This window comes from Schistocerca serialis, chromosome 4, assembly GCF_023864345.2.
Source record: "Schistocerca serialis cubense isolate TAMUIC-IGC-003099 chromosome 4, iqSchSeri2.2, whole genome shotgun sequence".
Taxonomy (NCBI): domain Eukaryota; kingdom Metazoa; phylum Arthropoda; class Insecta; order Orthoptera; family Acrididae; genus Schistocerca; species Schistocerca serialis.
In genome coordinates this window covers 909,533,193-909,605,281 of record NC_064641.1, presented here as the reverse complement: position 1 = coordinate 909,605,281, position 72,089 = coordinate 909,533,193, and positions in this window count along the sequence as shown.

Genomic DNA, 72,089 nt, shown 5'->3' with positions numbered 1-72,089 from the left:
TAAAGCTCTGTGGCCGAGAAAACCCATTAATGTGCAAATAACCCTGCACCTCTCCCTTCAAAGGCAACTCACGGCCGTCAGCGACCCGACATCTTTGCGCAGGAGGCAGCGGTAATGAAAATCGACACAAGCGCCGGAATTCTAGATACCACGTCTGTTCAGTTAGAGATATCGAACTACCGGACTCAACTAAAGCACGAACCGGCTCATTTCCAATCCGACCACAAACATAGGGCAACGGAAAACGACTGGCACCCTTAATTCAAAGGCCAGTTACGATCTTTGTTGCCTCTACCCCGCCTCTGGCGTCAGCTATTCGGCCTAGGGCCCCTGGACACGTGACACTGCCGCACTAAGTGATCGATAGCTTGACAACGACAACACTGCAACGCACGAGGACTGTAGGCTCCCCTTTCTCTATCCCTCAAGCCACAAGACGCAAAAGTTATAGTTACCTAAAATTCAGCCGGCTGGAGTGGCCGAGCGGTTAAAGGCGCTACAGTCTGGAACCGCATGGCCGCTACGGTCGCAGGTTCGAATCCTGCCTCGGGCATGGATGTGTGTGCTGTCCTTAGGTTAGTTAGGTTTAAGTAGTTCTATGTTCTAGGGGACTTATGACCACAGCAGTTGAGTCCCATAGTGCTCAGAGCCATTTGAACCTAAAATTCGGTTAATATCACGAATACTGCAAGATTAATAAAAATAGTAAATAACACCTTACAGGGATGAGCGAACACTCATTCAAAATGTTTCGTCATAGCGGATCGAGTGCCGTAGTCATAAGTTAAGATTCATAAATAATTAAGCCCGTAAAGAGCAATAAATAAAGTTTGATGGAAATTGTTTATAAAATTGAATAGAAAAGTCATGACGTAAAGAACGCCACTATATAATATTTTGGGTGGCATCACACGTATTTTAAACTAGTTAAGTTATACTATACACTTAACTTGCAATAGTTTTCATTGTTTGCAAAGTACTGTTAACATTTATCGCCCATAATTAATTAGTTAAGATACATAAGGAGAATATTGCGCTTCACCCTATCGTCAGTAATATAGGTGCCCCAACATACCACCTAGCTAACATCTGGCTTCTCTTCTGAGTCCAATGGTGGGGAAATGTGAACGCCATATTCGGAACTAAGAAGATTTTATACGGCGACTGAAGAACCTGAACCTACTGATTTACTGGTGACTTTCGATGTGGTCTCTTTGTTCACACGAGTGCCTCTGATGGGCTCATTATAACTCATAGGAGCTAAGCTGGAAGAGGACGTCTTAGATTTTTTCAAACACGTGCTTACCCCGACTTACTTTTTATTCAATGACCAGTATTTTGAGCAGACTGACGTTGTTGCTATGGGTAGCCCTCTGTCTCCCCTAGTAGCTAATCTTTTTATGGACGATTTCGAGGACAAAACACTTCAGTCGGCGGTTTTGAAACCCAAATTTTTTTGGAGATATGTAGACGATACGTTTGTGGTATGGCCACATGGGACAGCAACGCTTCCTTCTTTTCAGGAACATCTGAACTCCCTCCATCCAAGCATCTGTTTCACCATGGAAGTAGAGAGAGATGGTGAGCTCCTGTTTCTGGATGTTTTGGTTCGTAGGAAAGGAGACGGCTCCTTGGGCCGCAGTGTGTTCCGAAGGCCTACGCTCGCAGACCTGTATCTACAAGCTACGAGCTGTTATCATCACTCACAGCACAGTGGTGTATTACGGACGCTAGTGCATAGGGCTAGAGCCATCTCAGATCAGGACGGCTTACCGGCAGAACTTAGACATCTCCGCTCTGTGTTTGCCCAGAACGGGTACTCCGAGAAGCAGATCCGGAATGCATTTCGACCAGCACGGTCCAAACCTCAAGATCAGCCTGAAGAAGCAGAGAACACCACGGGGTTGGTTTTTCTACCGTATGTCGGTGGCGTGTCTTTTATGATTGGCAGAATTTTCAAGAAATACCGGGTCAAATGTGTTTTCCAGCCTCCAGCACGAGTGCAATCAATGCTGGGTTCTGTTAAAGACAACCTCGGCCTGAGGACACCAGGAATATATAAAATTCCGTGCCACTGTAGGAAGTATTATATTGGCCAGACCTGTCGTATGGTTAAAGTCAGATGCGACGAACATAAACATCACACGAGGTTGGGTCAGCCAGAGAAATCTGCGGTTGCTGAACACTGCCTTGACACGGGATACGGCATGAACTATGAACAAACCAAGATCCTCTCGTATGCCTCCACATACTGGAACTCCATCATCAAAGAGGCGGTCGGAATACGTTCAAGCAGTGACCTAATAAACAGAGACACGGGGTTTCACCTGAGCAAAGCCTGGGAGCCAGCCTTGGCGGCACTAAGGAATCATCAGCGCAGATTAGCAACTGCACCGAGTCAACGCAGATGGGAAGCCTTAGCGCAGATGCTTAAATCGCCCGCCAATACGTCGCGCGCGAACGGGGTCCGTCGCTCCCGGCCGCATTTTCCCGAGCCGCGGCGCGCTTCCGCAGACCCGTTTCTCCAACAGAGGGCTCTGGTATTCGACGCTGTCTACCATTGGTCTTCGATGACGTTATGCCCCGCTGGCGCCTGCACTGTTCTAGAAAGCCAACATATAAATTGGCGAGCTTCTCAGCGACGCGACAGTAGCACCTGAAGATGGCGGTCAATTGTCTCGCTGAAATATTGTGCGGTTTTTACAATATTATCCGGCGTAATTCCCTGGAACCTATCAAGCAGATGCAGCGCCGGGAAAGCCTCAAACTGCACATGTGATATATACTTCACAATATTAACGTAAGAGGTCTTCACTTAAAACTCCGAGCTGATAGGCCGTGGTCGATGTATAGAACTGTCACCTGACATTTCGTCTCCGACTGCGGGATACATACTTCGAGGTACAGCGGCGAACTGCAAAGGGAAGAAACGCTGATTATATAGGCAGTACAGAGGGCGCCACTGTCCCTCACGTGGCGTCGGCTTTGAGAGTGTCTCTGGTAATGCCAACATTCTCGATTGAAAGTAATGGATTGTCACGCTTCCGGTGCAACGCTGTTATCCAAATGTTACCCAGTTCAAAACCATCGTCTTTCTTGTTAGAATTATTGCCGTGTTTATCAATCTCGATAGCCTCTCTATACATGCGCGCATAATAATGCTAAGTTATAGACATGACGCTCGTCTCGCTATTTCATAATTACCTACCTGGTAAACGCATTCTGCTAGGGCCAATTTATCCGTGTGACCCAGGCGGCAATTCCTCTTATGTTCAACAACAAGGGTCTCCGCTGTAGAGTGAATATTTCATTCTAGAAACAACCCTCAGGCTGTGGCTAATCCATGTTTCCGCAGTATCCTTTCTTCCAGGAGTGCTAGTTCCGCATGGTTCGCAGGAAAGCTTCTGTGAAGTTTGGAAGGTAGGAGACGAGGTACTGGCGGAATTGAAGCCGTGAGGACGGGTCGTGAGTCGTGCTTGGGTAGCTCAGTTGATAGAGCACTTTCCCGCGAAAGGCAAAGGTCTCTAGTTAGAGTCTCGGTCCGGCACACAATTTTAATCTGCCAATAGGTGTCCACGCTTCTCTGTGATATACACCAGTCCACAACTACAAGGAATTTTATATACCCCCAGTGTAGCCAAAGGGTGTCGTGCATCTTTTGCAGATCTTAAATCTTGTTTTTTTTCCGGTTAGTTTGAAAATAGTTTCCAACCCATACTTGCTTAACCTTTTTTCCAGTGGGATCTGTGACCTTACTGATAAACAGAAGAACAAACGGAAGAAGAACCTTGCCGTTAGGCGACTGTTGTTCGTCGTTGCTCCTGATTCTCTGTCTAGGGCGAAGTGCTCGATCTATATCCTTGCTAGAATAGCGATTCGTCACGAAAGCTGACCGTAGATGTTCAATATCATCTTTTAAATAAATAGATTCACAAATTTTGTGCGTCCTGTCTACCAAAGTTACTATTACACCCCTTTTTTCGACTAGGGTGATGGTCTGAATGTTTATACTGATAACGATCAGTATGTGTAGACTTTCTATACACCTTATGACCCAAAGTTCCGTCCTGTCATTTAATCGCAGACACATCCAGGAAATTCATTTGCCCGTTACTCTCCGTCTCCACAGAAAATAGTATTTTCGGATTAATGTTGTTTAGATGAGCCAGGAAGGCATCCAACTCCTCTGCTCAATGTGTCCATACTACGAAGGTGTCATCGACATAGCGATACCATCTGGCTGGTCTCTTACTGGCAATCTGCAACGCCTATTGTTCAAAAGTCTTCAAAACAAGTTATCCACAGCAGGACTAAGAGAACTGCCCGTAACCACCCTGTCAATCTGTTCATAAAAGTCACCATTGTATTGAAAGGAAGTTGTAGAGAGACAGTGTCGGAATAACGCCACAATATCGGTAGGGAATCATGGTAAATAACGCCACAAAGTCAAAATTGACGAGGAAATCATCAGCTTTAACTTGTCAATTAAATGAGCAGAATTTTTAATATGACTGTCCGTCGTACCAAAATAAGGTTGCAGCAAGGAGGTACGGTGTCTTGCTAACTCGTGGGTGGGTCCGCCTATAGCACTGACAATTGGCCTCAACGGAACCACAGGTTTATGCACTTTGGGTTATCCATAAAGACTAGGTGGGTACGCCTCTGTTTTACAAAGCACCTTCTTATAGTGGTGGGAGAATGAAGACGCTTTCACCCATCGATTGGTCATTTTTAAAATCTGCACAGTCGGATCCTTCTGAAGTTTTTTGTAATTGGTGGGAACCAAAATATCAATGATCTTTCCATGATAGTCCTCACTGTTCAATATGATGGTTGCATTACCCTTGAAACTTCTTAATTAAATAAATTTTTAATTAAATTGCAACAACTTAGAAGGATAAAATTCTACATTATTTAATTCTGAAACTGCTGAGTGAAACTGAACGTACTGAGCCTACTTTCTCTGTACGTATTCTTATCATATCAACACTGACCCACAATACTCTAGCGCAATGCAATCTGACTGCTCAGAAATTACAACCTGACTTCAAATAATTAATACAAAAGAATGACCATGAATAAGAAGCGATCCTAACAATAACCCATACATATCATAAGTCACTTACCGCACAGAAAATCTTCATTACACGAACTACAGCGATGCAGCAAACACCAATAAAGCCAGATTCTAACTACTGTAGGCTCTAACTACTAATAGGCGTGTGGTTAGCAAAGGAAAGATTTTGTTTCAGAGCAAACAATGTCTTTAAAAAAACTCTTCCCTTTCGATCTGAAAAAGAAATTATTACAAACGCTTATACTCCCAATCATTGACTACAGCGATATTATCCTACAAGGCCTCTCTCAGGAAAATTCCCGACGTCTAGAACTGGTCACGAATGCGTGCGTCCGATATATCTGTGACGTTCGATTTTTGATCACATTTCACCAGCATATGCAAAACGCAGAGATTTCCATACACTCTGTCTCGTCCCTCATATCTCTCCTCGTCCCTAACACTCATGTCGGAACAACATGACAGAAACACACGTTCCCATCATAATAAAATCCTCTCCGTTCCATTGCATCGCTCAGTCACCTTCTCCAAGTCCTTTACAGTAGCGGGAACCCGACTCTGGAATAACCTCCCTCGTTATGTTAGAGAACTTAAAAACATGACCGGCTTCAAAAAACAGTTAATGACGTATCTACTTAAGCAACAGTAATGCCTTCCTCTGTACATGAGTGCACTTCACCTCATTACTTCCCTCTCTCCCCCTCCTTAAACCTCCCTTACCCAAAACTCGCTATACTAGCAAACAACTACTTTACACACCAAAATATTAATGTACATCTGCACAAACCTTCATTACTATTGCCAATCTTTCTCATGTTTGTCATTATTATTTGATTTTTTTTACTGTTATTATTATTGCTTTCACCATAATCTGTATGTATAGCACCTGATGTAAAAATACTGCCAGCATTTACTTTATTAAGTCGTAGTCATGTTTATCATTATTATTTGATTTTTTGTTTTACTGTTATTATTATTGCTTTTATCATAATCTGTATGTATAGCAACTGTTGTAAAAATACTTCCGCATTTATTTTATTAGGTCTTAGTCACTACTCTTTATTCATATTGTCACTAGAGTAAGCTAATTTTCTCATTTAAACTATGTTCATGATGTAACTCTGATGTGTGAAATGCTGCATGTGTGGAACACTGGTCCGATGTAAGAGAGGGCCTGATGGCCCTAATTTGATCATGTTAAATAAATAAATAAATAAAATAATATTTAGTAGATTTTACCTTAATCAAGTGACAATCAGTTTAAAAAAATTATATAATCATCAGTAATAAATCTCCAAGGCGGATACACATTCACACCGTCCGCTCACGCTAATACTGCAAACCTCCATAGTGCTAATTGTTAGGCTCTAGCCCCCATCACTGCTGACTGCTCACAACCAACTTCCATCGCTGCTGGCTGTTCACCTCCAAATGCTAGCCAGAACAGCCACAGAGTCTCTTACAGAGTACACACAGCGCTCTCAGAGTTATTAATGTGAGAGCGCTAAGTAGCGCTGCCAACATACAAACACATAAACAGCCTACTTACATCCTACTTACACCCTTATCTGCACTAAGATTCATAATGGTTCTATCTGCATTTATATCTCTCAGCGCCTTCCCTTGTGCCTGCGACCAATTGCTGTTAGGTAGCTTACATCCTAGCTGTTTCCATCCTAATGACATCAGCGGACTGCTGAGGAAGCTGACGGATACCTGTCTCAATATTGGTACAATATCCTCTGTGGGTAGGTTTTGGGCATCACAACAAAATTGCCACCTTTGGCTAGTACAGAAATTTCAACTTTTTACAAATCATTATCAGGCAGATTAATAAAAGTTCGAAAATTGTCCTCAACTGAACCTCCCGAAATATTCTTCTGTAAGTTAGCGAACTTCTTCCTCGGTCTATTAGTTTTGAATGTTAGACCGTCAATCTTATTCCAATCACCACACTGCATAGCATTACTAATAAACAAGTGGAAGTGAAAAAGCTTACTGCTGGTTTCCACCAGTGCTCGCTGCGTCTGATGAATCCTCTCCCGTTACATTGCAGGTTCTATACGGTTGTAAATACGATGAGCCTGAGCCGACCGAAACATCTCTTCACATTCAGAAATTTCGGAATCGTCGAGGTGTCCCTGCAGCGTAAATGCCCCTACAGGGAGAATATGTCAACATCGCTTTGACGATTCGAAGGAATGCGCAAGAAGAAAGCACAACTCTGTTTCTTCACCTTCCTGTTACGCTACAGGAACACTTCGGAAGTTTCAAGTGAAGACATTACCGGCCGTGAAAGCCTATATTGTATGATTAACGTAAGATGGTTTCCGGACTCAAGTACGTAGATTTGGGAGTGAACGAAGAGGGAAATAAGTGATATCCTCAAGGTAAGTACCCTTTGACACACATCTTATATGTAGTTTGAGGCAATAATTTACTACAGAAGATCGCTGATCTTCCTGATATCGCTCCAGATGTGTTACCCAAGAGTGCTGACGACAGAATAAATTTCCTTGGGTCTCTAAAGAGGTAACTGCAATTGCTTTTGTGTGGAACGACTTCTTAGCGAGCAGTAAATCCTCGTAAACCCATTACGTGTCGACAATAGTGTAAGAAAAACAGTCTCGCAGTCCATATGGCTCAACATTTTTCCCTGCGTTGTATGAAATTTGTTGGGACGTGCGAGAGTATCCCAAATTGTATAACATGCAGTTGACAGTTTCACTCACTTTCATTTGTCAATACTTATAGATAGAATATATGGTAACAACCTGCTAAATAGCAGGCTGGAAATTAACGTAATTTTTTTTTCAAAAACGTCCCATCGCATGTTTCGCTAATATTAGCTAAGTAATAATACGAAATGTAGATAATGCTACCCACGTCCCATTAAAACTTCTCCGCAAACCAACTACCGGTGTGCGGCGGAGGATACTGCTGGTACGAAAACCAAACCCCCCCCTCCACCGGCCCGCCCCATTCACGAATGGCATATAGGAGAAACGACTGTCGAAAAACACCTTGGTAAGTAGCTCTAATTTCTCGAATTTTCTCGTTGTGTGTATTGCGCGAGACGTATGTAAGAGAAAGTAATATTTTGTCCGGTTCTTCCCAGAAAGTAGTAGATTTCAGTGTAAACCTCTCGAAACGCCTCTTTTGTAGCGTCTGTCACTGGAATTTGTTCAGCATCCCCGCAGCGCTCTAGTGCCGTCCAAACGATCTCACGACGAAACGTGGCCCTCGTCTCTGGACCTTGTCTATCTCTTTCATTAATCTATTCTGTTAAGGATCCGATACTGGCTAGAAACACTCAGTTTATTGGTCTGTATTCTTCGCACCTACACAAGTTTTACCTTAGCAGTAAAGAATCTTTAGCAGGTAAACAAAAACTGAACTCCACCCGAACAGCACATGAAGGCCCAACGCTACCGCCCGGCCGCCGTGTCATCCAACAGGCGTCAATGGATGCGGATGTAGAGGGGCATCTTGTCAGTTTACGAGAACGGAGTCGCTACTTCTCAGTCATGTAGCTTATCAGTGTGCCTCTCAAGGGTTGAGGCCAACCCACTTACCAACAGCGCTTAGCAGATCAGATGGTCACCCATCCAAATGCTCGCCCAGGCCGAGTGCTCATAACTTCTTGGATCTGACGGAAACCGGTGTTACCACCGCGGCAAGGCCGTTGTCGTAGAAGGTAAAGAACTGTATGTAAAAGCGTGAACTGACATTTTTGAGCCGGCCGCTGTGACCAAGCGGTTATAGGCGCATCAATCCGGAATCGCGCTGCTGCTACGGTTGCAGGTTCGTATCCTGCCGCGGGCATGGATGTGTGTGATGTCCTCAAGTTTGTTAGGTTTAAGTAGTTCTAAGGGGCTGATGACCTCAAATGTTAAGTCCCATAGTGCTTAGAACCATTTGAACCATTTTTTTGACAATGTTGAGATTTTGTTCCTCTGCTGCATGTGCCAGAGAAGGATATATTCGGCAAATATGAAAGCAAAGATGTAAGTGTGATTATTTGAACACACAACACACATAACAGTGCACACAAGAAATGAATCAACACGTCGTGACAATAAATATTGGTCAATAAAAGTGAGTGAAACTGCAAGATTATTTCTTAAATAAAGATAGAGGCAGTAATCCCCAGTGTTAGTCAATGAGCGTTTCGGAGAAAATCTCTCTACATCGCAATACAGCTCGGACGGTAGAATTTAGCACCGCACTTCCTCCTCGCGCTTTTAAGCCTCTGAGCTGGCCGCCCGCTGTTTATGTGGCAGCAGCGCAACGCGTTCGCCGGCGGATGCAGTTCGGCATCGGATTCCGATTCGGAAAGTCTGAAGAGGCCCTTCTAGCGCCAAAACTGTTTTCCGAAGGCGAGTATTGATTGCGCCAACTCTCATGCTTTTGTCGGACGTCTGAAACTAAGCAAAAGCTTTGAACATGGTGAGTCAGTAGGACGCTGTGATCACATACGAAAAATTTGTAACATTCTTCTCCCACAAATTAATAAATGTGCTGCGTGGAGCTCCACTCTAAGGGAAAGACGCCTGCCACCCGATCCCCTAGCAATATTTCCTGATCTCCAGAGAGGAGCTGTTGCTCGTGCAAAGTTTCAGACGCCACACAAATCATCCCCAGGGTGTAACTTTGTGACTTGGCGAATAACGAGAATTTACAGTTCTGCTTCTGCCCTTTAACTTCCGGTTACCAAGTAAGAAATTGCACTACATTAGACTTCTTTGAAATAAATATCCTGACCATTAAAATTGCTGCACCACGAAGATGACGTGCTACAAACGCGAAATTTATCTAACAGGAAGAAGATGCAGTGATACGCAAATTATTAGCTTTTCAGAGCATTCCCACAAGGTTGGCACCGGTGGAGACACCTACAACGTGCTGACATGACGAAAGTTTCCAACCCATTTCTCATACACAAACAGCAGTTAACCGGCGTTGCCTGATGAAACGCTGTTGTGATGCCTCGTGTAAGGAGGAGAAATGCGTACCATCACGTTTCCGAGTTTGATAAAGGTCGGATTGTAGCCAATCGAGATTGCAGTTTATCGTATCGCGACATTGCTGCTCGCGTTAGTCGAGATCCAATGACTGTTAGCAGAATATGTAATCGGTGGGTTCAGGAGGGTAATACAAAGCCGTGCTGGATCCCAACGGCCTCGTGTGACTAGCAGTCGAGATGACAGGCATCTTATCAGCATGGCTGTACCGGATCGTACAGTCACGTCTCGATCCCTTAGTCAACAGATGGGGACGTTTGCAAGACAACAACCATCTGCACGAACAGCTCGACGACGTTTGCAGCAGCATGGACTATCAGCTCGGAGACCATGGCTGCGGTTACCCTTGACGCTGCATCACAGACTTGAGTGCCTGCGATGGTGTATTCAAGGACGAAGCTGGGTGCACGAATAGCAAAACGTCATTTTTTCGGATGAATCCAGGTTCTGTTAACAGCATCATGATGGTCGCATCCGTGTATGGCGACATCGCGGTGAACGCACATTGGAAGCGTGTATTCGTCATCGCCATACTACCGTATCACGCGGTGTGATGGTATGGGGTGCCATTAAAAAAACGTCTCGGTCATCTCTTGTTCGCATTGACGAAACTTTAAACAGTGGACGTTACATTTCAGACGTGTTACGACCCGTGGTCTAGGGGTAGTATCTTTGATTCATAACCAATAACATCTTCGGTCCTGGGTTCGATCCCCGCCACTGCCTAAATTTTGATAAATAATCAGCATTGGCGGCCGAAGACTTCCGGCATAAGAACTCAGCCTCATTCTGCCAACGGCCTTGTCAAAGAGGGCGGAGGGGTGGATAGATATTCAGGGCACTCTCTTGTCCTAGGGGTGGGAAATTGCCCCTAAAGGCGGAAGAATCAGCAATGATCAACGACATGAGGATGCAGAAAGCAATGGAAACCACTGCGTTAAAGACACGTAATGTGTATCCACAGGACATGTGGCCTGTAAGTGAAGAAGTGTCATGATGATCTCTCCATTGGCAAAAGATTCCGGAATAGTCCCCCATTCGGATCTCCGGGAAAGGACTGCCAAGGGGGAGGTTGCCATGAGAAATAGATTTAATAATCAACGAAAGGAAAACGTTCTACGAGTCGGGGCGTGGAATGTCAGAAGATTAAACGTGGTAGGGAAACCAGAAAATCCGAAAAAGGAAATGCAAAGGCTCAATCTAGATATAGTAGCGATCAGTGAAGTGAAGTGGAAGGAAGACAAGGATTTCTGGTCAGATGAGTATCGGGTAATATCAACGGCAGCAGAAAATGGTATAACAGGTGTAGGATTCGTTATGAATAGGAAGGTAGGGCAGAGGGTGTGTTACTGTGAACAGTTCAGTGACCGGGTTGTACCCAGGATCAGATATAGACTCAGATCACAATATACACTCCTGGAAATGGAAAAAAGAACACATTGACACCGGTGTGTCAGACCCACCATACTTGCTCCGGACACTGCGAGAGGGCTGTACAAGCAATGATCACACGCACGGCACAGCGGACACACCAGGAACCGCGGTGTTGGCCGTCGAATGGCGCTAGCTGCGCAGCATTTGTGCACCGCCGCCGTCAGTGTCAGCCAGTTTGCCGTGGCATACGGAGCTCCATCGCAGTCTTTAACACTGGTAGCATGCCGCGACAGCGTGGACGTGAACCGTATGTGCAGTTGACGGACTTTGAGCGAGAGCGTATAGTGGGCATGCGGGAGGCCGGGTGGACGTACCGCCGAATTGCTCAACACGTGGGGCGTGAGGTCTCCACAGTACATCGATGTTGTCGCCAGTGGTCGGCGGAAGGTGCACGTGCCCGTCGACCTGGGACCGGACCGCAGCGACGCACGGATGCACGCCAAGACCGTAGGATCCTACGCAGTGCCATAGGGGAACGCACCGCCACTTCCCAGCAAATTAGGGACACTGTTGCTCCTGGGGTATCGGCGAGGACCATTCGCAACCGTCTCCATGAAGCTGGGCTACGGTCCCGCACACCGTTAGGCCGTCTTCCGCTCACGCCCCAACATCGTGCAGCCCGCCTCCAGTGGTGTCGCGACAGGCGTGAATGGAGGGACGAATGGAGACGTGTCGTCTTCAGCGATGAGAGTCGCTTCTGCCTTGGTGCCAATGATGGTCGTATGCGTGTTTGGCGCCGTGCAGGTGAGCGCCACAATCAGGACTGCATACGACCGAGGCACACAGAGCCAACACCCGGCATCATGGTGTGGGGAGCGATCTCCTACACTGGCCGTACACCACTGGTGATCGTCGAGGGGACACTGAATAGTGCACGGTACATCCAAACCGTCATCGAACCCATCGTTCTACCATTCCTAGACCGGCAAGGGAACTTGCTGTTCCAACAGGACAATGCACGTCCGCATGTATCCCGTGCCACCCAACGTGCTCTAGAAGGTGTAAGTCAACTACCCTGGCCAGCAAGATCTCCGGATCTGTCCCCCATTGAGCAAGTTTGGGACTGGATGAAGCGTCGTCCCACGCAGTCTGCACGTGCAGCACGAACGCTGGTCCAACTGAGGCGCCAGGTGGAAATGGCATGGCAAGCCGTTCCACAGGACTACATCCAGCATCTCTACGATCGTCTCCATGGGAGAATAGCAGCCTGCATTGCTGCGAAAGGTGGTTATACACTGTACTAGTGCCGACATTGTGCATGCTCTGTTGCCTGTGTCTATGTGCCTGTGGTTCTGTCAGTGCGATCATCTGATTTATCTGACCCCAGGAATGTGTCAATAAAGTTTCCCCTTCCTGGGACAATGAATTCACGGTGTTCTTATTGCAATTTCCAGGAGTGTAGTAGTGATGAAGAGTAGGCTGAAGTTCAAGACATTAGTCAGGAAGAATCAATACGCAAAGAAATGGGATACGGAAGTACTAAGGAATGACGAGATACGTTTGAAATTCTCTAACGCTATAGATACAGCAATAAGGAATAGCGCAGTAGGCAGTACAGTTGAAGAGGAATGGACATCTCTAAAAAGGGCCATCACAGAAGTTGGGAAGGAAAACATAGGTACAAAGAAGGTAGCTGCGAAGAAACCATGGGTAACAGAAGAAATACTTCAGTTGGTTGATGAAAGGAGGAAGTACAAACATGTTCCGGGAAAATCAGGAACACAGAAATACAAGTCGCTGAGGAATGAAATAAATAGGAAGTGCAGGGAAGCTAAGACTTAATGGCTGCAGGAAAAATGTGAAGACATCGAAAATGATATGATTGTCGGAAAGACAGACTCAGCATACAGGAAAGTCAAAACAACCTTTGGTGACATTAAAAGCAACGGTGGTAACATTAAGAGTGCAATGGGAATTCCACTGTTAAAAGCAGAGGAGAGAGCAGATAGGTGGAAAGAATACACTGAAAGCCTCATGAGGGTGAAGATTTGTCTGAAGTGATAGAAGAAGAAAAAGGAGTCGATTTAGAAGACATAGGGGATCCAGTATTAGAATCGGAATTTAAAAGAGCTTTGGAGGACTTACGGTCAAATAAGGCAGAAGGGATAGATAACATTCCATCAGAATTTCTAAAATCATTGGGGGAATTGGCAACAAAACGACTATTCACGTTGGTGTGTAGAACATATCAGTCTGGCGACACACCAACCGACTTTCGGAAAAGCATCATCCACACAATTCCGAAGACGCCAAGAGCTGACAAGTGCGAGAATTATCGCACAATCAGCTTAACAGCTCATGCATCGAAGCTGCTTACAAGAATAATATACAGAAGAATGGAAAAGAAAATTGAGAATGCACTAGGTGACGATGTTTGGCTTTAGGAAAAGTAAAGGCACGAGAGAGGCAATTCTGACGTTACGGCTAATAATGGAAGCAAGGATTTGTCGACCTGGAAAAAGCGTTCGACAATGTAAAATGGTGCAAGCTGTTCGAGATTCTGAAAAAAGTAGGGGTAAGCTATAGGGAGAGACGGGTCATATACAATATGTACAACAACCGAGAGGGAATAATAAGAGTGGACGATCAAGAACGAAGTGCTCGTATTAAGAAGGGTGTAAGACATTGCTGTAGCCTTTCGACCCTACTCTTCAATCAGTACATCGAGGAAGCAATGATGGAAATAAAAGAAAGGTTCAGGAGTGGAATTAAAATACAAGGTGAAACGATATCAATGATACGAGTCGCTGATGACATTGCTATCCTGAGTGAAAGTGAAGAAGAATTTAATGATCTGCTCAACGGAATGAACAGTCTAATGAGTACAAAGTATGATTTGAGAGTAAATCGGAGGAAGACGAAGGTAATGAGATGTAGTAGAAATGAGAACAGCGAGAAACTTAACATCAGGATTGATGGTCACGACGTCAATGAAGTTAAGGAATTCTGCTACCTAGGCAGTAAAATAACCAATGACGGACGGAGCACGGAGGGCATCAAAAGCAGACTCGCTATGGCAAAAAAGGCATTTCTGGCCAAGAGACGTCTACTATTATCAAATACCGGCCTTAATTTGAGGAAGAAATTTCTGAGGATGTACGTCTGGAGTACAGCGTTGTATGGTAGTAAAACATGGACTGTGGGAAAACCGGAACAGAAGAGAATCGAAGCATTTGAGATGTGGTGCTATAGACGAACGTTGAAAATTAGGTGGACTGATGAGGTAAGGAATGAGGAGGTTCTATGCAGAATCGGAGAGGAAAGTAATATGTGGAAAACACTGATAAGGAGAAGGGACAGGATGGTAGGACATTTGCTAAGACATGAAGGAATGACTTCCATGGTACTAGAGGGAGCTGTAGAGGGCAAAAACTGTAGAGGAAGACAGAGATTGGAATACGTCAAGCAAATAATTGAGGACGTAGGTTGCAAGTGCTACTCTGAGATGAGGAGGTTAGCACAGGAAAGTAATTCGTGGCGGGCCGCATCAAGCCAGTCAGTAGACTGATGTCCAAAAAAAAAAAAAAAAAAAAAAAACGACCCTTGGCTCTATCCTTCATTCGATCCCTGCGAAACCCTACATTTCAGCAGGATAATGCACGACTGCATGTTGTAAGTCGTGTACGGGCCTCTCTGGATACAGAAAATGTTCGGCTGCTGCCCTGGCCAGCACAATCTCCAGATCTCTCACCAACTGAAAACGTCTGGTCAATGGTGGCTGAGCAACTGGCTCGTCACAATACGCGTCACTAATCTTGATGAACTGTGGTATCGTGTTGAAGCTGCATGGGTAGCTGTACCTCTACACGCCATCCAAGCTCTGTTTGACTCAAAATCCCAGGCGTATCAAGGCCGTTATTACGGCCAGAGGTGGTTGTTCTGGGTACTGATTTCTCAAGGTCTATGCACCCAAATTGCGTGAAAATGTAATCACATGTCAGGTCTAGTATATTTGTCCAATGAATACCCGTTTATCGTCTGCAGTCCTTCTTGGTGTTGCAGTTTTAATGGGCATTAGTGTACATTACTAGTAGTTACAACTGCAGTACCAGGGCTTAATATATAACGAAATTTCACTTCATAGAATAGAGGAACACAAATACAGAAAGTCATGCTGAAATACGGAAAGATATGCCGGCACCTACAAACAATTGGGAGCCAAGCATACGCGTTAGCCGGCCGGAGTGGCCGTGCGGTTCTAGGCGCTACAGTCTGGAGCCGAGCGACCGCTATGGTCGCAGGTTCGAATCCTGCCTCAGGCATGGATGTGTGTGATGTCCCTAGGTTAGTTAGTTTTCATTATTTCTAAGTTCTAGGCAACTGATGACCTCAGAAATTAAGTCGCATAGTGCTCAGAGCCATTTGAACCATACGCGTTACTCTGTAGTATTTGAACACGGAAGGCGCCTGTATAATGTCCTCAATACGTTAGAAGTGTCTGTTGTGGTCAGAACTATGTTCTGTGTAGTTGTGAGTGCCTAAGTGGACTAGAAAGGGATGAGATTGTTGGTGTTCGTATGGTGGGTACTTCCGTAACCAAAGTAACCGAAATATTTGGTATTTCAAGACTGTATAGAACAATTATACTGAATGCGGGGTAAGCGTCAAGACATAATCCGTTAACTCGCAACACCGACGACAACGTCTGTTGAGCAATCGTGACAAAGTGATACTCAAGAGGTTTGTGACAGAAATTAAGAGGACAACAGCTGCAAAGTCTCTTCAGAACTGGATTTCTTACTCGCGACCCGTGTCAGCAGCAAAACAACGCATGACCTGGAAACTACAGGGCGAACTGGGATTCCAAAAGCCACTCATTTATGACGCAGCTGTCCGTAACAGGGAAACGTGCTGCCGAAGCCATAATACGTGGACTACGGAGCAACGGAAGAAAATCGTTTGGTCAGATGAATCTCGTTTCACACTGCTGCCAACTTCTGGCCGAATTTATGTTCCAAGAGTTGTAGTGTTATTATAAACGAAGTGCGACAATAAAGTAATGAGAATGATGTGAAAAAAATGTTGCTTACCGTTTTAGTCAAGTTTAGTGTCGTGTCCTTCAAACTAGTTCCCTTCTTATTGCACACACTTTTTCCAGCGTTTCTGCCATCGATGGCAACACTTTTTGAACTCATCTTCAGTAATATCTTCCAAGACCCTCGTCACACCTTTTAGGACATTTTTTGTTATTTGAAAATGGTATCCCTTGACCACCGTTTTGACTCTTGGAAATAGAAAAAAGTCGCACGCAGCGATATCTGGTGAATAAGGTGGCTGTGGTAGTACTGAAATTTGAGGTTAAAAATTGTTGTACTGACAGAGCAGTACGGGATGGCGCATTATCGTGGTGAAGAGTCAAATTATCAGCACTGTTGCCACGGACACTAAGAACTCTTTTACGAAGTCTTCCTAAAATTCCTTTGTAGTAATATTAGTTAACTGTTTGTCCAGGACAGATCTTCTCTTTATGAACAATTCCCTTGGAATCAATGAAGCGCACAAGCATGCATTTTACTTTTGACTTTGACATGCGAGCTTTTTTGGGCAGGGCAATCCCTTTCAGAACCATTGAGAACTTTGGCGTTTTGTCTCTGGATCGTACTGAAAAAACCAACTTTCATCACCAGTGATAACACGGCTTAACAATTCTGGATTGATTTCCGTTTGCTCTAACAGATCGGCTGCCACATTTTTCCGAGTTTCTCGCTGTTGCGTTCTGAGATTTTTGGAGACCATTTTTGCACAAATCTTCCTCATACCAAACCTTCACTTATTATTAGATGAACCGTTTCTCGATTGATGTTCAGTTCTTCTGCAATCATTTTCACGGATAATTTTCGATCAGATCATACGAGTTCACGCACCCTGGCCAAGTTGACATCCGTCCGTGAGGTTGATGGTCGTCCACTGCGGTCTTCATATTCAATATTCGTTCTGCGTTCACTAAACATTTTATGCCAACGAAAAACATGAGCTCTTGACATAACCTCCTCTCCAAAAGCCTTCTGAAGCTTACCGTAAGTTGTCGTCGCGGTTTCACCCAATTTAACTAAAAAAGAAATGGCACACCATTGCGCAATATTATGCGGTTCCATTTCCGAAATGAGAGACACAAACACATGTTAATTTATTACAGCACAACCCAAGACTGAGCAGTTGCATCGATGTGCCGCGTGGACTAGAAGTAGGTTATAGACCAAGGTCACAGATATTGTGCCTATGCAAACCTGCAGTGTTGCCACATCTGGCAAAGAAAAAGTCTGATTACTGTCGCACCTCGTACGTTTATGGTCTGTGTATGTGTGCAAATACGAATGTATGATCAGTGTGTACTGCAATTGTAACGTACTGTATGAAATTGTCTTATAAACAGATAATGGTTAACAATTTTTATCACAGATCTTCTTACAGTCTTTTAAACAATAAAAATGTAACACAGATTTATTACTTCCAAAACTGTGGTGTGCTAAATACGTGATTAGAATTATTTCCTTTTACTGAAGTTACATTATCGTGCAGATACGTTACTGCGCACCAAAGCAAAAGCGACATATGAACATAATCTCTTTTGGTCTCAGAGGGTTGGAACATAAAAATAGTGGCAACTGTCTATTCACAACCGATAAAAAAGAGTTACATGTTTGCAACTGTTACTGTCCTTCAAATTAGTCACCAGCGTTGTGTAGAACCCATTGCCAGCGATGTGGAAGGCGTAGCATACCGTTAGCAAAACCTGTTATGTTGATGGTACGAATGGAGCGGTCTCAAGTTATGGTGATCCTCGTGTACGACTGTGATAGTGTTATCCTAACGCATTACGTTCCTCTACGGCAGACCGTCAGTGCACAGTATTGCTGTTCGATTCTGGAGCTTCACCTTCGACCTGCTTTGCGAAAGAAGCGGCGACACTTTCTGCGCTACCCACCCATCATTTTGCACGACAATGCACAAGCGCATACAGCGCAAGCTGTGGCTGCTCTGTTCGGTCGATGGGACTGGGAAGTACTGTACCATCCACCTTACTCCGCGGACTTAAGTAATTGTGATTTTGATTTGATTCGGAAGATGAAGGAACCACTTCGTGGCATTCGCTTCAGAACTGTTCCAGAGATTCGACAGGCAGTAGACCGCTCCATTCGCACCATCAACGGAACAAGCTCTGCTAACGCTATCCTACGCCTTCCACATCACTGGCAATGGGTTCTACACAACGCTGGTGACTACGTTAAAGCACAGTAACAGGTGCAAACCCATAACTCTTTTGTATCGGTTGTGAATAAATAGTTGCCACTATTTAAGTTCCAACCCTCGTATATATAGTGTCCAATTTATCCTGACCACCCTAAATAACTGTTTGTCCAGATGCAAATTACAAAATGTTTCAAGCAAATGTTCTTTAGCCGTCAGGGGGACATCAATCACCATGATTGCCTTCGTTGTAACTTTGTTTATTACGAAGATATGAACAGCGGTGTGACCTTTTTTAAATGGCACCCTGTATTTTTCATTGTGTAGTTCATTTCCTCTCCTAAAGAACTATTGAAAAATGTATCACAGTGCACCAGTCACTGAAATACAACGTCATTAATTACATAAAACAACACTGACTCTGAGCCCGAGATGACAAACTCGTCCACTTGCTGGAATTGTCAGAAAACAAAAAGTAAACCAAGTAAATACGTGACACAAAATTGACTTTGACCCTCCTGTGCCGTTGCCCAGGAGCAGAAAATTCAAAGGTGCTCAAATTGGTGACCATGGACACCGATACTTTGGTGCACTCGTTGAATGAATGAATTATTTACTGCTTCCATTGTTGCCTGCTGAAGAGAATTACAAGCAAGTACTATACGTTACTGCATGTCCTCTGGAGTTGTTGGAATATCGTGAAAGACAACGTCTGTAATGCATCCCCAAAGAAAAAAGTCCAGAATATTTAAATCAGGAGACCTACCAGGCCAAGTAACTGTTCCTCCTCGAGCAATCCATCTGGCAGGATACGTTCGGTTAAGAATGCGACGTACACGCAAGGCATTATGTGCTGGACATCATTCGTATTGCTACCACATAAGCATTCCTGTTCTTGGCATCACTTCATCCCAAGAGAAGGAAGAATTCGTCTGAGGATGTTGGCATACGCTGTGCCGTTTAGACTACCATTGATAAAATAAGGGCCCGTAACTGTAGTACCAACCATCCCACACCAGACGTTAACTCTCCATTGACGCAGATGTTCCACCTGTCTAAGCCATTGTGGGTTGTCACTGGACCAATAATGCATGTTCCTTGTATTTACCTGTCCTTTGTTTGAGAAGGAGCATTCATCGGTAAACAGAACATTGGAGAAGAAGTTCAGGTTGGCGAGGATTTGCTTCTGTGCCCACTGACAGAACTGTAAACAATTCTGGAAATCATTCCCATGCAATTCTTGACGTATGTTACATCGTAAGGATGGAACCAGTGACTTGTAAGAACACGATGTACACTAGTTTTAGGAACGCCAGTCTCGTTTTCAAGCTGTCGTGTGCTCACTTGTGGATTCATAGCAACGGAAGCAGGAACAGTAACTTCATCAGCTCCGTTTTGTGAGTGCTTTGACGATTGCGTTGTCGTGGATTGAAACTTCCCGTTTCCTGAAGCGTCGCAACAAGACGAGAAAACACCCGTCAGGAAGGTGGGTTCTTGTCAGGATATCGCTCTCTGTACAGTTCCGCTGCCTGCGTAGCATTTCGCCTACCTTCAACAACAACAATAAAAGAAAAGTTATGTCGATGCAGTTGGTAGGAAGGACAGCCTTTACTGTAGATCTACTCTACACAAGAGTATTTAAAAGGTATAAGTTACTGTACTAAGTGTACCCATACATAAGAAAACAGAATTGCAATTACAACTCTTCAAATGACGATGGTTGACGGAATGACGGTTGTGTATTCGACTTATGCTTGCATTTGTCTTCTGTCAACGTAAGGACGTGGATGTGTCCCACTACCCCGAGCACCTGCACTAAGCGCTGGAAGAGTCAACCTCACTGTTGTGTTATGTAACTAATAACGTTGTATTTCAGTGAGTGGTAAACAGTAATACATTTTTTAATAAGTCTTTAGGAGAGAAAATGAATTTCCGAATAAAAAATACACGGTGCCATTTAAAAGAGTCATACCGCTGTTCATACCTTTGTAAAAAACAAAGCTGCAACGAAGGCAATCATGCTGATTGAAGTCCCCCGGACGGCTAAAGAACATTTGCTTGAAACATTCTTCAATTTGCATCTGGACAAAAAGTTATTTATAGTGGTCAAGATACACCCTGTATATATATACGAAACCTAAAGTATAAATATATATATACAGAGTGTATCACAACTAATGGCGTAAACGCATACAGTTGAAAGTACACGATACTAGAAGCAATAAAATATCAGTAAACATAGGGTCGAAAATGCATACTTTAAGAGCTACGAGCAATTTTTCGTCTTCGATACTGTGAAACAAATCTCTTCTACTGCAAGTTCTTTGCTTTCCATATTTTGGACCAAAACAAAAAAAAATGCCCAGCGAACATGTGCTCTAAAACACATATCTTGAAAGTTTCGAGCACTTGATCATTAGAAGAGTTGTGTTTCCAAGTAGCAAAGACAAACAAATGCTCATAGCTCTCAAGGAATTCATTTTATACAACATGGTTACTGGACTTTTCTTTTCTTGTTTTGATCCAACCCACAAGGTCCCAAAATATGAGAAGCAAAGAACTTGCAGAAGAAGAGATTTGTTTCGCAGTGTCGAAGATGAAAAATTGCTCGTAGCTCTTAAGGTGTGCATTTTCTACCCTATGTTTACTGAGACTTTTGTGCTTCTAGTATTGTGTACTTTCAACTGCATGCGTTTACGTCATTTATTATGACACAGCCAGTACCGCACTAATTTTAGTTGCCTTAAGCGTATTTGTCTCTAATGGCGCATAAGTGAAAAATAATGTACTTGATATTCGTGGCCCAGTACACCAAAATTTGCATCAGAAAATGAAAATTATAACTGAGATACTTTCATAAAAGCAAAAACTGAGTAAGTTACCCCAATAATATCTGGGCTAGAACAGTCCTAACTCCCAAAAATAGTTGTACCGACCGGAATGGGGAACAAAAACAGGGCAAGATTGTAACTAATAAAACTTTTAAGAACTGCAGAAAAGTACACAATTTTTCTACAAATAAAAGAAGGTCTCAATAGTAACAAAAGACATTTTGTGTTTTGAAAACGATTTACATTAATTAACAACTATTACACTTATAACAGACCTGTTAACAGGGAATATAGAGGATAACAATTGTTGACCTACGTCAAATAAAATCTTCATAATTTCTGAACGGTTTGCGTTAGCACGTTCAAACTCCACTACTGGCCGCGTGGCGTGATCGGAATCAGTATGGTTTGGTTCAGCGACGAAGCCGTTTTCATTTGGACGGGTTCGTCAATGACAAAACTGGCGTATTTTGGGGACGGAGGATCCGAATTTCGCTATCGAGAAGTCTCTTCGCCCTCAATAGGTGACTGTGTGGTGCGTAATGTTCAGTCACGGAATAATCGGTGCGGTATTCATTGATGGTACGGTGATAACCGAACTGTACGTGAAGGTTTTGGAAGATGATTTCATTCTCATTATCCAAGATTTGGTTCACGCAAGACGGATCTCGACCCCACCGAAGCAGGAGAGAGTTTGATGTCCTGGAGGAGCGATTTGAGGACCGCGTTCTGGCTCTGGCCACTGGCATGAGGCTCGATTGGTCGCTATATTCTCGGGATCTGAACACTTGCAGCTGCTTTTTGTGGGGCTATGTGAAGGTCAAGGTGTACAGCAGTAACCCAAAACCACTGCTGAGCTGTAAACAGCCATTCAGAAGGTCATACGCAGTAGCGATGTTCCGACACTTAAGCGGGTCATGCTGAATTTCTCTATTCGTCTGCGCCACATCATCACCAATGATGGCAGGTGTATCGAATATGTCATAACCTAAACCCAAAAATCTGTAATGACGTTTAAATATTGTATAAAATGTGTGCACGCCGTAGTTTGTAACTAATTTACGTTTATTTCCACGTAGTCAATTATTGTCGCCATGTAGGAGAGTGTGCTTGCTAGGTGAGAGGTAGTAATCGAAAAAGAACAATGTCCTTTATCAGAGAAATGAAATGAGAATGTATCGTCATTTTTAAATTGTTGCCTACAGACGTAACAAACTGTGTTTATTGTCTTCGTCTTTTTCACTCGATGCATTTCGCACGAAAAAGTGTCAATGTTTTTCACATGTTACAGAAAAATATTAAGTCTTTTCTTCAAGTATATTCACAGGGAAAAACTTGCCAGGAGGCGTCTCAGAGCGAAACATGATTTTGGCAGCCATCTCTAGTATTTCATGTGAGCAGTACAGCAGGGTGGATTCGAGGACAAAACTGAATATAACAGGTTATATATGGTGGTATCCGGTTTAATTCACTGATAAAAGGGGCATCAGGTTAATCTAAACGTTGAGAGGGGTACCATGTTAGGACTGAAACAGCTGCGTGAGGTCAGGATTTTCAGTGTTAGATTACTCAGTTGTATGTCTTGTATTCCAGATCACCGCTGGATCCTCCCCCATCCTAACTGTGCACTTGGGGTACTGCCAATTCAAGGCAAGACACCATTATTATTGATTTAGGTAAAGACTTGAGTGAACCCTTCCCATGCACTTGAAGTAATACATTCGGGGTCATCCATCTGCTCCCCGTACTTTCTGGACCAATGAGATTAATGGTACCCCCCCCCTTAACACTCATTTTATTACTAGATCAGTTGCATGGGATAAACCATCCGAGCACCGTGTACCAAACGGAGAGGACAATCTGGTTTGTTTCGAGTCACATTGTGGGTATTTGTTACAAACAATAATACATTAAATTTTAGTGCAAACACATAAGTTTCATTACGTGAGGTGTGGGGAGCGTATCATTGCGCAGATATTGCTAAGAAATTATTTATATTACCATTATAATTACGTAAGTTCTGTCAGTCTAAGGAAATGACCAGGGTGTACCTCTCTGTTAACAACAAATTAAATTATATTATCATAACTACGCAAATTTTGTTATTCAAGGCGTCAGGAGAGAACAATCATCATCCCCAGGCAGACATGTAAGAATTCACATTTTCCATTTTCCCATACTTTTCCATATTTCATTATTTTTCTTATTTTGTCATACTTTCCACAATATATCTATTCTTCACAAATTATTCTATATTCGTCCACATTCTTTATAGTTCATGTGTAAAGGTAGTCGATACGTCTGCAATAAGTCACCATTTATCAAATGTCTGTCGAACGTTTTCCTAGCAGTTACTGGCAAAGAATGCATATCTGTATTGAAGCTATTGCTGTTCATCCCCCCCCCCCCCCCCCCCCCAGCTACAGGTCTAACAAATGAGATATACTGCGTTTGTCAGATAGATAGGATCATCTCAGACAATGCTCCATCATGGACGTTGGGATATGTTATTGGGAAATCGGTGGCACTAGTGGTGTTATAGTGGCTAATTTCTTGCACATGCAGTAAATTGCATATTTGTTTTACTTGTGTCTCCGGCGAATCACTACAAATGGAGGGATGAGATCTGTGTCTGTGTTTATATATCGGAGGTAGAGCATGAATGTATTTCTTGTTGCATACTACCTAAATCGTTTAATGCAATATACTTGAGTATTTTGTTAACAATAATGGACTATGGTATTTGTTTCTAGAGATGTGTTGTATGTGCGTCAGTAACCTAATACGTGGTGACGACTACATGTGAACAGTGCTGTCTGAGTCATCTCAGCAAACGTTACAGCTTTCCACAACTGCATTTATTATATAACGCCATGCTCAATGGAGGTCTGGGACAGTAGATGACCTGATATGTAGAAGTAGTTTATTTTTGCAGTATTGGGGCCACTGCTAAGTCTCATCTGGATGGTGGGGATGAATATATATTTCGAATTTCTTCTGTAGTCATTAAGACCGTTTAGTGATGCAAAAATTTGAAATGAATGGTTGTAGCAAGAGTTTATATGCGGTACATTAATTGTTTTCTTCCCCTATTTTACTTCACTAGGAGCGCTGGCCGAACATGACTGATGCTGTCCATGCAGGTTCTCTACTTTTAACAGCAGGATGGTGAGGGGAATTAGTATATTATAGGTCCAGAGAGAAAGGGGGAAGGAAGTCAGAGCTTGCCGCTTGTCTGGAAAACCGCCCACATATCTCTGACAGTGTATCAGGATCTGTTTGCCGATATTCGTGGGGAAAGGACAATCCTGCCTTAGTGTTTACTTCCCAACCAGTGTCTTATCCACCAGACTCCAGTTCAGTCACCAGTCACGCTGGAGGCGATTACACATCCATTGTTAAAACATAGTAACTTCCTAGGCGAGATGGCTGGCACAGTGTTGGTGTGTCTGTGTGTGGGGAGGGGAGGGGGTTAGGGTTGCATTTGAAACTCATTTGCCGCCTGGGGTTGGTGGTGGAAGTAGCAACAGCAGCAGCCGTGCTCACTCAAAGTTTTACGTACCCTACCAGCAACTAACTGGTCACGTTCGGCCAGCATTCATCTGGGTAAGGTTGGGGAGAGTATTTCTTTAACATTTAAAGTTTCTGCAAACGCGTATTCATTATTAAATACTGCGCTGCGACAATATGCAATGTCAGAACTTACTTCACTGTACATTTATGTATAGATTATGGAATATATACAAACTGCCTCGTCGCAGTGGTAACATGGGTTCTCGTCAGATCACTGAAGTTAAGCGCCTTCGGGCATGGCTAACACATGGATAGAAGATCGTTCAGTCTGCCAAGCGCTATTGGTAAGTGGGGTGAGCTCAGTCCTTGTGAGGCAAATTGAGGAGCTACTTGACTGAGAAGTGGCGGCTCCAGTTATGAAGACTGACAACGGCCTACAGAGCGGGGTGCTGACCTTGTGTGTCTCAGTATCCGCATTCACTGATGCCTATAGGCTAGGAATTACAAAGCGGGCAATCAGTACCACTGGATCTTCCGAGACCTGCTCGTACGATATTTAGTTTAGAGAGTGTGAGGGAAATATGTAAGAAAATAGAATAATTTGCGAAAAATGCTAGAACTGTAAAAAATTGTGGCATAAATGGGAAAATAGGAAAAATCTTGAAAACGTGTAGAAAATATGGAAAAATATGAAATGAAAGTGCTTACTTATCTAAGGGCGGCGGCACCTCAAATGACAAAATTCAGGAAATAGTAATGATATGGGGCTTTAATATTACTGGTTCACGGAGGAGGGAAGGAGAGCAGATGACCTGGATTGCACCACCTCAAGTGCATGGACAGGGTTCCAAGAATTCCTCAGCTAAATCACAAATAATCAGTTCCAGAATTGAACCAGCAGTGTCCAAGGTGCATGGGTAGGAGAGAGCAGGGGGATGGGGACTATCACAAACACAAGTCACGCAGTTGTGTAACCTGAAACGAGAAGTCCTTACGGGTTGCATGGACAGGCATGGATGATAAACATAAGCAATTGTCTCAGTTGTAACGTGATACCCCCCCCCCCCCTCACGTCATCTGATATCCCCCTTAACAGTGGACAGTGGATGAAACCGTATCTAACCAATTGTAACCAGTTATAATTCGCTTCGTCCCAGAACTCTCCCTGAAATACTACTCATGTGCCCCATGTTTACTATTCAAGGTGACGTGATTGCCAAGCATTATGTGACCATTTCGGCTAATGAGGTCTATCCCATTACACATTGCTTGTTCCCTAATGGTGACTCTGTGTTACGAGACGACACCGTCCCTCCCTCTCCATTTAGCTTGCACGCTGGGGGCTGATTTTGTCTGCACGGGAGGAATTGTCAGATCTGCCGTGGCCACCATATTCACCAGACATCAACAGTATTGATTCTCTGTGTCATCCTGGGAAAGACGAATGTATGAAAGCTGTCCACCTCGTTCATTGCCTGAACTTGGAACTATTTTGTAGGAAGAAAGTCACAAGTTTCCTTGAAACCTTTGCAAGACCTGAATTTATCCTTTCCGAGACGACTAGAAGCTGTTTTATATATTACCTATATTCCTACGTCGTATTTAGCGTGTTCATGTGTTGTGTTTCCATATTTTTGTCTAGTTCCTGTATATTTGTTCGCACAGGCGCTTGACGGGTGCAGTTGTTTGGGGTGTTCAGTATGGTTCTCCTTTAGCCATCGAGTCTATGTTCACACGCCAGTCGTAAAGCCTGGGCGAAACGAGAAACTGCAGCTTCGATACACTTGCCAATGTCGCATTGTAATACGTATTGGTAAGTTTCTCCATCTTATACGAGGCATACCACCATATTCTTACGAGCGAACGTTGTTTTGATTTCTCAGTGACTAAAGGAGTATAGAATGCATTAATCCTAGCTACTTTGAGTGATAGGTCCGAAATGGCTGTTGTTGTTGTTGTGGTCTTCAGTCCTGAGACTGGTTTGATGCAGCTCTCCATGCTACTCTATCCTGTGCAAGCTTCCTCATCTCCCAGTACCAACTGCAACCTACATCCTTCTGAATCTGCTTGGTGTATTCATCTCTTGGTCTCCCTCTACGATTTTTACCCTCCACGCTGCCCTCCAATATTAGATTGGTGATCCCTTGATGCCTTAGAACATGTCCTACCAACCGATCCCTTCTTCAAGTCAAGTTGTGCCACAAACTTCTCTTCTCCCCAATCCTATTCAACACCTCCTCATTTGTTATGTGATCTACCCATCTAATCTTCAGCATTCTCCTGTAGCACCACATTTAGAAAGCTTCTATTCTCTTCTTGTCCAAACTATTTATCGCCCATGTTTCACTTCCATACATGGCTCCACTCCATACAAATACTTTCAGAAACGACTTCCTGACACTTAAATCTATACTCGATGTTACCAAATTTCTCTTCTTCAGAAACGCTTTCCTTCCCATTGCCAGTCTACATTTTATATCCTCTCTACTTCGACAATCATCAGTTATTTTGCTCCCCAAATAGCAAAACTCCTTTACTACTTTAAGTGTCTCATTTCCTAATCTAATTCCCTCAACATCACCCGACTTAATTCGACTACATCCCATTATCCTAGTTTTGATTTGTTGTTGTTCATCTTATATCCTCCCTTCAAGACACCATCCATTCCGTTCAACTGCTATTCCAAGTCCTTTGCTGTCTCTGACAGAATTACAATGTTATCGGTGAACCTCAAAGTGTTTATTTCTTCTTCATGGATTTTAATACCTACTCCGAATTTTTCTTTTGTTTCCTTCACTGCTTGCTCAGTACACAGATTGAATAACATCGGGGAGAGGCTACAACCCTGTCTCACTCCCTTCCCAACCACTGCTTCCCTTTCATGCCCCTCAACTGCCCTTTGGTTTCTATACAAATAGTAAATAGCCTTTCGCTCCCTATATTTTACTCCTGCCACCTTCAGAATTTTAAAGAGAGAATTCCAGTCAACATTGTCAAAAGCTTTCTCTATGCCTACAAATGCTAGAAACGTAGGTTTGCCTTTCCATAATCTAGCTTCTAAGACAAGCCGTAGGGTCAGTATTGCCTCACGTGTTCCAATATTTCTACGAAATCCAAACTGTTCTTCCCCAAGGTCGGCTTCTACTAGTTTTTCCAATCGTCTGTAAAGAATTCGCGTTAGTATTTTGCAGCCGTGGCTTATTAAACTGATAGTTCGGTAATTTTCACATCTGTCAACACCTGCTTTCTTTGGGATTGGGATTATTATATTCTTCTTGAAGTCTGAGGGTATTTCGCCTGTCTCGTACATCTTGCTCACCAGATGGTAGAGTTTTGTCAGGACTGGATCTCCCAAGGCCGTCAGTAGTTCTAATGGAATGTTGTCCACTCCCGGGGCCTTGTTTCGACTCAGGTCTTTCAGTGCTCTGTCGAACTCTTCACACAGTGTCGTATCTCCCATTTCATCTTCATCTACATCCTCTTCCATTTCCGTTGTAAAGACCCTCTATATACTCCTTCCACCTTTCTGCTTTCCCTTCTCTGATTAGAACTGGGTTTCCATCTGATCTCTTGATATTCATACAAGTGGTTCTCTTTTCTCTAAAGGTCTCTTAAATTTTCCTGTAGACAGTATCTATCTTACCCCTAGTGAGATAAGCCTCTACATCCTTACATTTATCCTCTAGCCATCCCTGCTTAGCCATTTTGCACTTCCTGTCGATCTCATTTTTGAGACGTTTGTATTCCTTTTTGCCTGCTTCATTTACTGCATTTTTATATTTTCTCTTATCATCAATTAAATTCAATATTTGTTGTGTTACCCAAGGATTTCTACTAGCCCTCGTCTCTTTACAAACATGATCCTCTGCTGCCTTCACTACTTCATCCCTCAAAGCTACCCATTCTTCTTCTACTGTATTTCTTTCTCCCATTCCTGTCATTTGTTCCCTTATGCTCTCCCTGAAATTCTGTACAACCTCTGGTTCTTTCAGTTTATCCAGGTCCCATTTCCTTAAATTCCCACCTTTTTGCAGTTTCTTCAGTTTTAATCTACAGTTCATAACCAATAGATTGTGGTCAGAGTCCACATCTGCCCCTAGAAATGTCTTACAATTTAAAACCTGTTTCCTAAATCTCTGTCTTACCATTATATAATCTATCTGATACCTTTTAGTATCTCCAGGGTTTTTCCATGTATACAAGCTTCTTACATGATTCTTCAACCAAGTGTTAGCTATGATTAAGTTATGCTCTGTGCAAAATTCTACCAGGCGGCTTCCTCTTTCATTTCTTTCCCCCTAATCCATATTCACGTACTACGTTTCCTTCTCTCCCTTTTCCTACTAACGAATTCCACTCACCCATGACTATTAAATTTTTGTCTCCCTTCACTATCTGAATAATTTCTTTTATTTCATCATACATTTCTTCAGTTTCTTCGTCATCTGCAGAATTGGCATATAAACTTGTACTACTGTAGTAGGCGTGGGCTTCGTGTCTATGTTGGCCACAATAATGTGTTCACTATGCTGTTTGTAGTAGCTTACCCGCATTCCTATTTTTTTATTCATTATTAAACCTACTCCTGCATTACCCCTATTTGACTTTGTATTTACAACCCTGTATTCGCCGGACCAAAAGTCTTTTTCTTCCCGCCACCAAACTTCACTAATTCCCACTATATCTAACCTATCAATTTCCCTTTTTAAATTTTCTAACCTACCTGCCTGATTAAGGGATCTGACATTCCACGCTCCGATCCGTAGAACGCCAGTTTTCTTTCTCCTGATAACGACGTCTTCTTGAGTAGTCCTCGCCCGGAGATCCGAATGGGGCACTATTATACCTCCGGAATATTTTACCCAAGAGGACGCCATCAGCATTAACCATGAAGTAAAGCTGCATGCCCTTGGGAAAAAATGGTAATAATCTGCATAGCGTATCATGTGGAATACCTCACGGCAGTTTTAATTTGATTAATGCCCAGTTGATGGTGTTGCAGTTTCAATGATGAGAAACGTATAAATCCGACAGTATGCACCTAAAAATTACATTTTTTCCCCTTTGTGTTAGTTCATGATAGTGTGTTGCTTCGTTTATCTGCTGTTGGTCGTGGGGCATTTGCCTAAATCTGTATTAGTTTTCGACCAAATTTTTCGTTGGGAAATATTTTTCTATTGTGTCAGTACAACATTTCATTATAAAGGTAAACTACTAATTACTCCGCATTTGAACTTGTATTATTAATTTCTTCAGTGCTGGAAGTTTTTTCTTTTTTTCACTGATCGTGGATAGTACAACGTTTCCTGGAGTAAATGTGAATAAAATCGTACCTGAAGTGTATTCTCTAGAAATTAATATCGTTTTTGTGGAGGTTTTCAAGTAGAAACACTGCAACTTACAGAATTGTTCTGATCCAAAACGATGGTAACATATAACAGGATAAATTTCTTAAAATATTCCTCCAACAATTGTTATTGACTTCATTTCTCTTCAAAGTTCGCTAAAGTAAACCCCAATTCTGTTGGCGTTTCCTGTGACATACTTGATCTAGGACCTCCCGTGCTGAAATCACTATGTTTAGAGCCTGTTCTTCACTGTAATAGCAAAAACAAAAAGAACACGTGTTAAATAAATTTTCTAGAAATTATTAAATTTCAACAGTTTCTTGCTTAATTCATCGAGTATGTACTACGTAGCCTATCAAAAAGTTTTCCACTTGAACACTGTAAATCACACCACCTAAACCGATATCATACCACATTGCAATGCGGACAAACAGAGTCCCGTACAAGCATCTCAAGTTCAATAAATAAAAAATACAAATATTTATAGAATTGGAAAAATATTACTTCGTAAACTTGTCAAATCGAGCACAAGTAGTACAGCCTTTTGTCAGAGTACAATATGATACACTATGTAACTCTAGACCCAAAAATAAAAATTACTGATATTTACATATGATAATATAAGAGAAACAGAACATTTTCCTGTTTAATAACAACACCAATAATTAAATACTTCGCATCTTGTTGTTAGTTTTTCTGTCTGCTGGAGATGAAACTTGTATTCAGGTAACACTTTTTAACAAAACTGATGACATCCTTTCAAGACTGTTCGCTTTTGTGTCTCAACGAATTGTACAGCTAAAAACCCTCCCAATCAGGCGGAATCTGTCCACAAACCGCAAGACCACTTGACACAGCAATTTTAGCTGACTGCAGAAATCTCGTTAGAGTATTCCGGGTTTTGCTTCTGTTAATTGCATTCCAGTCTCGGCGTCCTAATTTGTCCCCAGACCAGTAGTACTCCTTTCATCAAAACAACAGACAAGAGAACAAAAATCATAGTAATGAACTTGCCCCACTTAAGTTTTCTCGTAGCTACACATCACCAATGCTCCAAAGAAGTTAAAATTTTTTAATGATGGAAATATCCTGAATATTTTTAAATAATTGATAACTGCGCATCACATGCTGCAATATATGTTTCATGTTCATGTGTACTTCCACTTAAAAAAAAGTTGCTCTCCTATGAAATGAGAAATCTGCAATTCATATTAAACATATATTTGAAAACTTCTGTAAACGTAATCCGTTGTCTATAAGCAGTCCATAATTGACACAATACACTTATTTTTAAAACATATTTCATTACTTTAACTGTATAATGGAGTATGCAATTGTATCAATATACCTAAAAGCAAAATATAAAGTATTTTACTTTTTAGGGAGAATACCTAGACGCTACAAGGAAACCCAGTAGCTCTGAAGCATGAACTGTTGCATTTGAAACACCTGACCTATCATACTGATATTTGACCTTTAACGCTAAACCACTAAACTTCAAATAATACCAGCATATAGCTGGTCTACGCAGTAATAGAAGTCTAGATGCCAAAATTGGTGATTTTTTGAATGTAGTTACAGTAACAACCGCAACCGCCACAAAACAAATGTCAGATGAGATACAAGAACATATTTTATAATAATGGTATTATATTACAAATATATTTAGCAAAATGACTGCTAGATGAGATGCTGAACTATAATTTCATAATAATTTCACTACTCAGTTCATCTTTGTAGAAGACGAATTTCGATTGCTATAAAAAGAGAAATATAAATACAAAGTGGAAAAATATAATTCTTAGTTATAACCTCACATTACTCAAGTGTAAGCTGTGTAAGAAACAGAGCTGTGCAATAAGATTAAAATGGGGAATGAATTGTTGAAGTGTCACAACAGGTGATAACAAACAGACACGGAGAGGGTGGGCAACAAGCTCACCAAAACAGTATTTCTCAAATTAGCATCAACAATTACACTGACAGATCTATACAGATGTAGGAAGAGATGGGCAGTAAATTCATAAGCACTGACGTATGAAAAGATCAAGTAGGAGAAGAAGAAGTTGAGTAAAATATAAACCCTATAGCGGTACACCATCCGAACCACCTGATACGGGATATTTAACAGTGTTAGTAACAACGCATATAGTAAAGCAGTTTATCACATCGTGCAAAAGATGATGGATTAAATATCTTATTTCACATGCAAAGCTGTCACAAAGCACACTTTGGATCGTCACTTTTCATACATTCATTATCGAAGCAGGGTACTTTATACCAGAATGACGCATATATCATTCGGAAGTTTATATAATCATCACGGTAACTTCTTATAGAGCACAAAATGTTCGATATTGAAGAAACTGGAAATACAAAATGTAGATGCCGTGGTTCACGACCAGTTGAATATGTGAAAAACTGAAATTTATTGCCTGTTCCCCATATCTTTCTGATAAGTGTGATTTACGTGATGGATTATGTACATACGACATACTGCCTGTGACGTAAATCCGATTGTGGCGAAGCGGTTACCAAGTGACACATTTCTCATATTAGCACAAACAATTACACTGACAGATCTATACATATGTAAGAAGAGATGGGCAGACAGTTCCCGAAGACAGTAAATTCATAGGCACTGATGTATGAAAAGTTCAAGTAGGAGAAGAAGAAGTTGAGCAAAATATAAACTCTATAGTTGTACACCATCTGAACCACCTGATACGGAATGGTAATTCTGATCGATCCTGCTTATCTAGAATCCATCCTAGGCTACTGCGTGTACTGAATCAGCTTAACTGTATAAGGACATGTGCAAGATAGTTGTGTTTCACCAATATTTTTGCGTATTACGCTATTGTATCATAGTCATTCCGCTTGTAAGTAGGCACTTGAACTAACTTGTTTGTACATTTTTACGCTGGTTACACTCCATAGCTTCTAAGAACTTGAGAGAAAGGAAGACATGACTAGTGAAAGTTGCAATGTGATTTTAGTTTTACTGTGTCTATTTCCGGAATGTTCCTCATCCAGTCTGCGATGCTGAGTCGTGTTGGCTAAGTACAGCGAGCAATTTCAATACCATGAATTATTAAACATTATAAACTCTTACGTATCGGGTTTGATAAATTTACTATGAAGAGATTCATTTTTAAAATAAAGTCGGGATAACTACGTAAATCACTGTCTACATGTAATTAATATACTGTTTGGGGCCACTCAAAGGACTGAACATGCCACCGTGAATAACATATAAATACAAATAGTTTTTTATTCTATAGTAAATATGAAACAGCTGTTCTTTAAATGTGTCGTTGTTAAAATGTAATTTCAATATATCTGAAAAATAATAGGTCAATAATTGCCTACTGTTATGATCAATAACATCCTTTCACCATGAAAATCATTTTACGTCAACACATATGCCCGACGAACCTACCTAGGCCCAAGTTTTCTTGCGCAATTAGCATGTCATTCTATGAGGATGGAAAATATGGAATGAGGTATACAAATGAGCGCCTCGAAACATTCATTCTGGCGGAAAAGGAAACCTTGAAATACTGCACCCAGGTGTTCAACATATAACTTCAAGACGGCTTCAAGATGTCACTCACCCATATGTTCTACATTCGATGAAGTTTGCCACGGCATGTCGATCCATTGAATACAGTTTCTGTATACGCCAAATGTATTATTGAAGAGTATCATGATGTTGCAAAACAATGCCTATGATATATAAGAAAACAGAAATAGCTGCTTCAGACATTCTTGGAGCGCAGAAGATGATGACTTGATAAGATTTTTGTGAAAAAGTCGCGCTATATCAGCTACAAACACATGCCACTCCATTTGATCGCTCGCAGCCTTCTACATATATAACCAAATTGTGCGTAATATTTTCCTCCAAGTTCTGAGATCTTCTCTCTGGGTGACAGCACTAGACAGGTATGGGATATAGACGTTCTGACGCTAAAAACGGCCTTATTATAGTGGAACCTATATGCCCCCGCAACCACGAATGACAGTGAGGTATTTCTGTTACGTTAAAAGTCTTGTGTATTTACTGTTCAATTTCTTGGAAGTATGAGTCAGTAGTTTTTGTATACAGATAAGTGGGAAAAATACTAAAAATTCTTTCATTTGTTTTTCGAAAGAAAAGTCTACAACGAGTTGCTTCGATTGGTATGAAGACGATGGAGAATAAAATAGTCTTCGGGAGCGTTCACTTGGAAAGAAAGGATACTATGGCGGAGGCAGTTTTTTATTGGCTTTATTATGGAACCGTCACTGCTATAATATCATTCGGTGGTTTTGTGGGTAATGACACATGGGAAAGTTGTTCAAGGGGAAAGATTTAATGTACTTTTCCTTCTTGTGGAATTGTCCATGTTGACTATTCGATTGAACTGTCGAAATTAGACGAGTTATTTGTCGTATGATGTTATGAAAATGTGAAACCGTAACCACTTCAAATCCGTTTTGTTCATTACAATGTATCGTTGGTTATGATTTTTCTTTAAATGTGTTTCAGTACTGTAGTCAAATTAACGTAATGTTTCGAATTTTTTCTGTATGTGAAACTGTTAATATAAATCGCCGCCCCAGTAATTATTAGCAATCGATAATTGAATGATAAATCCTAATAGGATCCAAATTTTAAGTGGTGGTGGAAAAACGAACTTCACACTTTGTGTCTTCAGAATATTACCACTTCTGTGGGAAATCCTGACAGCGTCCGGCGAAGGGGTTTAAAAATTTGTGTAAGTAACTGACTACAGCTGTGAGATAAAAAATATCGGGTCGCTAAATGTAATATATAATAACTTTTGTCGACTCACATATTAGTTGGGAAAGTAAACTTTTATGTACAGTCAAGAGGGTAAAACATGTTTGTTTGCAACTTATATATCGACCGCTCAAAATTAATTAGGTCAAACTATTGGAAATATAGTAACAAATAGTTAATATGAATTGTAGACACGAGGAATTTCAGGTAATTATGTTAGATAATACAACTACATTACAAATCAATAAGCCCTGCATTTACCACAGTGTAGGCGCCAGATTACAGTTCGTGTGAAACTAAGACCTCCGCCTACTGATAAAACTTAAACTTAGATTACGTGCTACAGCTGTCCTATACATTGAGTGTACCACACTATAAACCACAACAGTAATACGTACATAATATTACTGATAAAAACAGAAAAATTTAAGTGATAATACATAGAGCAGTATCATTTAAAACATAATTGTTCCAGTTATCTACAAATCACACATCAAGAATAAAATTGCGTACAAAAAAAATACAAAATGCTGGATGACAAGCGTAATTTATCAATACCGTTATTATACTGTTATATGGCTCACAAGACATTATTTTCGCACGTCTAATTTATTACTGTGACATGTTTTGCAATTACCGACGTTTAGCCTTTGTTTCCCTTATGCTGCACGCATAGGACGTTCTTTGTTGACGGTACCACATCCTGCCAACATTGTAATTAATTTTGTTTAGTGTTGCCTCTGTCTCCACCAATAATTATGTTGTGTATCTTATTACGTTGTTACTCTGTGATATTAGACGCTTTGGTCATCTGAAGGCACGTAGGTCTAAGATAGCAGTCGCCTGTTAACTATCAGGAGTGTATGTGCAGCTTATCTAACCTTTCCGAGATACTGTCAGAATCTGATTATTTTGCATATGCATTTTATCTAAGCTTTCCTAGATATTGTCAAATCCTGGTTACGTTTCATTCACATTTTTTCATTGTTACATGTGGTATATGTTTCTTCTATGAGAAATATGCATTTTTAAACCAACAGATGTAATATTTTTGTAAATACTGTATATGATGTTGATGTTCAGACGTTTTTATATGTGTATATTACATATGGTGTTTATGTTAGTTCAGTCTTCAAGCTGATGATGTTTGAGAAAACCGAAACTGGTCTAGGACAAATGTAACTTTATGTAGCTGTTGGAAAATAAAAACGTTTTCTATAAAAAACACTTAGCTGTATATGATCGTCACTCATCCGATTCACAGTTGTCAAGAACCCTTATAAAGCCTGAAACCAACGAGTTTGGTTTTCCTAAGGCGGACGCCAAGCGCATCACTGCAGCTGTGGTTTGTTCTGCAACTGTCAGACCTTTAGGGATGTAGAGGGCTACTGCGTAGCGCGTAAGCGTCCCTAACGATTAAAACATCCGGACATGTCTGAAATTATAGAATACTTCCTTCGTAGTGATCACACTATGGAAGACAAGAACACAGAGCTTCTGGGTTCCGTTTCCCCTTACTACACTAGTTCAATAAAGGTAGCATTTGAGATTAAACAAGCTTTTGGCCTTAAGAATAGATTTTAACCTACATTCTGATTCGAACCCTGTTGTGCCCTTGGATAAGAAACACAAGGATCAGGACTATTTGTTCACACAATGTTGGTAACGTTTTAGTGTCGACACCGGTATGGTTCCGCCTCTTGTTCATGGAATTGGTTGTTTGTCTTGTGTTTCAGTCCTTGTCGTCCCCAGTATCATTATGCTTCTTTCAGAATACCTAATTAACAAATATAAAAAAACGCTTGTTCAGCCTTTCCCAGAACTAAATGATGGCTCGAAAATCACAATAACCACTATGCAGACCGAAATGTTTCAGATCACACCTAAAGGCTCTGGAGAAAAGCTCGCATGAGCTTCATTGGATTAAATTTCATCACCGTAGCTGTCAAATCTTTTTTATAAAAGAAGATTTGATGGTATCAGTAACCATGTTTTCCTTCACGTTATTCACCATGCGCTGCTCTGAGCATCGTAAACGATTGCTAACAAATTCTCGCCGTTAATCTAATGCCGACGACACTATCACAAGAACTGTCATTATAAGACAGTAAGCAAAATCGTGATGGTTATGAAGCGTTTAACATTAGGAAGTCATTTATTGGAAAAATAAATTGTACCGGTTAGTTAAAATATAAGTGCAGCGAGTCACTGAGGTCCAGTGTGGGCGTAATTCTTTTTATGGCAGCGAAAATTGATGGATATTCTAATGCATTAATGCGAAATCGATATACGATACAAAAAATTAGTTCTAGTTTAGCCCAGCAGGTGCCAATCTTGCGCTTTGAATGCAAGAAAGATGTACATAAATGTTTCCATATGAAAAGCATTTGAAACGGGATGTCTGCAGAAAAAGTTACACAAGTCAGGAAGGCATAATGATGATTTTATTATTAACTGCCACTAACATAACTGCCACTTACACATTTTGTTCAGTACGAGTACCAGAGACGTCGACGAGATACTGCATCCATAAAACTACGTGATCAATAGTTTATCGGAACAGTTTCGGTGGAATCTGAGCTACAAGTTCCTGTACACTGGCCTTCGTATCAGGTCTAGACTGAATGTGTCCCTGGTGATCGCGTTGTTTTCGATATCCCCAGAGACAAAAGTCACAAAGGATTCTGATCAGGTGATCTTACAGGCCATGCAGCTGGAAAACCTCTGGAAATAACAAGTTCGTCGAAGGTTGCATCAAGCAGATCTTTTACTGGGCCTCGTCTCACCTTGGATGAAAACAGTGGTTTCCACACAGCTGCGCTCTTCCAAAGCAGGGATCACATGCTGTACGAGGTCTCTGCTGTATGCAAGTCTCGATAAAGTGTAGACATCATGGTACATCTGAGAGGGCCTCAGGTGTACTCTGCTCAAAGAAGACCTGACCGAGGGTAGAGCTACTTGTGAATCTACAACACACACTCATATCCGGTGATTGCGTTGGCTCTTCGTGCACAACATGCTGCTTAACTGTATCCAAATTCGGTGGTTCCGCATAAATGCGCCTCATCACTAAACAGAATATTTCCCAACCACATAGCATCAACATTTGTCCCTAACAGAAACTGAAGAGCAGATTCAGAACATCCTGCTGATCGCGAGGTTTCAGTTGCTACACCGTCTGGACCTCATATGGGCACCAGCATAAAATAGAGCGCAAAAACTCTCCGTACTGTTGATGATGGGATGGACGATTCTTGCAACGCTGCTCGACGCCTACAACCACCTGGGGTGCGTGTCCCACGGTCAGTTACAACAACAGTACCTTTGCCGATAACTTCTACTGGGAATAGACGCCTTCCTCTTCCAGGCGCCACAACAAACTCATCCATGTTTTCTAATTCCTGTGACATCTTTTTTAACCATTTAATCATCGGAACCTTCCACAGACCGTTCGGTCGGCGACAGATTCGATTAGATCAATACTTGTGCCATAGATAATGAACATGGCACTTAAAAACGACTTTGACTGTGTCAGTTTAAAAAAAGATTTCCTTGCATGGCATAATTCAAAACTATTTTTAGTAAGATTACTAATTTATATCTAAAATTCATCTCTTGCGTAGAAGGGGTTTCCACACAGAAATTGTTTAATTTTTAAATGTTGGTTGACTATCTGTTTAACATTCGATGCTATTTGATAAGGCACCGAAGTTTAACTCACCCATTTGTGTGCCAAAGTTTGATTTAATCGGAAGTAGTAAAGATTACCTCTCCTCTTAGTGTAGGACCTACACTGACTGCTGTTGCTTCTGAAGTGGGATGAGTAATTAATAACAAAATTTCATAACTGAAAGCTACTGTGAATACCCTAGTTCCTTAAATAAACGCCTGCAAGTTGATCTTGTCTCGACTCCACCTATTATTCTGATTACACGTTTTGTGCAATTAATACCTTCTTCCTTAATGACGAATTATCCCAAAATAGGTTGCTGTATGAAAGTAGTGAATGAAGATAGGCATAGTAAGTAAATTTACTGTCATGTTTGTAACCAAAATTTGCGATAACCCTAATTGTAATGAGTAGCTGAGCTCAAACGTTTCAGCAGAGCATCAACCTATGTCTCCCAATTCAGTCTCTCATCAATGCACACATCCAAAATTTTTGAATATTCTGCCTTAGCTAGAGACTTCATTTCAAAATCTTTATTCATTAATGGTGTTGTGCCACTTTCTGTGCAGCACTGTGTATATTCCGGTTTAACCAAATTTAAAAAGAGTCCATTTGCAGAGAACGACTTAATAACTTTCTGAAATACATTATTTACAATTTCTTCAGCTAATTTTTGTTTGTTGGATATGATTACTATAGTTCTATCATTAGCAAAAAGATCTAACGTTGCAAGGTCCTTAATATAGAGTGACGAGTAATTAATATAGATTAAGAACATTCAGGCATCCAGTATTGAACCTTGTGGGATCCCATTCCTTATACCTCCCCATTCTGAGGAATCTGTTGATTTTTGCGCATTGTGTGAACTTTCTGTTCTCGTCCAGTTAAATAGGAATTTAGCCATTTGTGCAGTTTCCCAATCATACCACAATATTTAAGCATATCTAGAAAAATTCCATGATTTACACAATGAAAAGCCTTTGAGAGCTCACAGAGAACCCCAGTTGGTGATGTTCGGTCATTCAGAGCATTTAGCATTTGCTTCGTGGAAAGCATATATAGCATTTTCGTTTGAAAAGCCTTTCTCAGAACCAAACTGACATTCCGTTAGTACTTTAGTTTTAAAAATACGTGAAGACACTCTTCAATACATAACTTTTCCCAGGAAATTTAGACAAAGCTCTCGAATGTGAGCAGTAGATGTTGGCAACAGGCCTAACCCTCTTTTTATGCAACCATTTAACTAGCATATTTCAGTCTACCACAGAAATGCCCTGTTTCAGTGAGCTATTACATTTGTGGCTGCAAATCTCACTTATCTGTTGAAAACAAGCTTTTAGTCATTTGTTGGAGATGCCATCAATTCATGTCACTTTATACTTTTGAGTGAATTTATTACTTTCCTAACTTCAGAAGGAAAGGTGGGTAGCATTTCAGTTTTATCAAATTGCGTATGTATTGCCACTTTCATATAAAGCTTTGCCCTTTTAGAGGAGCATCTGGATCTTATTTTCTCAACAACATTTAAAAAAGGTTCCTTGAAATATTTTCCACATCTGACTTTTTGTTAAAAAACTTTCTATTCAGTATCATGGTAATATATTCTTCCTGTGCCCTTGGTTGCCTTATATCCCTTGCAACCATATTCCAAATTGTTTTAATTTTATGATCAGTGTTCCTAATGTCTGACATAATATACATCTGGACTTTTTAATAACTTTCCTAATTAGTAGTTTTTATAATATTTAACTGTTTATGGATCATTAATCTTTCTTGCTATTAGATACGTTTCACTTTTCTGGTTACAAGATACTTTTATCCCTTTAGTAAGCGATGGTTTTCTTTGTGGTTTCTCACAATTATATTTCCCTTTTATTTAGGGAAACTGTTTAAAAAATTATATTCAGTAACCTATCATGAAGTAAGCTAGATTTTAAACTAGTGTCAGGTTCCTGGTACACCTCATCCCAGTGTAACAGCTGTAAGCTTTCCCTACAATTTTGCAATCGTTAAATAGCTAATTGGAGGACTGTTTCGTATTACTGATGGAGCTATGTCATGTACTATAACTAGCTGTGCATCACGAACAAAAAGAGCTTTCTTAATAGGGTAACTGTTTATTTGATTAAATTTATCTATCAGTGTGCTGCTTTCCTGTAGTACCTGAGTAGAAAAATCAATAACTGATGACAAATTGAAAGAACTGAGTAATACTTCCAGATCATTCTTCCTACTAGACTCTTTCAGATAATCTGCTTTTAAATCCTCACAAGTAGTAATCTACTTATCTCAGTCTACAGATAGATAACAGGGAACCCCAAGTTTTCTTGAGAAATAGTTGAAAATTTCCCAGTGGGGACCTACACGCAGTTATAGTTCCAAAATTACCATTATTCATTTCAAGCTCAAAGTCACATGCTTCAATATGTTGCTCTATTCAAAAATTTTAGTTTCTACATTTTACACACTATGACACCCTTTAACATATATGACAGCTTCTCCTTTTTCCTTATTGCCTCTGCTTACATATGTTGAAAGCTTATATCCACTTAAATTTGCCTTTTCTGTAATTGTGACTATATGATGTTCAGACAGCATCGTACATCTTTTGCTATCTCTGTATCAAAATGTTTAAAAAAAACAAGAAGTTCATCTACTTTGTCTTTTAATACCTTGATATTCTGATTCAGTATACTAACATTATTCTTCACTGTACCTTTACAACTTTCTTGCGAAATTTTAACATCTTTCTGAGCTTCTCATTATGTCTGGGCTCATTATGCATGATTCCCTCCAAAATTGTATCACTGGACACTGATTTTAGCCTACAAATGAAGTACAGCCTTGAGTTTCAGTGCCCCCTCCCATTAAGGATTTCAAATAACCCAGCTAATTACCCTTCCCTTCCATATTGTCATGGAGATCACGCCTCGTGAAATCCCATCTACCAATGACGTCAACAGGAACTAAGCCCATGTCTGACAAAGTAGCTGTCCAGAGCACCTGATTCAACTCCTTATTGACGCTCCTTACAGAGCTGTTTAACTGGAACCGATCATATTGCGTGAACGCAGGAACAAACCCAATATCTGTATGGTTCGTTGCAATAGTTATTTTTACTAGGTCACTCTCAATAATGTAGCCCTGATCCCTGTTTCGTACCTCTCCCACTATCACAACATGATCTTGCTTTGTAACGCGCTTGTAGAAGGGTTTTACATCCTCTACTACTTGGTTAAGACATGCATTGGGCTTCAAAACGTTTGTGACCTGGTACTTGTCACGTAATTTTTCCTGAAAAAGCTGGCCCACACCTCCTCCATGGCCTCTTCCCTTGCAACAGACCTTTACTCTTCCTCTCTACTTTTTTTGATACAGTTGGTTTCCTAATGAAAGTCTGTTGGGTATTCACGACACCTCAGTCTACTTGAGCCTGCTACCACTTCCTATTTGTCGTCACTCGTCTCCTCCATTAACCTCTTCCGTTCCTCCTTAGCACTATGCAGTTCAGCCTTAATGGCTCTTACCTTTCATTCCTGTTTAGATATTTTCCTGTCCCTTGAACACATTTTAGAATACTGTGGAAGAGTCCCGATTACTTCCCCAATTTCGCTACTACTACAACCCCGCCAACTCCACCCATGAAACCATCTGTCACAACTGTTTAGAACCCCAGAACTACATTTCCTCTGGCAGCTCAAGCACTTCGCACTTATGGAGACATTAGGACGCTAGTATATGTATGTACTTTTAATACAGAAACGTAGTGCACTTAAACTTAAGTTAAAAACCTGAACTTGTACACTCGAAAAATTAGGTCTAAAACCGCGTAAGCGTGAAACGAACTTTTGCATTTAAAAATAATGATAGGACTACAACTGTTTAATTACTCTAGTAGATAAAGCTCTACTTTATTATTTGGAACGAAAACAATTTCAATTCTGCTCTTAATACTTACGGAAACGCCTGGAAAACGCGAATACTGGCACTTATAAAATGTTTTTCTCTCGAAAAAAAACTGGGAAATTTGAAATCTTCAATAGATAAGTTATAGCAGGTGCTAATTAACTTATTTACGGTTTAGTATTAACTTGATTATCAGTTATTACAAGATTAGCCACTTATGAATAGTCCAGTGTCTTCCGTCAGCGCCAGCACCGTAATTACGGCCGTTCTCTCTTCCCGGTAGCCACACTGTTCACTCAGGCTATGGCTTGTCAAATGACAGCTTGGATTTCACACCGTCATGCAAACAGCGTACAGCACCAGATTTTTACCTTGTGGCCACAACTGCAGCCAATTTGTTTTCCAGCTTAAACCTATTGCGCCTTAACGCTTAAGGAATCTACCAAGTTTTGGTGCCATAATGACAACCCACACTGCGCTATAATTATAGCCACCTCGTACTTCCATTTTTAAGGGCAAGGCTGACTCTGCTAAATGTACAGACTACCTCCCATTTCGACCCCTCTCCCACACTATGAAGATGTTAGAGCGTATCCTTCATGACACGCCGCGACGCACAGTCCAGTCCTCAGGAAATCAATGGGGGTTTGTAAAAGGCTGTGGCATTGTAGACATAACTTTATTCTGCGCGCCAGCTGATGAAGAAATCTCGCTGGAAAAGAAAGTCGCTACTTCTTGTCCATCTTGTCTTCGAGAAGGCATTGGATCGAGGACTGTATGAGGTGATTTGGTATGCTCTTCGCCGTTGTCACGTCCCTGAAATCGATATCAACTCGGTGAAAATACTGTGCAACACCAGCAGGCGGGTGATACGCCGTACATGACACACTGACAGTTTCCATATGACAGTTGGTGTTCATCAAGGTTCGGCTTCATCTCCGCTGCTCTTTGTTACGGTAATGCGCGAATCACAGAAGTGTGTACCGTGGACAGTGCTATATAGTGACGATGTGATGCTTGCAGTGGGTTACCAAACACGGTACAAAACATTCCACTATTTAGGTTCACAGGCATCTGCTGTGTAAGAGCTCCAGGGCAGGTGAACATCGTAACTCTTAACATCTTGCTGATTTACTGGTTATATTTTTATATGCTGTCAACTGTAACATAGATGCGGTAATCTGAAATATACTGCACCAAATATTCCGCGCTATGATACATTTGATGCTCTAGCGTCGGCGCCGCGAGCACATCTTCAGTTGTGCACCTTTTAACGAACTTCCTCGCATGCGCAACTGGCGTGACGTAATTCCCTTATGGAGCAAATACTCAAGGATATGATGAACAATGTGCACGATTCACGGCGTGCACAACTAGCCCCACCGTTCAACTAAACATTTATCTCAATGCCAGCCGGTGCTAGCACACTGCCGCAGACTTTTATCCTGGTTCGTTTAGCATAAATGCCGCTAGGCTGAAGCAAATTCCTCAGATATGCTATCGGACGTCAGCGTACATTACAGTTATAGTAAAACCTATTTTGTAGGTTTCTGAATGATTTATACAGGGTGAAAAGTATTTAAACCGACAAACTCTGGGAGGTTGTAGGGGATACCAAAACAAATATTTTTCCATAATGTCATTTTTTACTATTAGGAGTATTTAAACCGGTAGACGAAGATTTCTCTGGCGGCAAATTAATTAAACCAACAAGAGACAACGCATTAACACAACCCAATTTCAATTACACTAGATTTTCAAAAATGCCTCCATTGACACGTAAACAAAGGTTACACCGTCGGATCATGTTCTGTCTCACACAGGCTAAAACCCTAGGAGTATCCTGAATTGTTCCTGCTGCTGCTGCTATCCAGGCAACCAGATCCTCTTCTGATGGAACAGGAGTTGTGTAAACAAAGTTGCGCATCTCTCCCCATACAAAAAAGTCCAAAGGGGACATATCTGGGGATCGAGCAGGCCATGGTACAGGACCACCTCTGCCAATCCACGTTTCTGGGAACCGTTGGTCCAGGAATCGACGCACACGACGACTGAACTGCGCCGGCGCCCCGTCATGTTCGGACCACATGCGTTGTCTTGTAGGGAGCGGGACGTCTTCCAGCCGTTCTGGCAATGCTCTGGCGAGAAAATTGTAATAGTGCCTGCCATTAAATGGCCTAGGTAGCAGATACGGCCCAATTAAACAGTCCCCAACAACACTGACCCACACATTAACGAATAACCGCACTTGATGAGCGCTAGTAACTGTGGCATGTGGCTTCACTCCAAACATGCGAATTGTGCATGTTGAAGACTCCATCACACCCGAACGTTGCTTCATCGGTCAACAACACACGGGATGAAAATGTAGGACGCATTTAACACTGTTCCAGGTACCACTGGGTGGGTAATCAACTGGTTCCAGGTTGTGGACACGCTGTAAGTGAAATGGACGTAAGAATTGCTCTCGAAGGACTGTTCTTACAATCGTCTGATTCGTCCCCCTGTTACGTGGAGTTGCGCGAGTGCTGATTGAAGGATCCCGCTCCACACGCTGCAAGACAGCTTCTTCAAATAGCAGCGTTCTTACCGTGCGACGGCGTCCCTGACCAGGTAATCTGCTAAATGACCCGGTCTCACGCAGACATTGGTACGCAGCAGCAAAGGTCTTATGATGCGGGATACGGCGATTAGGATATTGTGGTTGATCAATCCGCTGTGCACCTCGTCCGTTGTGGTTCGCTACGTAGTACGCACCAACCATATCAGTGTACTCACTCCAGGCGTATCGCTCCAGTAGTAAATGCACTACTATACTGGTGGACAGCAGTTGCCTACAACTGAAGAGCGTAATGCGCCTTCTAACAACTGAAGATCGTAATACGGCCTCTAACAACTGAACAGCGTAATACGGCCTCCACCGGTTTAAATAATCCTCATAGGAAAAAATTACATTAGGGAAAAATATTTGTTTTGATGTCCCCTATAACCTCCCATTGTCGGTTTAAATACTTTTCACACTGTGCTACATAAAGTCTTGGATTTTATCGTATGGTGATTCATTGGAGGTGCTTAGAACCGTAAGGGCCTGAAGCATATCATCGTTGATTGTCAGACTGTAGCATTTGCTCATGCTTTTCGCATCTGTTGGTCTTATGATGAGTCAGGTTTATCTGTGCTGTAGGCTCACATTGCATGTACGAGTATTCACGAAAAGCTGCCTGAGTTGCTCTGATATTCACTTACAAGGGGAGGCCGCCAATTGTGAAATTCAGATTCGATTCATTCTGCGCATAATAAAAGCTCATGGCCAGAGGTGTAATGTGGCAAAGCACCAAGATGCTCTTCTCAGCCGTTGTCGAGAAAATCGACAGTTAAAAGAAACCGTTGCGGTGAAATACTCTCTACAATTAATTATTCTCTCCAGGGTCGTGGCGCAGCGGTAAGCGCTCGGGTTCGTAATCCGAAGGTCCCCGGATCGAATCTCGCGCAATGCAATTTTTTTTTTTTTAGTATTTGCTTTTTATAATTCATATATGTATATATACTACGCATAACAGCGTAGTTGCCTGCTAACTTCGAAAGAAGGTAGATGCGGTCCCTAGCGCAACTTATAACATTGTCGAAAATCAGTGCGGACGGGAGAGCTTTAGTACACCCTGTTAAAAGAAACGGAAAAATGGAGGCGGTACAATTGGAGAGCGATTCGCCTTCACCAACATGCATAAGCAATTCATTAATACTTTATATATATATATATATATATATATATATATATATATATATATATATATATATATATATATTTGAATTACAAAAAACTAATAATTAAAAAAATTGAATGCCGCGAGATTCGATCCGGCGACCTTCTGATTACGAACCCGAGCGCTTACCGCTGCGCCACGACGCAGTAGAAAATTATTAATCGTCGAGAGTATTTCACCGCAACGGTTTCTTTTAGCTGTCGATTTTCTCAACAACGGCTGAGAAGTGCATCTTGGTGCTTTGCCACATTACACCTCTGGCCATGAGCTTTTATTATGCACAGTATGAATCGAATCTGAATTTCACAATTGGCGGCCTCCCCTTGTAAGACGAGAGATCGACGACAGTGTGCATTAGCCCTTATGGTCCTCAGCGCCTCATTCGTTTTCTAATCCAGTGACCATGTTGGTAGGCATTATTACTTGAATTTAATAATTTCCGCAAACGGCAGTTTACGTCTAGAATTGATTGTTTACTGTGTGGCAATTGGCTTTCGTATTCAGTGTCCACGTGAGCTCTGTTGCGTCTACTGTAAGTGCTAAAAGGAAGGTAAACTGCCAGAAAATGGTAGTCGCAAAGGAGCTGAGGCATCCCAGACCAGATCCGTTGTTCGAGAAAATGACAAAAGCAAGTAAGAGTGACTACAAGAGAACATGTAACAAAGAAGCGTAGGATAAGTGTAAGCTGTTGTGTCGGTGGACGTATGAACGTCTGATGTGCAGTCCGGGAGTAAATTCGTGGATTTATATACGTGTTAGGGAACTTGTACATTTGTCTGAAAAAATACAAAACGCACGAAAACTCTCACTTACACGAAAACGCGAAATGGAGAGTGGCGAAAGCTTGCATATTATTTCGTTCTTGCCCTAAACCATACTTAATTATGTACAAGATAACAACATTGTACGAAAACAATTCTTTCTTTTGTCAGACAAGTACTGCATATTGTTATTATTATTATTATTGGCAGTGACTATAGTCGTATAAATTTGTTGATGATCATAACTGTTATACAGCAGATACTATTAATTTCAGACTCTCAAATTTATCTGAATCCAAAAATTTGTGAACACCCGGAATGTATACTTGCGAGTCGCTACTGCTGCTATGTGAATGAGGATGTGCGAGCGAGAATCAAAGTAAGTCGGATGCGTTCAGAGGCGTTCTTTGTGATAAGAAGATTCCTATCTACCTAAAATCAAAGATATCCCTCACAGTGGTGAGACCATTGCGTTATACGGTACCGAGTGTTGCTCAACATATTTGAACTGTGAAAAGTTAACTTCTCAAAACTTTCTCTTAAAGATTATACCTTATTTACTAGCGATTCATCAAGAACATTAACACACTGTCTGAGCGTGGAAGTAGTTGCCAAGGAATAACTGATGGAACAAATGAAATTTCAACCAATGGGAATTTTATTCATAAAAGCCTTTTCAAAAACAGATTTAAAATTTATAAGCAGAAAAGCACCCTCGAAATATCGAGTTACAATTTAACATATGTGAATTTTATTCCTAAAAGCTTTTTCAAAACAGTTTTAAAGTTATAAGCAGAAAACACCTAGGAAATATCAAGTTGCTACTATTCAGAGCCAGGATAAAATTTTTTTTTGTTCCAGTAGGAGCCTTCGTGCTGAGAAGCTTCCGCCCCCTTTCAACACGTCCGTACTCACGACCGCTCACAACGACCTCCGAAAAACTACTCTGGTGCAAATCTACAACACACCAGATTACTTTAAACTAAAATTTTTTTTAACAACTTGCAATGGTACTTTCGCGTTATCGTCACTACTGTACCAGAACTTTAAGTTCTACCACTGTAAAGACGGAAGATCCGCGATTCGCAATGTCAGAACTGTGCGGTAAGTAGCGCCAGGAACGCCACCGCAAGACCACGCAGCACTGACACTCCAAACCATCGACTCTCGGCGAGAGGTTTTAACCGTGTTCAACCCAATGGTAAAGTATCGAACCATTTTTCTCCGAATCATACAGTTTGGGGGAAAAGCAGAGAGAATAATTACTTTTGGAAACCTTTTATCAGACAAAGCCTGTTATAACACTAAACTGTTTCGCTTAATAAAACGGCCGCCAGCACAAATCTGGCAGAGTGTCTGCACAAAAAGATGAAGACAATTTTTTACACTGAATAAATAACTACTTTCACCTACAACGGTCACTTGACAGTAAGTACTATTAATCCCACTTTCTGTTACTTACGGAATTTATCACTAAACTTCAGTAATTATTTAAAGAAGACACACATATGTTTCAACAAGTATGCAAAAAATATTAAACTTATAGTTATCAACCATATGACCAAAACTATTATTTAACACGACTAAACTTCATATCTTTAGGACTGTTATTTGTTAACGTTTTACTAACACCAATATTTGTCTGGTTTTCTTTGACATTGAGAAGCCACACGAATAATTACTGGTAAGATTGTTGCAGTTAACCAATTATGTTACTATACTCTCAGAAATACTATTGAAATCTCATCCTCATGGTCATGCTAAGCGGTGGGCCTTAAACTGATACCAGAAAACTTTAGTATTTAATAATGATTTTCAGAATTTAGTACCATAACAGTACTCTTGCCAGTAATTTACTACCATTTGAGCTTCCATAAACATCAGGATACTCGGAATAAATTCGTTCTGGTAAGGACCCCACTGAGGTAAATGACAGTAAAATCACGGTTAAACACAAAGGTACATTTAACACTTATATTCCACAGATTGAAGATGGATCGTTCATACTGAGATACACTTCTAAATAAAGTACTTTCCCTGTTACTGATGTTGAAGGTGGAGTGAGGTGGTGCTGCATAGTAACATTGCGCAGGTACGTTTCTTGATGTACATAGCTATGTCTTACTCTTGGTAGCGACAATAAAATTACAAATTTCTGAGCTATTAATTTATTGCTGTACTGCGCCAATCGTGTAGAACACGTCCGAGGCCAAAAACCCAGTGTTGCAGGCAAATTCGGGGCCTCTAGTGCTTGACCAACGTAATGCGTGTTCACCGCTTGCAGGGCAGCTACAGAATATATATGCCACTTGCACGCCAATTCTCACTCGCGCGCCCCACCACCTTTCCCATTTCACCACAGAACGGAGTACCGTTCTACCTATGATCCCTACACCTTTTCAATTTACACTTCTGCTTACAAAAACCCTAAGTTTGAACCATCTACAATTGCAAGACAGCATGTACATACAAAATTGACATAATGAATTACAGTTGTACTTGAAATATTACATAATTATTTACAAAATATGTTTTAACACATTTATTCCACCTTTGTCACAGAGGTTATTTTAAACAGATAAACTACACTTAACAAAAGCTTTTTCTCGGTTTTTTTTTATTTATTTATTTATTTTTTTTTTTTTTTTGTCATCAGTCTACTGACTGGTTTGATGCGGCCCGCCACGAATTCCTTTCCTGTGCTAACCTATTCATCTCAGAGCAGCAATTGCAACCTACATCCTCGATTACTTGCTTAACGTATTCCAATCTCTGTCTTTCTCTACAGTTTTTGCCCTCTACAGCTCCCTCTAGTACCATGGAAGTCATTCCCTCATGTCTTAGCAAATGTCCTATCATCCTGTCCCTTCTCCTTATCAGTGTTTTCCACATATTCCTTTCCTCTCCGATTCTGCATAGAACGTCCTCATTCCTTACCTTATCAGTCCACCTACTTTTCAATATTCGTCTGTAGCACCACATCTCAAATGCTTCGATTCTCTTCTGTTCCGGTTTTCCCACAGTCCATGTTTCACTACCATACAATGCTGTACTCCAGACGTACATCCTCAGAAATTTCTTCCTCAAATTAAGGCCGGTATTTGATATTAGTAGACTTCTCTTGGCCAGAAATGCCTTCTTTGCCATAGCGAGTCTGCTTTTGATGTCCTCCTTGCTCCGTCCGTCATTGGTTATTTTACTGCCTAGGTAGCAGAATTCCTTAACTTCACTGATTTCGTGACCATCAATCCTGATGTTAAGTTTCTCACTGTTCTCATTTCTACTACTCCTCATTACCTTCGTCTTTCTCCGATTTACTCTCAAACCATACTGTGTACTCATTAGACTGTTTCTTCTTCTATCATATCAGACAAGTCTTCACCCTCATAGAGGCTTTCAATGTATTCTTTCCACCTATCTGCTCTCTCCTCTGCATCTAACAGTGGAATTCCCGTTGCACTCTTAATGTTACCACCGTTGCTTTTAATGTCACCAAAGGTTGTTTTGACTTTCCTGTATGCTGAGTCTGTCCTTACGGCAATCATATTTTTTTCCATGTCTTCACATTTTTCCTGCAGCCATTTCGTCTTAGCTTCCCTGCACTTCCTATTTATTTCATTCCTCAGCGACTTGAATTTCTGTATTCCTGATTTTCCCGGAACATGTTTGTACTTCCTCCTTTCATCAATGAACTGAAGTAATTCTTCTGTTACCCATGGTTTCTTCGCAGCTACCTTCTTTGTACCTATGTTTTCCTTCCCAACTTCTGTGATGGCCCTTTTTAGAGATGTCCATTCCTCTTCAACTGTACTTCCTACTGCGCTATTCCTTATTGCTGTATCTATAGCGTTAGGGAACTTCAAACGTATCTCGTCATTCCTTATTACTTCCGTATCCCACTTCTTTGCGTATTGATTCTTCCTGACTAATGTCTTGAACTTCAGCATGCTCTTCATCACTACTATATTGTGATCTGAGTCTATATCTGCTCCTGGGTACGCCTTACAGTCCAGTATCTGATTTCGGAATCTCTGTCTGACCATGATGTAATCTAATTGAAATCTTCCCGTTTCTCCCTGCCTTTTCGAAGTATACCTCCTCCTCTTGTGATTCTTGAACAGGGTATTCGCTATTACTAGCTGAAACTTGTTACAGAACTCAATTAGTCTTTCTCCTGTTTCATTCCTTGCCCCAAGCCCATATTCTCCTGTAACCTTTTCTTCTACTTCTTCCCCTACAACTGCATTCCAGCCGCCCATGACTATTAGATTTTCGTCCCCCTTTACATACTGCATTACCCTTTCAATATCCCCATACACTTTATCTGTTCATCTTCAGCTTGCGACGTCGGCATGTATACCTGAACTATCGTTGTCGTTGTTGGTCTGCTGTCGATTCTGATTATAACAACCCGGTCACTGAACTGTTAACAGTAACACACCCTCTGCCCTACCTTCCTATTCATAACGAATCCTACACCTGTTATACCATTTTCTGCTGCTGTTGATATTACCCGATGCTCATCTGACCATAAATCCTTGTCTTCCTTCCACTTCACTTCACTGACCCCTACTATATCTAGATTGAGCCTTTGTATTTCCCTTTTCAGATTTTCTAGTTTCCCTACCACGTTCAAGCTTCTGACATTCCATGCCCCGACTCGTTGAACGTTATCCTTTCGCTGATTATTCAATCTTTTTCTCATGGTAACCTCCCCCTTGGCAGTCCCCTCCCGGAGATCCGAATGGGGGACTATTCCGGAATCTTTTGCCAATGGAGAGATCATCAAGACACTTCTTCAATTACAGGCCACATGTCCTGTGGATACACGTTACGTGTCTTTAATGCAGTGGTTTCCATTGCCTTCTGCATCCTCATGTAGTTGATCATTGCTGATTCTTCCGCCTTTAGGGGCAATTTCCCACCCCTAGGACAAGAGAGTGCCCTGAACCTCTATCCGCTCCTCCGCCCTCTTTGACAAGGCCGTTGGCAGAATGAGGCTGACTTCTTATGCCGGAAGTCTTCGGCCGCCAATGCTGATTATTTATCAAAATTCAGGCAGTGGCGGGGATCGAACTCGGGACCGAAGATATTTTGGGTTATGAATCAAAGACGCTACCCCTACACCACGGGTACAGATTCTCGCTATAGTATTTGCTTAATTTTTCAAAATTATTATGGAACAAAAAAATCTTAAAATATACAGATTAATGGCAGTATTATATTTACAAACTCACACAAACACATTAAATATGCACCCCGTAAGAGGGATGGAAATGGTACAAACACTCACACTAAGAACCTATTTTCCACCAAAAGTGCAATTTGTTTTTAAATGTGCTCTTACGGCGGAAGGGTGGCAACTTTATAAAAATGACTATTTAAACAAAACACATGAAATGCAGTCTTACATAAAATGTACAAACATGCTCAACATTACATATATACCGCCTCTGACGATGAAAGGCAAGATAAAAACATATTTCAAGAATTCGGCATTTACCCTACCGATCAATCCAACCGCCAATGACCATTGCCTGAACAACAGTGTTGTCGTAAAAGCTTCACGTCTGCTGTGCAGCGAGCTATCTTAATTTAAGTATTAACTGTATTTTTCTTATATGTCACTTCTTCTTTCGGAAGTTTTTGCGTTTAGGAAGCTTTAATTGTCGAGTGCTAGTTATAGTGTTCCATAGATTTCGTGTTTGTTTTGAATACAGTCAAAGAGAGCCCCTTTAGTCTGTGTCGTCGTGACTGCCGTCAGCTTCACGTTTGCTCTGCAGCGAGCTACCTTAATTTAAGTATTAACTGTATTTTTCTTATATGTCACTTCTTCTTGCGGGTGTTTTTGCTTTCAGGAAGCTTTAATTGTCGAGTACTAGTAATAGTGTTCCATAGATTTCGTGTTTGTTCTGAACACAGTCAAAGAGAATCCCTTTAGACAGAGTCGTCGTGACTGCCGTCAGATTCACGTCTGCTGTGCAGCGTGCTACCTTAATATAAGTATTAACTGTATTTTTCTTATATGTCACTCCTTCTTCCGGTCGTTTTTGCTTTTAGGAAGCTTTAATTGTCGGGTGCTAGTAATAGTGTGCCATAGATTTCGTGTTTGTTTTGAATACTGTCAAAGAGAGTCCCTTTAGTCAGTGTCGTCGTGACTGCCGTCAGCTTCACGTCTGCTGTGCAATGAGCTACCTTAACTTAAGTATTAACTGTATTTTTCTTATATGTCACTTCTTCTTCCGGGTGTTTTTGCTTTTGGGAAGCTTTAATTGTCGGGTGCTAGTAATGGTGTTCCTTAGATTTCGTGTTTGTTTTGAATACAGTCACAGAGAGGCCCTTTAGTCAGTGTCGTCGTGACTGCCGTCAGCTTCACGTCTCCTGTGCAACGTGCTAACTTAATTTAAGTTTTAACTGTATTTTTCTCATATGTCACTTCTTCTTCCGGGTGTTTTTGCTTTCAGGAAGCTTTAATTGTTGAGTGGTAGTAATAGTGTTCCATAGATTTCGTGTTTGTTTTGAATACAGTCAAAGAGAGTCCCTTTAGTCAGTGTCGTCGTGACTGCCGTCAGCTTCACGTCTGCTGTGCAGCGAGCTCCATTAATTTATGTATTAACTGTACTTTTCGTATATGTGACTCCTTCTTCCGTGTCATTTTGCTTTTAGGAAGCTTTAAATTTCGAGTGCTAGTAATAGTGTTCCATAGATTTCGTGTTTGTATTTAATACAGTCAAAGAGAGTCCCTTTAGTCAGTGTCGTCGTGACTGCCGTCAGCTTCACGTCTGCTGTGCAGCGAGCTCCCTTAATTTATGTATTAACTGTACTTTTCTTATATGTCACTCCTTCTTCCGTGTCATTTTGCTTTGAGGAAGATTTAATTGTCGAGTGCTAGTAATAGTGTTCCATAGATTTCGTGTTTGTTTTGAATACAGTCAAAGAGAGTCCCTTTAGTCAGTGTCGTCGTGACTGCCGTCAGCTTCACGTCTGCTGTGCCATGAGCTACCTTAACTTAAGTATTAACTGTATTTTTCTTATATGTAACCTCTTCCTCCGTGTGTTTTTGCTTTCAGGAAGCTTTAAATGTCGAGTGCTAGTAATAGTGTTCCAGAGATTTCGTGTTTGTATTGAATACAGTCAAAGAGAGTCCCTTTAGTCAGTGTCGTCGTGACTGCCGTCAGCTTCACATCTGCTGTGCAGCGAGCTCCCTTAATTTATGTATTAACTGTACTTTTCTTATATGTCACTCCTTCTTCCCTGTCATTTTGCTTTGAGGAAGCTTTAATTGTCGAGTGCTAGTAATAGTGTTCCATAGATTTCGTGTTTGTTTTGAATACAGTCAAAGAGAGTCCCTTTAGTCAGTGTCGTCGTGACTGCCGTCAGCTTCACGTCTGCTGTGCAATGAGCTACCTTAACTTAAGTATTAACTGTATTTTTCTTATATGTAACCTCTTCCTCCGTGTGTTTTTGCTTTCAGGAAGCTTTAATTGTCGAGTGCTAGTAATAGTGTTCCATAGATTTCGTGTTTGTTTTGAATACAGTCAAAGAGAGTCCCTTTAGTCAGTGTCGTCGTGACCATCGTCAGCTTCACGTCTGCTGTGCAGCGAGCTCCCTTAATTTATGTATTAACTGTACTTTTCTTATATGTCACTCCTTCTTCCGTGTCATTTTGCTTTGAGGAAGCTTTAATTGTCGAGTGCTAGTAATAGTGTTCCATAGATTTTGTGTTTGTTTTGAATACAGTCAAAGAGAGTCCCTTTAGTCAGTGTCGTCGTGACTGCCGTCAGCTTCACGTCTGCTGTGCAATTAGCTACCTTAACATAAGTATTAACTGTATTTTTCTTATATGTAACCTCTTCCTCCGTGTGTTTTTGCTTTCAGGAAGCTTTAATTGTCGAGTGCTAGTAATAGTGTTCCATAGATTTCGTGTTTGTTTTGAATACAGTCAAAGAGAGTCCCTTTAGTCAGTGTCGTCGTGACTGCCGTCAGCTTCACGTCTACTGTGCAGCGAGCTCCCTTAATTTATGTATTAACTGTACTTTTCTTATATGTCACTCCTTCTTCCGTGTCATTTTGCTTTGAGGAAGCTTTAATTGTCGAGTGCTAGTAATAGTGTTCCATAGATTTCGTGTTTGTTTTGAATACAGTCAAAGAGAGTCCCTTTAGTCAGTGTCGTCGTGACTGCCGTCAGCTTCACGTCTGCTGTGCAGCGAGCTCCCTTAATTTATGTATTAACTGTACTTTTCTTATATGTCACTCCTTCTTCCGTGTCATTTTGCTTTGAGGAAGCTTTAATTGTCGAGTGCTAGGAATAGTGTTCCATAGATTTCGTGTTTGTTTTGAATACAGTCAAAGAGAGTCCCTTTAGTCAGTGTCGTCGTGACTATCGTCAGCTTCTGGTCTGCTGTGCAGCGAGCTACCTTAATTTAAGTATTAACTGCATTTACCTTATATGTCACTTCTTCTCCCGGTTGTTTTTGCTTTTAGGAAGCTTCAACTGTCGGGTGCTAGTAATAGTGTTCCATAGATTTCGTGTTTGTTTTGAATACAGTCAAAGAGAGTCCCTTTAGTCAGTGTCGTCGTGACTGCCGTCAGCTTCACGTCTGCTGTGCAATGAGCTACCTTAACTTAAGTATTAACTGTATTTTTCTTATATGTAACCTCTTCCTCCGTGTGTTTTTGCTTTCAGGAAGCTTTAATTGTCGAGTGCTAGTAATAGTGTTCCATAGATTTCGTGTTTGTTTTGAATACAGTCAAAGAGAGTCCCTTTAGTCAGTGTCGTCGTGACTATCGTCAGCTTCTGGTCTGCTGTGCAGCGAGCTACCTTAATTTAAGTATTAACTGCATTTTCCTCATATGTCACTTCTTCTCCCGGTTGTTTTTGCTTTTAGGAAGCTTCAACTGTCGGGTGCTAGTAATAGTGTTCCATAGATTTCGTGTTTGTTTTGAATACAGTCAAAGAGAGTCCCTTTAGTCAGTGTCGTCGTGACTGCTGTCAGCTTCACGTCTGCTGTGCAATGAGCTACCTTAACTTAAGTATTAACTGTATTTTTCTTATATGTAACCTCTTCCTCCGTGTGTTTTTGCTTTCAGGAAGCTTTAATTGTCGAGTGCTAGTAATAGTGTTCCATAGATTTCGTGTTTGTTTTGAATACAGTCAAAGAGAGTCCCTTTAGTCAGTGTCGTCGTGACTATCGTCAGCTTCTGGTCTCCTGTGCAGCGAGCTACCTTAATTTAAGTATTAACTGCATTTTCCTTATATGTCACTTCTTCTCCCGGTTGTTTTTGCTTTTAGGAAGCTTCAACTGTCGGGTTCTAGTAATAGTGTTCCATAGATTTCGTGTTTGTTTTGAATACAGTCAAAGTGAGTCCCTTTAGTCAGTGTCGTCGTGACTGCCGTCAGCTTCACGTCTCCCGTGCAGCGTGCTAACTTAAGTTTTAACTGTATTTTTCTTATATGTCACTTCTTCTTCCGGGTGTTTTTGCTTTTAGGAAGCGTTATTTGTCGGGTGCTAGTAATAGTGTTCCACAGATTTCGTGTTTGTTTTGAATACAGTTAAAGAGAGTCCCTTTAGTCAGTGTCGTCGTGATTGCCGTCAGCTTCACGTCTGCTGTGCAATGAGCTACCTTAACTTAAGTATTAACTGTATTTTTCTTTAATGTAACCTCTTCCTCCGTGTGTTTTTGCTTTCAGGAAGCTTTAATTGTCGAGTGCTAGTAATAGTGTTCCATAGATTTCGTGTTTGTTTTGAATACAGTCAAAGAGAGTCCCTTTAGTCAGTGTCGTCGTGACTATCGTCAGCTTCTGGTCTGCTGTGCAGCGAGCTACCTTAATTTAAGTATTAACTGCATTTTCCTTATATGTCACTTCTTCTCCCGGTTGTTTTTGCTTTTAGGAAGCTTCAACTGTCGGGTGCTAGTAATAGTGTTCCATAGATGTCGTGTTTGTTTTGAATACAGTCAAAGAGAGTCCCTTTAGTCAGTGTCGTCGTGACTGCCGTCAGCTTCACGTCTGCTGTGCAATGAGCTACCTTAACTTAAGTATTAACTGTATTTTTCTTATATGTAACCTCTTCCTCCGTGTGTTTTTGCTTTCAGGAAGCTTTAATTGTCGAGTGCTAGTAATAGTGTTCCATAGATTTCGTGTTTGTATTGAATACAGTCAAAGAGAGTCCCTTTAGTCAGTGTCGTCGTGACTGCCGTCAGCTTCACGTCTGCTGTGCAATGAGCTACCTTAACTTAAGTATTAACTGTATTTTTCTTATATGTAACCTCTTCCTCCGTGTGATTTTGCTTTCAGGAAGCTTTATTTGTCGAGTGCTAGTAATAGTGTTCCATAGATTTCGTGTTTGTTTTGAATACAGTCAGAGTGAGTCCCTTTAGTCAGTGTCGTCGTGACTGCCGTCAGCTTCACGTCTCCTGTGCAGCGTGCTAACTTAAGTTTTAACTGTATTTTTCTTATATGTCACTTCTTCTTCCTGGTGTTTTTGCTTTTAGGAAGCGTTATTTGTCGGGTGCTAGTAATAGTGTTCCACAGATTTCGTGCTTGTTTTGAATACAGTCAGAGAGAGTCCCTTTCGTCAGTGTCGTCGTGACTGCCGTCAGCTTCACGTCTGCTGTGCAATGAGCTACCTTAACTTAAGTATTAACTGTATTTTTCTTATATGTAACCTCTTCCTCCGTGTGTTTTTGCTTTCAGGAAGCTTTAATTGTCGAGTGCTAATAATAGTGTTCCATAGATTTCGTGTTTGTTTTGAATACAGTCAAAGAGAGTCCCTTTAGTCAGTGTCGTCGTGACTGCCGTCAGCTTCACGTCTGCTGTGCAATGAGCTACCTTAACTTAAGTATTAACTGTATTTTTCTTATATGTAACCTCTTCCTCCGTGTGTTTTTGCTTTCAGGAAGCTTTAATTGTCGAGTGCTAGTAATAGTGTTCCATAGATTTCGTGTTTGTTTTGAATACAGTCAAAGAGTGTCCCTTTAGTCAGTGTCGTCGTGACTGCCGTCAGCTTCACGTCTCCTGTGCAGTGTGCTAACTTAAGTTTTAACTGTATTTTTCTTATATGTCACTTCTTCTTCCGGGTGTTTTTGCTTTTAGGAAGCGTTATTTGTCGGGGTCTAGTAATAGTGTTCCACAGATTTCGTGTTTGTTTTGAATACAGTCAAAGAGAGTCCCTTTACTCAGTGTCGTTGTGACTGCCGTCAGCTTCACGTCTGCTGTGCAATGAGCTACCTTAACTTAAGTATTAACTGTATTTTTCTTATATGTAACCTCTTCCTCCATGTGTTTTTGCTTTCAGGAAGCTTTAATTGTCGAGTGCTAGTAATAGTGTTCCATAGATTTCGTGTTTGTTTTGAATACAGTCAAAGAGAGTCCCTTTAGTCAGTGTCGTCGTGACTATCGTCAGCTTCTGGTCTGCTGTGCAGCGAGCTACCTTAATTTAAGTATTAACTGCATTTTCCTTATATGTCACTTCTTCTCCCGGTTGTTTTTGCTTTTAGGAAGCTTCAACTGTCGGGTGCTAGTAATAGTGTTCCATAGATTTCGTGTTTGTTTTGAATACAGTCAAAGAGAGTCCCTTTAGTCAGTGTCGTCGTGACTGCCGTCAGCTTCACGTCTGCTGTGCAACGAGCTACCTTAACTTAAGTATTAACTGTATTTTTCTTATATGTAACCTCTTCCTCCGTGTGTTTTTGCTTTCAGGAAGCTTTAATTGTCGAGTGCTAGTAATAGTGTTCCATAGATTTCGTGTTTGTTTTGAATACAGTCAAAGAGAGTCCCTTTAGTCAGTGTCGTCGTGACTATCGTCAGCTTCTGGTCTGCTGTGCAGCGAGCTACCTTAATTTAAGTATTAACTGCATTTTCCTTATATGTCATTTCTTCTCCCGGTTGTTTTTGCTTTTAGGAAGCTTCAACTGTCGGGTGCTAGTAATAGTGTTCCATAGATTTCGTGTTTGTTTTGAATACAGTCAAAGAGAGTCCCTTTAGTCAGTGTCGTCGTGACTGCCGTCAGCTTCACGTCTCCTGTGCAGCGTGCTAACTTAAGTTTTAACTGTATTTTTCTTATATGTCACTTCTTCTTCCGGGTGTTTTTGCTTTTAGGAAGCGTTATTTGTCGGGTGCTAGTAATAGTGTTCCACAGATTTTGTGTTTGTTTTGAATACAGTCAAAGAGAGTCCCTTTAGTCAGTGTCGTCGTGACTGCCGTCAGCTTCACGTCTGCTGTGCAATGAGCTACCTTAACTTAAGTATTAACTGTTTTTTTCTTATATGTAACCTCTTCCTCCGTGTGTTTTTGCTTTCAGGAAGCTTTAATTGTCGAGTGCTAGTAATAGTGTTCCATAGATTTCGTGTTTGTTTTGAATACAGTCAAAGAGAGTCCCTTTAGTCAGTGTCGTCGTGACTATCGTCAGCTTCTGGTCTGCTGTGCAGCGAGCTACCTTAATTTAAGTATTAACTGTATTTTTCTTATATGTAACCTCTTCCTCCGTGTGTTTTTGCTTTCAGGAAGCTTTAATTGTCGAGTGCTAGTAATAGTGTTCCATTGATTTCGTGTTTGTTTTGAATACAGTCAAAGAGAGTCCCTTTAGTCAGTGTCGTCGTGACTATCGTCAGCTTCTGGTCTGCTGTGCAGCGAGCTACCTTAATTTAAGTATTAACTGTATTTTTCTTATATGTAACCTCTTCCTCCGTGTGTTTTTGCTTTCAGGAAGCTTTAATTGTCGAGTGCTAGTAATAGTGTTCCATAGATTTCGTGTTTGTTTTGAATACAGTCAAAGAGAGTCCCTTTAGTCAGTGTCGTCGTGACTGCCGTCAGCTTCACGTCTGCTGTGCAATAGGCTACCTTAACTTAAGTATTAACTGTATTTTTCTTATATGTAACCTCTTCCTCCGTGTGTCTTTGCTTTCAGGAAGCTTTAATTGTCGAGTGCTAGTAATAGTGTTCCATAGATTTCGTGTTTGTTTTGAATACAGTCAAAGAGAGTCCCTTTAGTCAGTGTCGTCGTGACTGCCGTCAGCTTCACGTCTGCTGTGCAATGAGCTACCTTAACTTAAGTATTAACTGTGTTTTTTTTATATGTCACTTCTTCTTCCGGATGTTTTTACTTTTAGGAAGCTTTTTCGAGTGCTAGTAATAGTGATCCATAGATTTCGTGCTTGTTTTGAATACCCTCAGGGGGAGTCCCTTTAGTCAACTATAGTGCCAGTAGTGCTAGTGTTTGTTTTCAATACAGTCCAGAGACAGGTAGTGCTATTTTCATTGTTTTCTACAAGTGGCCAGCAACCACAGTTTAGTCAACAATCAGCCTCCTTTAGTGAATTAGCAGTCTAGTTATAAGATGATTAACTCTCTACAGTAAATTGATTTCTTGGGATGGATAGGATGTGTGACTGCATTGTACGGGTGCAGGAGGAGCTGGCCACTGTTCGCGAACAGCTGAACGTGTTGATGGCCGCGGTCAGCCGTCTTCAGGCTGCTGCCTCGGAGTGTACCGGCAGTGGGGAGTCTGGTGCGTCGCATGGTACACTCCAGGTGTTACATGCTTCACCCACTGTCCCTGCTGTCGAGACATGGTTCGCGTGGACTGGGCGCGGTTGGGCTATCCTCTCTCCAAGGGGAGTGGTGGGTTCAGCGGCGTTCGCGGTGCACGAGGCGGAGGGTAAATGTGGAAGCTGGCCGTGTATCATCGCCCCCTCTGCCTGTGAGTGGACATGTGACCGTTCCTTCAGCAAGGTCTGAGCAGGCACACGGGGGGAGGGGTTTACTAGTTATTGGGAGCCCCAACGTTAGGCGCGTGATGGAGCCCCTTAGGGGAAGAAGGCCAGTGTTCACTCTGTCTGCTTGCCGGGTGGTCTCATCCGAGAAGTGGAGGCCCTGCCGGCGGCGTTAGAGGGCACTGGGTGCATCCGACTGCAAATTGTTGCTCATGTCGGCACCAATGACTCCTGCCGTCTGGGTTCAGAGGTCATCCTCAGTTCGTACAGGCGGTTGGCGGAATTGGTGAAGGCATAAAGCCTCGCTCGCGGGGTGGAATCAGAGCTAGCTATTTGTAGTATCGTTCCCAGAACTGATCGCGGTCCTCTGGTTTGGAGCCGAGTGGAAGGCTTAATCCAGAGGCTCAGACGATTCTGCGGAGATCTGGGGTGCTCCTCCGCTATCGGGTGGAGAAATGTAGGGTCCCCCTGAATAGATCAGGCGTGCACTACACGCCGGAAGCGGTTACAAGGGTAACGGAGTACGTGTGGAGAGCACATGGGGGTATTTTAGGTTAGAGAACTCCCTTGCTAGGCCCGACAAAGACGCCTCCTGAGACGAGGCAAGGTACGAGTAGGCAAAATGCCACAGGGAATAACAATATTAATGTGCTAATAGTAAACTGCAGGAGCGCCTATAGAAAGGTCCCAGAACTGCTCTCATTAATAAACGGTCACAACGTCCACATGGTACTAGGGACAGAAAGTTGGCTGAAACCAGACGTAAACAGTAATGAAATACTAAACTCAGATTGGAATGTATACCGCAGAGACAGGCTGCACAGTGAAGGGGGAGGCGTGTTTATAGCCACAAGAAGTGCAATAGTATCGAAGGAAATTGACGGAGATCCGAAATATGAAATAATTTGGGTGAAGGTCACGGTTAAAGCAGGCTCAGACATGGTAATTGGATGTCTCTATAAGCTCCCTGGCTCAGCAGCTGTTGTTGCTGAGCACCTGAAGGATAATTTGGAAAATATTTCGAGTAGATTTTCCCACCATGTTATAGTTGTGGGTGGAGATTTTAATTTACCAGATATAGACTGGTAGACTCAAACGTTCATAACGGGTGGCAGGGACAAAGAATCCAGTGAATTTTTTTTAAGTGCTTTATCTGAGAACTACCTTGAGCAGTTAAATAGAGAACCGACTCGTGGCGATAACATGTTAGACCTTCTGGTGACAAACAGACCCGAACTATTTGAAACAGTTAACGCAGAACAGGAAATCAGCGAACATAAAGCGGTTACTGCATCGATGATTTCAGCCGTAAATAGAAATATTAAAGGTAGGAAGATTTTTCTGTTTAGCAAAAGTGACAAAAAGCAGATTACAGAGTACCTGGCGGCTCAACACAAAAGTTTTGTCTCAAGTACAGATAGTGTTGAGGATCAGTGGACAAAGTTTAAAACCATCGTACAATATGCGTTAAATGAGTATGTGCCAAGCAAGATCGTAAGAGATGGAAAAGAGCCACCGTGGTACAACAACCGAGTTAGAAAACTGCTGCGGAAGCAAAGGGAACTTCACAGCAAATATAAACATAGCCAAAGACTTGCAGACACACAAAAATTACGCGAAGCGAAATGTAGTGTGAGGAGGGCTATGCGAGAGGCGTTCAATGAATTCGAAAGTAAAGTTCTATGTACTGACTTGGCAGAAAGGCCTAAGAACAGAGGATGACAGACTAAAGGCCAAAATACTAAATGTCTTTTTCCAAAGCTGTTTCACAGAGGAAGACTGCATCGTAGTTCCTTCTCTAGATTGTCGCACAGGTGACAAATTGGTAGATATCGAAATAGCGACAGAGGGATACAGAAACAATTAAAATCGCTCAAAAGAGGAAAGGCCGCTGGACCTGATGGGATACCAGTTCGATTTTACACAGAGTACGTGAAGGAACTTGCCCCCCTTCTTGCAGCGGTGTACCGTAGGTCTCTAGAAGAGCGTAGCGTTCCAAAGGATTGGAAAAGGGCATAGGCCATCCCCGTTTTCAAGAAGGGACGTCGAACAGATGTGCAAAACTGTAGACCTATATCTCTAACGTCGATCAGTTGTAGAATTTTGGAACACGTATTGTGTTCGAGTATAATGACTTTTTGGAGACTAGAAATCCACTCTGTAGTAATCAGCATGGGTTTCGAAAAAGACGGTCGTGTGAAACCCAGCTCGCGCTATTCGTCCACGAGACTCAGAGGGCCATAGACACGGGTTCACAGGTAGATGCCGTGTCTCTTGACTTCCGCATGGCGTTCGATACCGTTCTCCACAGTCGTTTGATGAACAAAGTAAGAGCATATGGACTATCGGACCAATTGTGTGATTGGATTGAAGAGTTCCTAGCTAACAGAACGCAGCATGTCACTCTCAATGGAGAGATGTTTTCCGAAGTAAGAGTGATTTCAGGTGTGCCGCAGGGGAGTGGCATAGGACCGTTGCTATTCACAATATACATAAATGACCCTGTGGATGACATCGGAAGTTCACTGAGGCTTTTTGCAGATGATGCTGTGGTATATCGAGATGTTGCAACAGTGGAAAATTGTACTGAAATGCAGGAGGATCTGCAGCGAATTGACGCATGGCGCAGGGAATGGCAATTGAATCTCAATGTAGACAAGTGTAATGTGCTGCGAATACATAGAAAGATAGATCCCTTATCATTTAGCTACGAAATAGGTCAGCAACTGGAAGCAGTTAATTCCATAAATTATTTGGGAGTGCGCATTATGAGTGATTTAAAATGGAATGATCATATAAAGTTGATCGTCGGTAAAGCAGATGCCAGACTTAGATTCATTGGAAGAATCCTAAGGAAATGCAATCCGAAAACAAAGGAAGTAGGTTTCAGTACGCTTGTTCGCCCACTGCTTGAATACTGCTCAGCAGTGTGAGATCCGTACCCGATAGGGTTGACAGAAGAGGTAGAGAAGATCCAACGGAGAGCAGCGCGCTTTATTACAGGATCATTTAGTAACCGCGAAAGACTCTGCAGGAGAGACGCTCAGTAGCTCGGTACGGGCTTTTGTCAAAGTTTCGAGAACATACCTTCACCGAAGAGTCAAGCAGTACATTGCTCCCTCCTATGTATATCTCGCGAAGAGACCATGAAGATAAAATCAGAGAGATTAGAGCCCATACAGAAGCATTCCGACAGTCCTTCTTTCCACGAACAATACGAGACTGGATTAGAAGGGAGAACCGATAGAGGTATTCAGGGTACCCTCCGCCACACACCGTCAGGTGGCTTGCGGAGTACTGATGTAGATGTAGATGAACTCGAGCAGACTGGCGGCCTAACACATACTAGCAGTCGGGACGACAGACGGACACTGACAGCCCCACACTGACCCGGCTGACCAACTGACCGACTCGCCGAGACTGTCAGACTGCCCCCAGACTCACTCCGACTGACCGACACAGACTGACAGGCTAACCAGCTGCCGAGCTGATAGCGCCCCTTGCATGCACGTGAACAGGCAACTTTTCCCCTTTCCCACCAGAGGGAGACACCAAAGCTGCGATTGCCACAGCGATGCCACCGCCAGAAACGGAGGGCGACTGCTTTACACTACGCGCTGCGGCGCGCTCTTCAAAGCAGCAATTTTTACCACTGCTCAATACTGAACACTCACTACATTTCATGGAAATACGGATGCTGAGGAGATCATTAGGCATTTGCCTGCTCGATCACATCAACAATACAACGACGCGATGGGTATAATGTGATAAAAATTACTTAATAGTTGATACATCAGTGATTGAGGTGTCTTCCTCCAATCAGAGCGCTCAGCGTCATGTTCGAACTGTTCGCCGTTGTTAAACTGCCACAACAGACGGTTACTGCACTTACAATTCCTTGTCTGGATTTTTTCTTGTTGCGTTTGCATTCAGAATGCTGGGACGGGCAGTTCATCACACGTGATAAACACACCCAAAACAACGCAGACAAAACGATGGCAACGAAACAACGCACATTACCTACACACCGTTAATCAAAGCTTACTCGATTACTTCGCACAAGACGCGATTCTGCTTAAGATATTCAATTATTATCATCACAGAAATCCGCTTACTAGGTAAACTTCATTCGTCATGGCCTAAAGCTGAACTTTCTGACGTCGGCAAAAGATCGTTGCTGCTGGTCCTGTAAATAAATATAATATTAGGAAGTAACATTATCGTCTTTGGTAGCGCGACGCTTGAGTTACTGTATGAAATGAAGTGATGGGTTCAAACCCCGCCCTTTTGTAATACTATTGTATTTTTAAATCTTTATCAAAATGACTCTGAATATTACCATTTTAGTTAATTGGTTTCAATGGAATTTTTATTTTATTTTTAATCTTTTGTCGTATATTTTTCATCATCGTATTGGCTTTTTTTATTTGCTTTCATTTTGTTCCCATCACTCTTTTCTCATTTGGAATCTACCTGTGTCGCCTATAACCCGTAAACAAGTTCCAACCAAGACTGCCTTCCTGGCAAAAGCAGGATGTTAAAGGTCACATTTAGCGCAGAAACTAGATTTTTTCCTGTCTTGAGTTGGCTATTACAGGTCAGCTTTAGTCACCGTGAGCAAAGCGAGCGTATTAATACTTCTGCCACATGTTGCTGATAGCTGTTTTTCGGATACTTTTCACATCAAGAGGTTATGGTTATTTTAGGACACGAGTGAAAATTCAGGGCTACAAAAGGCTTTGTCCATCGCAGTTCAGTCATTTGTCATTTAAAATCAGCTGTGGGCTGAACATCTCTCGCTCCCGCCGTATCTCATGACAGCATCTTCCAACATTTAAGCATTTGTGAAATGATCCGCCCTGTTTGCGTGTCGCCTTTAACCGAGCGGTAGCCGATGTGGCAACACCGCAACGCCAAGTGACAGACGACTATCAAGTAATTTTAAACGGACTCCAATCAGTGAGAAGATGCAAGAATGGCAACTGAGGTGGCAGGGACACACCATAAGGTACCACCCATTTCAGTAATCAGCCCAGCCTGTCATTTGACTGTGAAAGGTCAGAGACAATGGGGAAGGCCTCATTTAGTAGCTAGTTACTATACACACATCTAAGGAGAAGCAGCCTCTAAATCCACAAGAAGCTTTATATCGTAAGAAATGGAGTGCACTGACCCAAATGGATGACCCAGCTCCAAGGGAAAGCACGAAGAAGAAGAAGAAGAAGAAGAAGAAGTACTCCTGTCAACTACCGTGATACAAATTGTTCATTACGAAGACTGCTTTTTACCATTCCTCGAAAGACATGTCTTAAATGATAAAGTACTGCATCAAGTGTATATATTACTTCCAAAAATTACTTCTTCACTTTAAGTGGAAAGACTTCATTTACTAGTTTACGAGCTACTCGTTAACTTTAAATAGGTCAGATAGCCATACTTCGACGAATATGGTCACTGTTATGGACATAAATAATGCTATATCTAGGAGTGGTACACATTAGTCTGAAGGAGTAAATGGCACAATTTTATGCGTCAGTATACATGACTGATTGTGATACACAGAGGTGTGCAAAGTACTTTATTAACTGTATTTAGATTCAAAATACAAGAACTTATTTATATTTTCTAATTGAAATTTAAAAACAAAATGGTTTAAACAAAAGTATTTAAATGCAGAAAACAATGTTTTCCAAGTACCTTTATACAGATAAAATACCCACTGTTAGTGAACATTTTACTTGCCATTTATTTACTGGTTTTAGCACCAATAATTGTTCAAATATTTCATCTTTCATATTCCCGTTATGTGGGCTTCTTATTATTCTACAAAAGAAAAATTGTCATTCAACAAGAGTGGAGGTTAGTAGACAATTATTATTTTTAAGGACAATAATTTTTGCAGTTTTATATATGTTTAAGTAATCGAAACTATTGCCGCTGTCTTTTAAATATTGTCATGTTTCCAGATCTATTGTTGTATTGCCACTATCATCGACTACAGACATATAATATTTCATCTTTATTTTATCAGAATGTTGCAAGTTCTTCCCGTTTTCTTCTTGTTTCATTTTCCTCACATCTAAAGTAAACAGTTCTGTAAGATATTCTCTGCTAGTCTTCAGTGCCCATTTCAGTTAAAGAAAAAGGTTAAGATATGCAAGCTAATATGCCATCCTTTGCTTTTGGTCCCTGGATTTTATAAAATCGCTCAACGGGAATGTTAAATCTTTCTTTATTAACTTCTGTCGGCACATCATATTATACACCTTTACTCATTTGTAGCTGGTTAGCACCCTGTGCTTTATCATTAGTTCTGGCTTTCCCCAACTAAAATTCTATTGTAGTCAGTAATAGGTTTTGAGAAGCTTATGTGTTTATTAAGAAATTGTATTTAAATTTCTCTAAAAGCTACTAATCCGACTTTTCTTAAATTTTCATTTGGAGTATCCTTGACTGTAAGTATATAGTGAAAAGAATTACAATATGAAAAAAATGTCTCTGAGCACTGTGGGACTTAACTTCTGAGGTCATCGGTCCCCTAGAACATAGAAATACTTAAACCTAACTAACCTAAGGACATCACAAACATCCATGCTCGAGACAGGATTCAAACCTGCGACCGTAGCGGTCGCGCGGTTCCAGACTGAAGCGTCTAGAATCGCTCGGTCACACCGGCCGGCAATTATAGTATGAATTCCATAGTTTGTTGGACATGGAAAATTAAATGATTTTCCAGTTGATCCTAAATACGTTTCTGAAGTTTTAGGAAACCCTGACCACAAATTCCAAAGTGTTTGACATTTTGATGTGGCTGCATCATAAACATTTTTCTATGAATTAGTTCCAGATTTGGCCTTACTCACATCTTTTGAAGCTATAAAATGTATTGTCCGTTACCTCGTACCCTCCTTCATTCTATTTCTTTGGCGTTGTCATGTGATTCGGGTTCGTTTTACATTAAGCGAACGATAAAGGTACATATATAATGCGTACTCAAACCTAACTGCGTTTTCTAATAAATAGGATCATAGTCATATTAACGCAACAGATACACCTTAGGTCCTTACTGCGCCATCGGTATCGTAGTGGAACTGGATTTGTTTAGAATATGGTTTATTAAATAAACGAATATTTGGGAGTATGAAGCAAAAACATTATGTGAAGCATTTTGCATTTTACGAATACCAAATATCTATATTTTAAGTAATCAAGTAAAAATACACTTTCAAATGCGAAATAAAAATATATATGTTGTGTTTCACACAATTCATATATGTGGTGGCACAATATATCACATACTCGCCGCTGACGGTTCGAGTTATTATCTTCGCTAGCATTTGTTTCTGGAGAACACACGTCCACTGTTTTGCCAAACTCGTGCCCTGTAGAAATGCACATCGGCTTTTAGTCCCTGTATGTGTCTTGATAGCACGGAGGTAGTACAAATGTCGCTACATAAGGTGGGCATGTAACTTCAGTGCGAAACTCTGCTTAATTAATACCCCACCCCACGCGCTAAATCCCAACAGATGAGGAAGGATCACACAGGGCGGGTTCTGCAGCTCTGCCTGCGGTATGCGTCCCAGGAGGAACATCAGGGGGAAAGTTTCAACCATTTTGCAACGCCACAAGTGAAATGCGGCGTCGCCTGCTTGCGTGCACGCGATAATCTCACATGCTACACCCGAGGTCAGATGGGCAGGAGGTAACGCTAAATTCTCCCGTCACCCACTTGTTACAAAATCTGATTGTGGCCCTGCAAGCCTCTTTACATATCCCTGGCAGAACAATGATTACTATCCCACATTACATTAAGCTTTCCTTCAACAACGAGAACGCTACGTACGGTATCTATTTATGCAGAACGGTGCATAGAATTACGTAATTTTTAGTTTTAATAACATGAGTGAATATTACACAGAAATAGAGACAGGTGATCTGAAACGTTGTGAGCACATGCCTAACAGCGTGTTTTCCTTTGTACACTACTGGTCACTCAAATTCCTACACCACGAAAATGACGTGCTACAGACGCGAAATGTAACCGACAGGAAGAAGATGCTGTGATATGCAAATGATTAGCTTTTCAGAGCATTCACACAAGGCTGGCGCCGGTGGCGACACCTACAACGTACTGACATGAGGAAAGTTTCCAACCGATTTCTCATACAAAAAGAGCAGTTTACCTGCGTTGCCAGGTGAAACTTTGTTGTGATGCCTCGTGTATGGAGGAGAAATGCGTACCATCACTTTTCCGAGTTTATGAAGGTCGGACTGTAGCCTATCGCGCTTGCGGTTTATCGTATCGCGACATTGCTGCTCGCGTTGGTCGAGATTCAATGACTGTTAGCAGAATATGGAATCAGTGGGTTCAGGAGGGTAATACGGAACGCCGTGTTGGATCTCAACGGCCTCGTATCACTACCAGTTGAGATGACATGCATCTTATACGCATGGCTGTAACGGATCGTGCAGCCACGTCTCGATCCTTGAGTCAACAGATGACGACATTTACAAGACAACAACCATCTGCACGAACAGTTCGACGACGTTTGCAGGAGCATGGACCATCAGCTTGGAGACCATGGCTGCGGTTACCCTTGACGCTGCATCACAGACACGAGCGCCTGCGACGGTGTACTCAACGACGAACATGGGTGCACGAATGGCAAGACGTCATTTTTTCGGATGAATCCAGGTTCTGTTTACAGCATCATGATGGTCGGAATAGAGTTTTGTGACATCACCGTGAACGCACATTGGAAGCGTTATTCGTCATCGCGTATCACCCGGCGTGATGGTATGGGGTGCCACTGGTTAAACGTATCGTTCACCTCTTCTTCGCATTGACGGCACTTTGAACAGTGGACATTAGATTTCAGATGTGTTACGACCCGTGGCTGTACCCTTCATTCGACCCCTGCAAAACTCTACATTTCAGCAGGATAAAGCACGACCGCATGTTGCAGGTCCTGTACGGGCCTTTCTGGATACAGGATATGTTCGACTGCTGCCCAGCACATTCTCCAGATCTCTCACCAATTGAAAACGTCTGGTGAATGGTGGACGAGCAACTGGCTCGTCACATTACGCCAGTCACTACTCTTGATGAACTGTGGTATCGTGTTGAAGCTGCATGGGCAGCTGCACCTGTACACGCCATCCAAGCTCTGTTTCACTCAATGCCCAGGCGCATCAAGGCCGTTATTACGGCCAGAGATGGTTGTTCTGGGTACTGATTTATCAGGATCTACGCATCCAAATTATGTGAAAATGTACTCACATGTCAGTTCTAGTATAATATATTTGTCTAATGAATACCCCCTTATCATCTGCATTTCTTCTTGGTGTAGCAATTTTAATGGCCTGTAGTGTATAAAGAATGTGGAGGGAGGGGGGACGCGAGAAACAGTGCAGTTGTCGTAATGCCGAAATTGAGCGATTGATCTGACGTAAAAATGGGCGTGATTATTGAATTTCAAGCCAAGGGTGAAGCATTTCCAAAACGGCTAATGTTGTGAACTGTTCGCGAGCCGCGATGGTTGAAGTATACTGTCCGTAACAGAATGGCGTTATCCAAAACCGGCGCCGGGGCAGCTGTGGTGCACCATGGGCTGCAGATGGCATAGGTGAGTGATGGCTACGAAGATGGGTAAGACGGAATAGCTGTGCAGCTGTGAAGCAAGTGACCGCCCACAAGAGTTAAGGGGCTAACAACAGTGTCCCCTCAACGACCAATCAGTGAACGATGCTACGTTTGGGTCCCCGCGGCACCTGGTTCGTGCAACCATGTTGACTGCTCTTCATGAAGGCTTGAATCTGCACACGAACACCGCAACTGGACGTCCACCGGGTGCAGATAGGTGGCCTTTTCAGATGAAACACTTTTGCGCTCCATTGGACACATGGCATTTGGCCTGTACGGCCCTGTAACAGTCGTCTGAACGGTCCAAGTCAGAGGAGGGACCGTTACGCTCTGAGGAATGTTTTGGGACATTCCCTTGCTGATTTCGTCATTCTGAAATGCACGATGGATCAACACAAGCAAGCATCTATCCTAGGGTCCATGTCGATCCCTGCAGGCAGTCTTCCTCCCGTGGCATGATGGTACACCAGGATGAGTTTACCGTACTCCCCTAGCAACCAAACTCACCGTATAGTAGAATAGAAAAGCAACTGGAATCACTCAACAGAGGAAAATCCACTGGAATTGACGGTATACCAATTCGATTCTACACAGAGTACGCGAAAGCACTTGCCCCCCTTCTAACTGTACCGCAACTCTCTAGAGGAAAGGGAAAGTTCAAAATGATTGGAAAAGAGCGCAGGTAGTCCCAGTTTTCAAGAACGGCCGTCGAGCACATGCGCAAAACTGTAGGCCTATATCTCTGACATCGATCTGTTGTAGAATTTTAGAACATGTTTTTTGCTCGCGTATCATGTCATTTCTGGAAACCCAGAATCTACTCTGCGTGAATCAACACGGATTCCGGAATCAGCGATCGTGTGATACCCAACTCGCTTTATTTGATCATGAAACCCAGAAAAGGCTCCCAGGTAGTTCCTATTTTCCTTGATTTCCGGAAGGCGTTCGATACAGTTCCGCACTGTCGCCTGATAAAAAAAGTAAGAGCCTACGGAATATCAGACCAGCTGTGTGGCTGGATTGAAGAGTTTTTAGCAAACAGACCACAGCATATTGCTCTCAATGGAGAGACGTCTACAGACGTTAAAGTAACCTCTGGCGTGGCACAGGGGAGTGTTATGGGACCATTGCTTTTCACAATATATATGGCCCAAAAATGTTTCAAATGGCTCTGAGCACTATGGGACAACATCTGAGGTCATCAGTCCCCTAGAACCTAATTAAGGACCTCACACACATCCATCCCCGAGGCAGGATTTGAACCTGCGACCGTAGCAGTCACACGGTTCCGGACTGAAGGCCTAGAACCGCTAGACCACCGCGGCCCACAATTTATATAAATGACCTAGTAGATAGTGTCGGAAGTTCCATGCGGCTTTTCGCGGATGATGTTGTAGTATACAGAGAAGTTGTAGCATTAGAAAA